This window comes from Electrophorus electricus, chromosome 13, assembly GCF_013358815.1.
Source record: "Electrophorus electricus isolate fEleEle1 chromosome 13, fEleEle1.pri, whole genome shotgun sequence".
Lineage (NCBI taxonomy): Eukaryota > Metazoa > Chordata > Actinopteri > Gymnotiformes > Gymnotidae > Electrophorus > Electrophorus electricus.
In genome coordinates, this window is record NC_049547.1 from 2,838,239 (window position 1) to 2,910,327 (window position 72,089).

The window sequence follows — 72,089 nt, forward strand, 5'->3', positions numbered from 1 at the left end:
ACGACGCATTAATCTCCCCGTGCCCGCATGCAGTCTGCCTGAGTGCGCGCGAAACGGGGGAAGCAGCCTGCGGAATGCTTCAAAGGGCGTTTTTTCTTAGAAAGCACAGACGGAATGTCGCAAAACACGCAAAAAAAGAGAGAAAAGTCGCAACTGAACATTTATCATTTTCCGTGAGCAACAAGTTGTAAGAATCAGAATTTATTTTTCTCCCAAAATCAAAGCACAAAAGGCCAATTCTCTTAACTCAATATCAAAGGAAGACACAACAAAGCAAGTGTGTACTTCAAGACTTAAATCTTACAAGTTCCTAATCCTTCTGAAGACCATGCGGGACCTTTCGTCTCCATGGAAACGCCGGAGCATTCAACCAAGTGATTGCCTCCAATGAATTTCAGATAAGACGAAATGGAAGTGAATTGATGTGATTTTAATGCAGAAGAGAGTGGCAGAGGGGAGGTCCACTCGGTTCATATTTGAATAAAGCAAACAGAGGAGACAAAGGCCTGACAGCCGTAAATGACATTGTCAGTACAAAAATTATCAGCCAGTTTACAATCTGTTTGCTCATGTAGAACAAACAGAATGTGTGTGGCATCCCCAGGCTTTGTGAAGGGCAGGCCCGCCAGCAGCCAGCACGAGAGGAAGGCAGATATCCACTCCCCCAACCACCTCTGCTACAATTAGATAGCAATTTGACGGGCTGACAGAGAAAACGCACAGACATTTGCCAAAGGAAAAAGCCACGGTGGTTCTCGTTTGTGTTGCATTCTTTCACCCTGATTGAAAAACATAAGGCACGCCAGTGTGCACGATGAAGAAAAATGAGTGAAATACTCTCAAGTTGGGGTGCTGTGCAGAGGGAAAGTGCCAGATCTAATGGGAGGCACATTCCACACGACAGAACCTCAGTCACCTAGCAAAGGCTCACACCACGCTCCCCCTCTCCGTCCAGGCAGGGGAGAGGCAACAGGGCGATGCTCCCTAAACACAGAGCCTCTGAGGACAGTGGTCAACCACACACACACCCCCCCACCCCCCTTTTGTGGCTTTTTGTCACTTGTTTTGTTTTGAGCTTGTTAACTTCTCAATGGCTGCGCCAGCCCAAGCAGCTGGCCGGATCACAGCGAGCTGCAAGACATCGACGTTCAGTCTGAGGAGAAGGACAGGGCGGGCCGAGGTGCGATTTCCACTGCACGAATTCCGCAGCACAAGCACTGGTCGTCTGGCCCGGGCCACAGCTTCAACTTCCAAAGCACTACATCCGGCAACATAACTGGAATAATTTTCTCACAACAGTGCTATTCCTCCCAGTCAGGAAATGTGGGACAAGTGCCTGAAGGAAGGGCAAGCTAATGTCATTTAAAAACTTAACAGCTTTAACTATGGTAAATCTAAGAAGAGTAATATTTTGTTAAACAAAATCTTACAATAAATGTGTGCCTACGAATGTCTAGAATGTGGCTTAGAAAAATCATGCAACGTGATGTCCTCAGAAGGCATTTGCAAATCATGAAACGACACATCTACTGCCAATCAATGCCAAGAAACCTCTAAGGATAACTGTGTTTGACGCATGTGTTAAAACAGTGTGTGAACGGGTGTGCGTGTATGTGCGTGCTTGTGTGTGTGTGTGTGTGTGTGTGTGTGTGTGTGTGCATTCATTGATATTCATGCCTGATTCTCAGTGTTCCTTGGTGAGAGTGGTGAATCCTTCCACAGGCAGCAGAGCTGCCGTTCAGTCTTATTAAAAAGTTGTTTGATTAGCGGGGCCCAGAATGGCACCCACGGAAAGGGCTGCAAGTGGCAGATAAAAGGCAAACGATAAACAGGCGAAAAGGCGGCCGATCACCAGTCAGCCACTAGAGCATCAAAACACAACCATTTTCAGCAAACTTGATCCAATTATTGTGGGGCAGTGGGTGATAGCAGGACTGCTTCCCTCCATTCATTCAAATCTAAATTGCTCTTTCTTCTTTCCTGATATGGCAATCGGTCATAAAGGGGCGGCCATCATTAAAGTTGTTTGGATTGGAGCTGTATAGTGTTTGGTTAAGAGGGCAAATGCAAATTTGATGAAAGAATAAGGCTAAATTTACATATCAGCCTCAGTTCACACGGGGAGAGTAAACATTCTGTTTATCTCGAGTGTCATTTTATGATTTCAGTAGAATATAAAACCGACCTTGGCCCCAGGCACAGCAAAAGGCATCATTGAAATATACTGTTGTCCAAATACAATTTGCTGAGGAAGAGCATGTCAACAAATCCTCAATAACTCAGCAAATAGATGGTTGCGTCCAATTTGTTAGTATGAAAATGAACCAATGAACCGCAACTCCGTTAATTTTACTGTTATGAATTTCAGCATTCAAATTGAGACCATGTAATGATGGTTTCTGTTGTAATTTTTGGATTGCAAGTATTTAGGTAAGCCTACAACTTGGTGACACAGACCTGGATATAATGTATAAAGCAAGTGCTGCTTATATTTTGCATGCATGTCTTTAAACATGAGTTAATATAGAAGGACCTGGGAACTACAGAGCCTGATCTGACCGGAAAAATTAAAAGGAGAAAATGAAGCAATATGTATAAAGCACACTTTCAGGAGCTCCCTTTACAGCAGATGTTAAAAGCTGCAACAGTTCTGACACTTCCTAACACTCTTCCTTGTAAAATGCTCAGATTAATTTATTCTGTTACTATTGTATTTCTATGGTACTTCAGTTTAGACAATGGGTGTAGATGCATTTCCATTATGAATTGTAGTCCCAGGCTTAAGAAGCAATGTGAACTGTATGTATTCTGTGTATGCCTTTTAATCTGCTTCATCAGTGATTTTGAAATTTATTTTCATTCCTTTTTTTTTTTTGTATTTGAAATGTCAACATTAAAGTCAACATTTATTACATCAAACAGACTAGGCTCTTTTTCAAGAAATCAAAATAGCAGCACACCTGCGGTGTATTATAAACATTTATATTAATGACTGTTTAAAGAACACACAGTACAGCATTGTTCGTAAAAATAAATAGATAAATAAATAAACAAATAAATTGTTTCTCATGATGTGTAGTAGACTATCCTGCATTTGTTTTATGCATCTGCAGCTACGTTACTGAGAAGGCTCTTACTGGTTGCCTGTTGCTTTCATTTTACATGCAAAAACACTACTATTATAAGAGCAAGTTAACATAAATTTTTAATGTCCCAGCAGCACAGTCATGTAAAACTGAAGCAAAATACTGCCATCTATGGCCATGTTCAAAGTAATGCTGGGCTTTTCTGATTTGATGCTGGGACGAGCAGAAACCCACCCAGGAGAAACCAAACAGTAGCCAGATGACCTTCAGTCTCATTAAATATTGCACAGGTGTGCACAAAAGGAACATACCGTTATCTATTCAAATTTCCATATTTCCAATAAAATGCACATGCATTGTACCCTACCTTAGAAATAACCTTATTAAGAAGGATAATTTCTTTCATAATACTTGATTTCTTTCATAATACTAAATAATAATTTGTATTATACTTGGACTAAAAAAAATGGACTAAGGAAATTGCAGATTGCCAAGGTGGGGGCACCAACCAAACACCAAATTCACATGACAATATGGGCATGTCTCATGTTGAGTGGGCAGGGTTGCAACGTGAAACATGCATCGTAAGGCTCTTGAAATAACATGCCTATTACAAATGCACCACAGTGAACTCATTGTCATTGTACCATAATCAATCATTTGTGTAAACGCCACTCTTGTATTCACTGACGGTGAGTCATCTTGTTTTAACATTGTTTCCTACAGTAGTAGGCGTAAATTGGGTAGTGATGGATATAACATTCAAACATGTTTTTGTACCAGTTTTTGTTCCTTTCTTTTTTAAGTGCTAGACGATTAAAACAAAATGTATTTTTTAAAATTACTATTGCTAAAATAAATTATGGCTGAATAATCAAACAAAACATCCTAATAACAGCTTGTGCTGTCTATAGGCCTTTGGAAGCCCTTCTATAGTGATGGATTAGAAGTTAGAAACTCAACTTTCTATCCAAATGACCATCTGGTTGCCTTATCCTTTAAATAATACAATTCAGAATGCAATTAAGCAAGGGGCTTCTGCTACAGCTTTCTAAACCACCTGCTGGAAAATCATAAATTCAGATCTTACATTTGCCCAGAATGACTTCATCACACTATGTTCATGCTATTTTAAGTAATTATGAATCTGGTCAGTCTCATTACTTCACACTTATCTTATTGACCTATGAAAACTATTAATGTGTAAATTATAAAATACAACAAACTAGAAGAAAAATCTAAATTTATCATACAATATAGAGATAGTGAAGACTGAGACAGAGCAACATGCAAATATGTTTACATTTTCCATATTAGCTTTTAACTGACAGGTCAAGACTAGGTCAGCCCTCTACTACCTGCAATGGTTTGCAGCATTATATAATGGTCAGAATAATAAAGAATAAATAAAGAATGCCTTCAGTGCACTTCAGACTTCAGGCACAAGGACAGGGCTCCTCCAAGCCTATGAGCTATCAAAATCTTGCATCCCCGCGGAGTCTCAGGCTTTACTTGCCATGTGCTGTGATCTGTCCCGTCTGTCATTCTGTCTGTTCCACTCCCTCACTCTGCCTGATGCGCAGTGTCACAAAGTCGCCATTAATCTGCAGCTCCAGGGCGGCGGCTGGCATGCTCCCTTGCCTGCTGCTCTCAGGATGGAGACATTAAGGAGAAGTGACAGACCTCCTCAAAGCACTATGGATTTTAGGAGAGATTTCCTTTATGAGTCTTTTGAATCATTGCCATTTACCGGTTGAGATGACAGCTCTCAAAAAGTTTGTGATGAGCACGGATTCCCACGTTCTGCTTTGTATGTACTGCTGCATTAGCAGTACTGATTCCCATCATTTATAACCGTTTATTCTGTGATGGAAACCATCACCTCCTGAATGAGGAGACAGTGAGATGGAGAAAGTCACTCCATGAACAAGAGGACAGTGTGAGGTCAGGGACAGGGAGCTGGCTCATTGGTCTGGTGGCCCACCTGTATGACTGTTTGAAAAAACAGCCAAGTTTATGTTAACTGATTTCTGTAGGCCATAATCAAGCCTGTAGCATCAGAGTTTAGACCTAATTAAATGTCTGAATCTAGAATCTCTCCTAAAACATGCACATAAGCTTTGACAAAAGGTCTGTCACTCTAGCCAATCGACACACCCTAAAGTTCCTAAGTTCAAAGAAAACTCTCACAACACACCTGTTCAGTGGTGCATATAAATCACAATACACTGACAAAACCAAGAGATCTTGGTTGTCAACATCCCGTGAAAAGCTTACTTCTCCAGTTATGTCCAGTTTTCAGTTATTGGGTGTTCTCATCCATCTCTTTGAAAATGGAAACTGTGATAAACCATTGAACAAACAGATTTAGTTGCCATGTATACCACAAGTCCTAAAATATGAAGAGGGAAGGCTAAAATCTAAACACTGACTCAAATCCTGCAGAGGGTATTGTTTTATGTTATGTACCAATTCTGGCCACCAATAAAATGAGCTCAAAACCCATCAGCCCTCAATGACTTGGAACGTTCTGCCATAGACACTAATCTGGTGATGTGTTTCTAAAGTCAATATACTTTGTATACAATTTACCCTACAATGTTTACAAACAAAATGCATTAAGACCTTATTTAATTCATTGAAACATCCTCTAAGATATAAGCAAATAATGAATGTTTTGGGATTCTTTACTCTGCAAACATGCCTTGTAATAGCTTAAGTCTGACAATATGCCAAAGTTATCAAAGCAAACTAGCTTGGCGACTGACAGGTTTACATGATGTGATTTTTCCCCCCTTAACCTGCACTTTACAGATTTGTCCATTGTGGACCTGTCAGTGGCCTGTCATGGTGCTGTTAGGAGAGAACTCTTCTTTTCCCTCTTAAAGTAACATCATTTTGACCTGAGAAAGTCAGCCACCCCAATATAGGGTCACTGCAAAAAATGTGACCCATGAGGCACAGACTGGGAGTTCACTTGAAGATCCATTAATCAGCCATCACAAGCACTGCTACACACTGCAAGGTTCAACTATATAATAATGGATATGTGTACTAGTAAAAGATGCAGGAAGTAACTCCCCTTCCTGCAGGACACAAAGATGAAGTAACTCTCAAAGTGACTAAATAACTATGTAGTGATGAAATCTTACAAAGCGTTTGGGCAAGTGAGAATTTCTCAAGAACAAGAAAGGATGAACAATTCTCTGAAGAATTGCCTGTGTGTAACATCAACACCATGGAACAATAGAGGCTGGATCACAGAAAGGGTCCTACAAATCATGTTTTTACTTATTGCACTAGTCGTCGATGGCACTACTTAGCTGCCCGCATTGTCTCCATATTGCTCGGTCTGTCTCTGTCTGTCTGTCTGTCTCTGTCTCTCTCTCTCCTCAAGAACTAAAATTCAGAGTTGAAACTGAGGGCAATGTTATTGACACAGCACATATCTTATGGTCTGTGGCTTACACTCAAGTATGTAGGTGTCTTACACTGAAGGCATGCAGTCTTTTATCACACCTACTTGATTCTGTCATAACTCTGCCAATAGTGTGGGAAGGTAAAGATTTAAGCACAAACATACACCTTTGTAACCCACAATATAACATGAACTGCAAGAACTGTAATAGCTTAGTCAATATGCAAAATGATAGCAGAGGTGTGGCTATTTCTTAATAGCACCGTAGGTAAGTCAGACATAGCAGGCTTCAGCAGGTGTTGACTGTTTCACTAGAAGCCACAGAGTCCCCTGAACCATAGCCATGTCTGGCTAAACAAAAGCAACACTTTTAAAAGCCTCGCACATACAATTCATTAATTTAATTGGGCGTACATCCATCGTTGGTACTCCGTATAATATCTATACAAGAAATTAAATAAAGTACATGAAGTTTACACAAAAGTGCTTTACATACAGGGGTGTAAGAACTAAGGAAACAAATTAAGAAAACCATGAAAGAAAATTAAACGTTTACAATAAACCACCAAATACCCAGAGTGCATAACTTTTTCAACTATTTTCAAAAGCCAAAATTATATAAATACATTTTAAACTTAAAGGACAGTAAGGAAGGAGCATGTATGATCTCAATAGAGAGACTGTTCCAAATCTTTGGGACTGCCACTGAGAGCATGATCAACTTTTAGCTTTTTCTTTGACCAGGAGCCCTCAGAAGAAGCTGATTAGAATATCATAAGGCTCCCAATGGTGTATAAAACTGAAATAAGTGAGATATATAGTGCTAGAGACCAGCCCAAAAATGGATCTCTGAGGCACCCCACAGGTGACTGGAGACGTAGGGGAAAATAGGTCTCCAATACTGACAAAGAAGGTTCTATCTGTGATGTAAGAGTGCTATGAACCAGCCCTGAAACCTCATGGAATTTAAGCTTTGATAGGCTAAAAGATGATAAGAAACCACTTCTTCAGAACTTAGACATGAAAGACAGTTTGGAAATAGACTGGAATATGCAGAGGGCCTTGGGATCTGGGTTGGACCACTACAAGTTTACAACATTTAGGAACAATGCCAGTCATTAATGATGATGTCAAGAGAATAAGGCATAGACTTCAAACAGGTGAGTAACAGGTGAGAAAGAGAAGTACTCAAAGTAGTTCAAAGTCCCGGTGCAAGACTGACACTGGAAAGGGTCAGGTCCAAAAGATTTAACACTTGATCTAATATTTTCTATTTTTTGCATAAAGCACTTCTGAAAGTCTTCTCAAGGTCCTGATGAAGTCTCCAGGCTAGAAGTACCAGGAGAGTTAAGCACAGCATTAGTCAAACTAAAAAGAACATTTGGTCTGTGATAATCATTACTGATGACAGAAGAAAAACTGATTTCATGCTAATGTGGGTGCCTCCTGAAATCTATTTAGACATGTTTTCAGAATTTGCCTTCCTTCATCTGCTGTTTCTTGCCTGAGAGCCTGAATAGAGGTGACTGAACCTAAAATTCCAGTGCAGATATTGTTAAAAGATGTTACAAAGTCCTCTGTACATGACTGAATGTTAGCATCCCCCATCTTCTACATGAGCATTCAGGAAAAGAGCTACTGCGTTGGAACCGATAAGTGAAAAACGGCCTACTCATTGTGAACAATGGCTCCTATTGCACCTGTGGTCAGAATAAAAATAATACTACACCAGGAATGGCCAATGTGTTAGTTTGTTGTTAATTATTTTTTGCAGTTTTGTTTTATCCTATAAACTACTGACAACATTTCTTCCAAATTCCAGATAAAAGTCTTTCACATTGCTGTTGGGTAATTTTACGCCACTCCTGGCACAGAAATTCCAGGAGCTCAGCTTTGTTTGATGGCTTGTGACCATCCATCTTCCTCTTGATCACATTCCAGAGTTTTTCAATGGGGTTCAGGTCTGGAGATTAGGCTGGCCAGGATAGGTCTTGATCTGGTAGTCCCTCATCCACACGTTGATTGACCTGGCTGTGTGACATGGAGCATTGTCCTGTTGAAAAAAATAATCATTAGAGTTGGGGAACATTGTCAGAGCAGAAGGAAGCAAGTTTTCTTCCAGCACAGTTTTGTAAGTGGCTTGATTCATGTGTCTTTGTGAAGGACAAATCTGCCCAATTCCAACCTTGTTGAAACACCCCCAAATCATCACCGGTCCTGCACCAAATTTCACAGTGGGTGCGAGACACTCTGGCTTGTAGGCCTCTCCAGGTCGCCGTCTAACCATTACATGACCAGCTGTTGGACAAAGCTGAAAATTGCACTCATCAAAGTCATTTTTGACATCTGCCAGTCTGTAGGTGTTGTTATACCATGTGTTTGCTGCTTGACCGTGTCCTTATGAACCAGTTTTTGAAATTTTCAAAATGGAAGCAACTTGATGCTCACTGTATCCCTCTGCCAGTAAAGCTACAACTGAACCCTTCTTTTCCTCATTAACAACCTTTCAACTCTTTTTGCATGGTCTGTAGATGTATTTTGACTACACTTACTTTTTGGGTAATCCTAGCACTGGTTCTATAACACGAGAATAGGGATGACAGCAGCAGTGGTTTTTATACTCCTTAGAATAGGATTTTGTTAAAGTTAACACCTATTCAACATCTCATTAATTACAATGAGGTGTGTCTGTGAAGGAAGGAATTCAACAAACACTTGAACAGAATGGCTGCTGTACATGTGGAGATACTGATTTAAGAAGAAATTGGAGTGGTCTCATTTTTTTCCTGAGCTGTGTATATGTATGTATGCATATATATATATATGTATGTATGTATGTATGTATATATATGTGTGTGTGTGTGTGTAATATATATATATATAAAAATTAAAGAATAGCTGAAATATTATGGAAGCCTCAAATATTATGCAGCCTCACACACAGGTACCCGCTGTATGGGACGGAATGAGTTTCTTCATCATCATTATTATTATTATTTTTTTTTTAACAATACAATTTAAGTGACCTTAAAAAGAAATAAAAAAGCCCCCAACTCATTAAAACTTTGATAAATGCAGGTTTAATAACAGTGTCAGTTTGTCCCAGCCTTACTCTTGCACATCCCCAAAACCACGGTAATAGCTTCACCTGGATGAGGGCATTGTTAAAGGATATGTAATTGATTAAGTGAACTAACTGAAGAGCAGATGGATGAAGCAGAACTGCTACATTCCTTGGAAGCCAATCAGTCAGTGGAGTGTCCTCAAATAAGGTCCTCTTATTCAATTAGCTGCTCTGGTGAGTGCAGAAGTCACACATGGCTAGAAACTTTACTAACACTGGGAATGGCCAGGAATGACATGAGAAACACACAAGGCATACACATCTCCTCACAAAACACATAATCCCTCTTACTTGACAGTTACTAAATGGTTTAGGTTACACTTGTAGCCAAGAAATCCTAATTAGCAAAACCAGAACTCACAGATTAGCTGTGGATAATTAGAAATCTCAGTTAAATTAGCAATATTGTGTGTGCAATATTGAAATTTGAAGGACTTTAAAAGTCGGTAGACATCTTTGTTAAATGGAAAAATTGTGAGGTCACTGTGTACAAGATAACAAAAAGTAAACAATGTTACGGTATTTAAAGTGTAGGAGCAACAAAAACCCAGTGAGAATTAACTAAATAAGTTAGAAATGTTTTTAAAGACATAACTCCATTACTTTAAATGGCAAACTCTGAATGGATGTTTACATCAACAAGAAATTCCTAAAGTTTTTTTTCCTTCACTTGTTGCCAAAAACGTATTTAAACGTATAGAAAAACAGTGAGTGTATCCAAACAATAACATCACATATGCTGTGTTAAACAAATATTGACTGTCCTAGATTTTAGATTGGGCATGTGAGATGAAATGGTACTAAATAAGGTGGACTAATTTAGCCCTTTTGCTTAGGACTAATCTCACTCTACTACTGGATGTGAGCTTGTTGCCAGGCTTTGAATGTTGTGTGTATATCAGAACACATGGCTCATTAAGTGAAGTTTGCCATTCACCACAAGTGTAACACATATTACAGCTCATTAACTTCCATTCAGTTTACTAGTCCTTATATTTTTTACCATATTAGGCTTACCCTTTATAATGCTCAGCAAAGCCAAACAAGTCAAGCTAATTAATAAATAATCAAAACTGTATGTAGGTGAATCACATCATCCCCTTGTTTGGTATTGATTAAACCAATCGCCCCGGGAACATCATTAGGGAAATATGTTAATTCAGATCAAGTGAATACAGAAATTTTGGTGATTTATTATAAATTGCATTCTAAATGTTGGTGTCTCTGATGGTTGATATGAATAATATTCTATCAGCTGATAGGTTGTTTGCTATATTTTTGCTAAAGCAGTTGTTCAGTTCGATTTCTGTTGTGCTGCTGAAGTTGTGTGTAGATTGACTAGGGATATTATGGTTTGAAATTTTTCAAGGTATGATAAAAATATATCAATTTCACCATATCATGGCAATAATTACACACATGGTGGGACAATTAATGGGAAATCCAGAGAGAGGAGGATATGAACATCAGCCTACATTTTTGGGATGTTGCTAGACACAAATGATATCAGAACCAACGGTGTAGGGATCCACAACAATGAACAAGTTGATGGTAATGGACAGGAATTTGATTTAACTGATGTGATTTGACTGATATTTTGAAAAGGGTAGACACTGAGGTACCCAGCTCATCGTACACTGTGACTAACAATGAAACTGTGACAATGTAACAACCATACATGTGACACAGTTAAATATCACAGTAAATCTAGTGCCCTTATGTCATAATCAGGTCATTCACTTCCTGTCATTTAATTAGAGCAGTTAGTTTGATTAGTACAAAGTTGAAGAAAAATCTGTGTGAACACAAACAATAAATCATCAACAAAAAACCCCTTCCAAATCGTTTCATTTCAATGCGTGGTTCAATATCTCTGACAGAGATCAATACAGACAATAAATTGCAAAAATGCAATACCAGTTAAAAATTTGGATACACCTACTCTATTTATTTTTACTATGTTAGACATTTTAGAAAATGTTAGGTGTCAAAAAATAAGACATTTGTGGTTTTGCTATGTTAAACAAATACTGATTGCCCTAAATTTTTAATTTTAAATCCTAAATTCTTCAAAGTAGCTACCCATTACTTTGATGCCAGCTTTTCACACTTTTGGTGTTCTCTACACGAGGCCGCTGCCTATGATGCTTATCCATCCTCACATATGCTGAGCATTCATAGGGTGGACCAAAGTTCTGAATTAAAACTATTTGCTGAGGGGGCATTTAAATTTTATTGTTTTAATTTATCATCAAGCCAAATAAAAAAATACTTGAGTTAGATTTCTTCAAAATGTTTGTACATGTGCTTCTTTAAAATACATATATTACACTCTATTATGTCATAGCTGAAGCTTGCATTGGGTGAAGTTATAAATTTCAACATGAATCCTAAGAAACTGGAAACAACAAGTAGGGTTTGGTTCATTCAGCAGTAGAGGTCAGTTGAGCGTCGATTTCAGTAGAAGTCAGTTGGACGTCCATATTATTGCCAGCAGCACCATACTTAAAAATACCATTGGGTCCTTATAAATTAAATTTCCTTAAAACTGAGTTTCACCCCTTGTAATATTTAGACAATTACAGAAAAAGACAATTTGTATGCACAGATATTCAATCTACAAATCACACGCTCCTAAACAGTCATTTGGAACACATATTTCAGAACCCATTATTTGGGGGCACAATTCCAGTGAGCATTTAAGGTAGGGGTATCGTACTTCCCAAAGACCTGAAAATGCTATTAAAATATATAAATTAACACTATTTGAAATGCTATATTAAACGTTATTGAACATGTTCCAGTCTAATGCTGACCATGTCTGTTAAACAACTTCTACCACGTTAGACTATAGCAGTCTTTCCAACATGTACAATGCAGATCAGACCTAGTAACCTCACACGGCTTTTTGCAACATTAGCCACGTCCTCATAAGAAAACCACTACCAACGACCTCTTCCTGTGGTACCATCTGCAAAGGCTTAAATTTGTATTATTTGTGGCAGACAATATGGAAATGGATACTGATTTTATGAATACTATTTTCCTATTCAGTCACAATGGTAACAATTAAGGAGGATCACTTCTAAAAGAAGTTATTGAAATGAATACATTTACATCTGAGACCAAGCATTCACTTGGTCATTTTCGACAGCATTTTGACGTTAACGTATCATAGAGACGTTGCAGCTTATTTGACTGCTAATTTGTTTGTCCAGTGTTAAGAGTTGAACGTAAACGGCCATTTAGGATGGTTTATTAGCAACTTAGCAAAGTCAATTTGAGCAAAATTCCCACGATGCAGTTGACAGGTACTTCAGCCAACATAGTATACATTAACATTCACAACAGCATACAAGGGCAGAATACATGCTACTTATATTATCACATCTATACCTTAAGACTATGATATATGAAATTTAAAATGTCAAGAAAACCATTTTAACTCAGCATCATATGGCACCAGAAACTATGGTCAGTGGATTGTCATTGGTACCAAAATAATGTCAGATTCATGTTGTACCTATAAGTTTGGAATCCTATACATATACTTGGTATTTAGTGTCTTATTACAAAACCACATTCTTACATGCACAATTCTCACCTGTAGTGTTGAGATAGGCAAAAATAATTGTTAGATATGGTGAGTTAATACTCCATTGTTAACAGGGTATAAGGGATTTGAGGGTAATTTATCTATTACAATTTCAATTCCAATTTCAATTCCATTGCTCAAAGCTTTGTTTTCCTAAAATCACTTCACAAGACTCCATTTAACAGTACCACAAACCACTGTATCTGCTAAGTGCAGATATAAACCCTGGTCTAATTGACAGTGCAATCTGGTTTGCAAATGGGAAAACATCTAAGCACAACTGTGCTTATTTTATGTAACACTCACATTCTTAGGAAAAGTAAAATAAACCTGCACTGGAAAAAGAATAACAAAGTAGTCGTTATTGCATGTATGTGTTATGCAGTAGGCCAACATTCCATTCGATTGCTTCACTTGGAGAAGCAGGTGACAAAATATAGGATGACAGGGTTTTTGAGATGTACCCAGAACCCAAATTCCACACATCAGTAATGAGAATTAAAGGAACAGCCAATTGTGAGTGGGTGAAAGATTAGCTTAGAGAGCACTGTCAAAGTTTCAGAGAAGGCTGAGGGCTCCCTTTTGTAGCTGGCAGGTGGGTGCAACAGCACGAGCTCAGTGGGAGAACAGCTAGAGGAGCTAGTGCCAAAGGTGTTGAAAGGCACCAAAGCTCTGCTGTAAAGCCTGGCACCTCCCTCTCTGTAAACACAAAGCTATTGCTTAATGCTCCAAGTGTCAAGCGCTGAAAAGAACCCACCCACTGATTAATGAGCACGTTCTGGGAACTTTCTGGAAAAGGGCAACGCTAAGCTTATTCACAGTTTCAACTCAAAGCCCTGTTAACACATGATAAGTGTGCTATGTGGGGTCTAAACAGAACTAGCAAAGTGATCAACATGCCAAGCTTGGCAAGATAAGTGGGATCATCATCTCGTAGACCTCATCTAATTTAAGAGAGCTACTGTGATGCTTAATGGGACCACTCAGTTGGAAACCAAATAAAATGGCATAAATTCTTACTTTTCACCAATATACTGTCTCTTTTACTGACCATAGCTACTGCCTAACCAAGATGAGCAACCAAAACAGAGTGAGCAGTGATCATCACTGTGAGAAAAACAGCAACCCCCCCCCCGCTGAGTTCTGTATTAGCATTATGAAAAAAAAGGAATGAACAAATGTCAGATATCAACCTCACCAAATGAACAGTTCCTATAAATAATGAGATCAATTCTGTATGTTTTCATGTATAAAATCATAAAACATTTTTCTATACATTTTCAACAAATCTGTAGTAGATAATATTGCATTTATATATGTCCATTTTCTCTTTTTTTGTAGAATAAAATGGATATATTCAAATACACTAATACAATACATATATTGTAATTTTTGAGTATTGTGAAATGTTTATAGGTCGTCCTCACAAGATTTCTAAACTGAAAACATATCATGAATGAATTTGCAGCCCTGTTTGTGTTGAAGTCTGGCTACACAAATGGTTTGAGCCATAGGGTCAACAATGGCATTCGGTCATACTCAAATAGCAAACCTTTCCGTTCTGCCTCTAATTTTCATTATTATTTACTTTCTGTCTCTTATTTTGATTAATGATTATTAATATGTGGTCAAGTCCACACTCAATATATTTATGTGAATAAGACAATTCTAAAGAGATTTAAATGCATTCCCTGGACTAATATATAACTTCTTAACAATTGGTTGCTGATATAATTAGAGTTAATATTGAACTATTTCATAATTAGTTGCTGATATTTGTGGAAGGGAGCATGCTGTTGAGCCAATCTAACCTTTAAAAAGTCCCAACACCTTTAAGATGTACTTTAGAAAGCAAACCAAAAGACAAATCAATATTTATTGTGTGGGGAAAATGGTGACTTTTGAATTACCAGGATTTCTGTAAGAATGGTTCTTAAAATGTAATCAGATCATCCTCCAAGTCTTAATAAAGACAGTCTTATTAAAAAAAACACACCCCTATTACAGTGCTGTATCATTATTAAAAAAATGGCTTAGATAGTTAATATCATTGATGGAAAAAGCATTTGAACATTTCTATTTAATGCCTAAAGGAACTTCCTTTATAAATGATCATTTCAACAAAACCCTTTCTGTAGGAGCTAATCATGTACAGGGGTTGAGATATTTTGGTCCATTCTTTTATCTAAAACCGTTTCATTTCATGCATGTATGCATGATGCATGCTGTCTTGCTGGAGTGGCTTGCTTTAGATCAAATTACAACATTTAAATGAGAAAGATAGAACAGGGATCAAGCTGTACTAATAAATTGAATGACTTCTGTTTGAGCCACTATGTTGTTTACTTCCTTGTGTGTTCTGGATCATTGTCACGTTGTACAGTCCAGCCTCTTGTGAGTTTTAGACAGACAGTGACATTCTGCTGTATAATTTCCTGATGTAACATGGAAATGACTGGTCCCTGTTCAGCAGGTTCTGAGGTACCATATTTCTTTGGAGGATGGCTTGGATAAGGTTTTAATACTATAGTAAAATGTCTTTTTTGTTTGTTTGTTTGTTTGTTTTTGTTAATTACTAAAAAGTTAGGATTTCTGTTTGCAGAAGCAAAACACCCATTTATGTGTGGTCACTGTGTTCTCATATGTTGTCTATCTATGGCACTGAATGTTCAAATAATTTGTAAAAACAAACAATAATTTGTTGATACAGCCACTCCTGCAGAAGTCCAATTCATTCCAAAGAGTAAGGGTTCACAATCATTTTGACAACTGCAAGTTATTTTACTTTAATTAATAAATGGCATAACCTGAGCATAACCAATTGTTGCTGGTGCAGAGAGCAAACAGTGGGTCCCTTCAGAGCAAGCAGAGTGCCCACAGATCTGATGAGGTGGAAGACTGAACGACCTGAAGCCACTGGCTTAGATAGGTGTCATAAAAACAATATTTACAGAGAGATCTTCTGCCTCAAATCATAGAACGCACAAATGCACAAGAATGCACACAGAATGGTGGCTGTTGATCTGAGCCATTAAATGCACCATTGTTACGGCAGTCTAAAATAATCAGCAATCTTTGTTAGTATAGACTTCTTTGACAGCCTCCCATCCACAAACATGATGAACACTGTATTGCGGGTTAAGCAAAGATATTTTTTCAAGATGGCATCATTCACCTACATGGCTACTTTGCAACATTTGCAGTGTCAATATTTAAACATAAGTCAGTGAAAAGCTTTGTTCATCTCTGCTCTCACTATTGATTCTCTAAATAAACTACTCACATCAGGCAAATCATAATGTAGGTCACAAGCAAAAGCCCAAACAATTAAAGCTGCCTTGCATCAGTAGGCCACATAGTACAGAAAATATTTCACCTTTACAGTGATTAAAAGTAGTAGTAGCACTCAAGAAAATATGTAATCACAGAGTACAGTTCCACAGCACAAACAGAGAGTACTGAGTTGAATATGAAGAGCAAGACCTACAAACACAATTCAGGACATTGACATTTTTAGTCGAAAGAAAGATGCTTCAGGTTCTATACAAAGCCAGTGCATTATTTCCATTGAGAAAGGAACACAGGATTTGATGCAAAACAATGTATTTTGATTATATTAATTTTCCATATACCTCATGTCTAAATTGTAATTTTGTAAAAGTTGTCTAACATTCATCAGCCCTGTTCACCCAAGTTTGTTCGTGTAAGGTCCATATCTCATCTTTTATGACTGGTGATAAGGCAGGTGGCTTGGCCTGTGGGCTGTACTGGGGATATCGGCTATAATAAAGCCATAACTCACCGTGCCCATCAGAGGGCCGTTGCCCACCAGTCATCACACCTGCTGCTCCGGCCCTTTATATCATGCTTTATGGCTCTTGCTGGTTCACGCCAGTGAAAGGGGGTTAACACTCCCAGATGCTGTGCACTGTAGGCTAGTGTTGACACACTGCTCTATGGCAATTATCTACGAGAGCATGTCAGGCCTCATTCCAGGTTCTAAGTTCTATTTGAGCACTTATGATTAGAAGAGCAGAGAACAGGTCTACAGCTCTAGCCTTGGCGAGCTGCAACACTGCACAGTTCAGTATTTCCCCGATTAGTCAAAACATTAAACATTGTGGATATCTGTGTGTTCAAGAGTATATTGCCATTGCTTTCATCACACACACACACACACACACACACACACACACACACATGCGATAAAACAGCAGGTGTGTTCCAGGTTTTCAGACTACAATTCACAAGATCATAAGCGATCTTAAGATGCAAAAAGATTATGGATATATTTACATTTATGGAATTTAGCAGACACCCTTATCCAGAGCAACTTACAAAAGTGCTTTGTGCATCCTAGCCAGTATAGCAGGTTAAGAGTCCAAGATACAATTAAAGTAGAATGCTGCTGAAATACAGGGATCAATGCTGATTCCTAGAAGTGCAAAACACATAAGCTCTATAACAGACAATAAGCGCAATAAACAATAGCCTACATTAAGTACTAGAGTTTCAATTAGTCGACATAGGTGCAGGATCAGTGGTCATTTAAATATTTCACAAATAGATGGGTCTTCAGTCTGTGTTTATATAAATGTTGCCTACTTAAAATAGTTCTTAAAGCACATCCCACATACTACACGCAGGGTTTGTTGCATTCTACTGCCCCCTTATGGCACATAGCATGATGGCCCTCCTGTAACTTCAGTGCTTATGCAAGCAGAAATCTACAAAGACAAATTGTACGCACAGGTATTATTGTGCCAGCTTATTGTGGTTAACATTTTTGTTGACTTGTCAAAAAATATACAAATTAAAAACATACATCAATAAAAAAGGAGAAGTAAACAAGGCTATTTCAATGTTAACTGACTTTAAGGGGTAAAATTAGGAAGAGGAAAGAGAATACTACCACCACCCTGCAAAGAGATGGGGGGTGGATAACTGCCAATGGCTGCATGAAGCCATCACTGTCTTTGCAGGTATGAATGTACCCTCTATGTACAAATTATTTACACAAACCAACAAATTCAGCTCAGCTTATTTCTTAAACAAACACTAGACAATGTTTACACTTTCTAAGAACCAACATGGCAATACTGCAGTATTCTTTTAAAGAGAATTTTAAGCTTGCTCAAAAAAATGCAAAAATGTGGTATTCTCCAACAGTTGTACTAATATTTCCATTTAAAGCTAGATTTATGATTATTGTGATGATCATTACTTCACAGAAGAAAGTCACATATCGTGAATGACTTGGTTGTGAGATCAAAACTGTGGTTTTAAATGTGTAATGTGTTTATATACACACATCATATAGGGTGGTCAGTTTATTGCCTCTGTGACCAAAGAGAGCCTAGGATGATCTCGTGTCAGTATCAGAAACCTTACTCTAAAATCTTGCAGTGTGACCACTGCTATGATGAAAACCTAAAAATAATCAATAGGGAGTAGCCTGGCATTATACACATTTACTTTTATAGCATTTAGTAGATGCCCTTATTCAGAGCGACTTACAAAAGTGCTTTGTCATTTACTCATAGAATGCATCCTAGCCAGTACAGTAGGGTAAGATACCACTGAAATAGAATACTGTTGACATATAAGGATCAATGCTGATGCCCAGAAGTGCAAAATACACAAACTCTATCTCAGACAACAATCAATGCAATAAACAATAGCCTAGAATAAGTAGTAAAGTTTTAGTTAGTCAACATAGGAACAGGGTCCATGGTCATTTAAATAATTTACAAACAGATGGTTCTTCAGTCTGTGTTTATTTATTGTTGACTACTTCAGTCTGTGTTTGGGTTTGAAGACTGTATGGGACTCTGCTGTCCGGACAGCAACTGAAAGTTCATTCCACCATCTAGGAGCAAGGACAGAGAATAGTCTTGATGCTTGTCTACCATGAGACTTGAAGACTTCAAGCCAAGCCATACTTGAGGTTCCAAGTACTCAAGGTATGGATCAGACTTTGACCATTGACAACATATGTGCCAACTAGATATTAACTGAAGCATGGCAAAATGGAAATGAAGCATGTGAGACTCAAAAGAAGAATATTTTGTGGAATTGTGTCAGCAGAAAGAAGGTCTTTTTGGTAAAAAGTTAAATGGATGACAAAAGCAGAATAGCATAATTATCAAGAGAAATTTTTATCACAGTCTGATTTTCAGCACAAGTGAGATTGCAGTTTGGAATTTGTATACGGACAGGTAGTTGATCAACTGGTATTGTGGAGCACTTAGAACAACTTACATTTACATTTATGGCAGATTCTCCTATCCAGATTAACTTATATATTTATCAGTATGACAGTAGCTAAGAACTGAACCCATGGCCCCATGCATCTGTTCTACAAGGTGAGTGTAATGGTCCAATATTGGGCTGGGCCATCTGTCAAGCCACATTTGGCCACTAGAGGGAGGCACAGAGTGGCTACAAGGTTGAAAGGAACGATTTGCCATGCCTGTTCTCCTGGCTACTTAAGAGCAGCACAAACGCTCACCTCTATTTAATCTTTGATCAGTGTTGTGACAAAACACAAGGCTGGTATTTTGGGTAGATACTGCCTCTTGGCTCACTTCTTTTCTTCGAAGCTTCTGCTAAAAGCATCAAGTTACACCTTCTTTTCTCTCAAGTTCCCTCAAACCATTGCCACAGTTCTCCAAGCGTTTGGGATTCCTCTGAATTTCTCTTCCTTTCATTGCTTAACCTGACTCCTGTTTGGAAAGCTAATTTCTGGTCAGTTTTGAGCTATGTTCACATTACAAACCCCAGTGTTAAATTCTGATTCTTTGCTCAAATGAGATTTACCTATCTTGACAGTTCACATTCATAACTACACACAGATGCAGTTCACTTGCAATGTGAATGCATGCAGACATTGACATATTGGCACACGTCACCTGTATCATCAACAACAAAGTCATATTACTAAGCTGACTCATGGTATTAAAACTGTAAAATGGATGTGCTTGTAGTTCATATATTCACTGCATTATACTCAAGGGGATGTCAGTTTGTCAGCTGTTGCTTATATGATCTTGCAGAGAATGCAGAAAAAAAGCCAGACGGCTATCTTTTGTTTTCCAGTTGCTGTCATAACTGCTTTTTCTCTCCTCCATTGTTGTTTTGATGAAAGTGCTAAGCGCATGCATACAGGAAAAAAGCCACATGCATTCCAATCTAAGCATTTTCATTCATGTCACATGGCCACAAATTGAATGCGAATCTAATCTAGGATGACATACAAAAGTGACTCAAATCTGATTTGAAAATATTGGATTAGTATGCACACAAAAAAGTCACTTCTGTTTGGTAATTTAAATGTAGCCCAAGTTGCTGTGTGCTTGGCAACCCCATGAGTAATGGTTATAACCTTGTCTTGGGTCTTTTGGTTTTCTTTGGAGGAGTTCCCCCAGTAGTTGCCCAGAGCCAACTAGTGCAAGTTCCTGGTTGGGCCTGGTGTTTTACTTCCCTTTACTTTTGTTTTTTCAAGTTCCTTAGTTGCTCTGCCCTCAAGTCCTAATGTCATTCGGTGGCTCTCCCGGTTTGCCCTTTTCTCCCATACTAGGAGATTTGAGGTTTGACTCCAACTCAGAGTGAGCCAGCCCATTACAATGAGCCTCAGGAGCTGGAGCAGTGGAGATCATGGACTTTTTGCATAATCCTCCCTTCCCCCTGCTGGACAAAACTGTAGAGTTCATATTTCTAAGAACATGAACTTTATCCTATGAACATGAACTTTATCCTACGAGCTGCTGGTCCAGTTCTACACCGGAACTACACTGGTGGAACTCTGCCACAAAACATGACTTTCACAAACTACAGCTCATCATTAGGTCTGCAGAGTTTTGTAGATGTGTCTAAAGTCTTGTCAATTAGAACAACTAAGAAGCAGCCAGGAAAAATCACAGCAGAGCCCTCACACTCTGGACATCATATTTCAACTCCTCTCTTCAGCACAGTGCAGTCATATTAGGGTCACAACTACCAGACCACAGAAAACGTTTCCCCCCCATGCCATTACACTCATAGAAAATTAATATACAAGTGTTGTTCTATGGTACTGCCACCTTGCACTACTGTTTTTAATGCTGTATGTTATGATAGTCATGTCCATTCACCCTCTAACAAATTCTCCCCCATTAGACAACACGTGGAGGTGAAGGCTAGCACATGCTTCCACCGTTCCACCGACCATTGTACCCTTTCAAACTGCGACCAATGCGACCTCACTAAATAGCTCAACACTCTTAGAAGAGAACAGCAACTGCCAGGTCTGCCATGGTGGCAAGTAGACACCAATATTGTCTGTGTTGAGGGATGAGACTAGCGTTCCAACCCATACCACCCAAACAGCAAGGACAATTTTGCTCTCGTGGACCCCCAGCCAGGGATGGCTCTGGTATTACCTGAAAGTAGGGCCACTGTTTATACTGCTGCGTGACTCAGGAGCCCACATTCATACTTTAATTTATAAATCTTTCTGTACAACATTTTATCATGTGGATGTCTACAAAACAATGCCTGTGTGTATATATACAAGGAAATTTAAGAATGAATGAATGTTACTACGAATTCTGCTGTGTATTGGGAGCTATTGTGTAACCAAAAACACATTCCTGTCTTTGTGCAAACATACCTGACCAATAATGCCTGATACTGATTCTGACTCAGATGTAATCTTACAACACATTTTTCTTGTATCACAAGAACAAGAATTATGGTGGATTATGCTAAAAAGTTTCATCAAACATAATAAAGCCAGATGCACCTGATATTGAATGCAGTTCTGTTCCCTGAAGAAACGTGAGCTCACTTATACACTGAATCTTCTTTTAGGAGCAGTATGTTACAAAAACAGGAAAAAATATAGCACTGGTAAAATATGCTTCTTGAAAAGACACTGGAGATTTCCTTTATCAGTTTTATAGTTCAGTTTAAAAATAAAATTTTTATGCAACAATTGAAAATAAATATCTGGAAGCTTAAACAGTATTTAGAAAGAATACTATTGGGTAGGGGCTGAAATCTGCCTAGGACAATTTCACCCATGTCCTGCTTTAAAAGTGCACTTGGCACATGGGTGAACAAGAGTTCAGGTTCTTCTAATGTTAAGAGGTTTCTATCATATTCAAATAAGAGGCACCTTCAGTCTTCTCAAGCAGCCCCCAAATCAGCACAAACACCCACTATTATTAAGACGGAACAGGATGAATATGCAAGCTACAACAAGCTACTGTAATTTTGAATAAAAAGGCACATGTCATGGAGCTGCACTCTGGAGCTGCATGCTCCATGACTGGTGAGAGCACTCATCATACACTGGCGAGGGTTTGGTGTGCTGCAGCAGTGGTCACAAGCAGAACTGCAAATTAAAGGGAAAATTTGGTAGGAGGTGCAGTATCAGGGCAGAAAAAATATTGCCCCTGTCTATCGTATGGGGTCAGTGTCCTGGGATAAGACTGGTTTAATGGCCTAGGTATCTCAATGGTGGGGGTACAGAAAATTTAATTGCAATCCTTAGTCGTCCATGACTGAAAATGCATTCGTTGTCCAGCAGTTAGGAACTTGCTAAACTCAGGGTATTTTTGAAGCGGTGGGAAACTCAATATGGTAGCTTAAGGATATGTTGCAAATATTGCTGCAAATTCATCCTGTTTATCCCATTCCTACTATGGCTGGACTATTCTCAAGGTTAGTTTGACTATTCTCAAACTAGGTTACCAACAGTTTGTGTTGGATGATAACACTTCAGAGCTGCTTACCATAAACACTCATTATGGGCTTTTTCTTTTTGCTGCCTGTAGTTTGGGGTGTCTACGGCCGCATCAGTGTGCCAGCTTTTCACGGACACCCTTCTCAGTGGTATCCTGGGAGTTTTGCTTTATCTAGATGACATACTTATGCTCTGACGGTTTAGCCAGCAACAACGCATGACTTTGTGCTGTGTTGAAACACGTTTGGAAGTGGGATTGTGGTTGCAGTAGAAGTAGTACATCTATCCTGCCAACCAGGTTGAATTCTTGGATGTTCATGTATCTAAGGATGGTGTGCAGCCATCCAGTGAAAAGGTGGAGGTTCTTCAAGAATGCACCCTTGCCCCAGAACAAAACAGAGCTTTTTTCTGGGGCTGCTCAATTTTTACAACTGTTTCTTGCCCAACAAGTCTACCATGCTGGATCCCCTGCAACATCGACTTGACTAGTCTGTCTCATGGCAGCGGACAGACAAACATGAAAAGCAAACATTGCTGCAAAACAGCTGCTATAGACTGATGACATGACAGCACACTATGATGTGATGAAACCCATGGCACTGGTGTGTGTTGCCTCACCTTATGAACTGAGGGTACTGCTTTTCCAAAAAAAAGCTTCCATCTGCTTTGCATCCAGAATGCGGTCCTTAACAAAGAGATATTATGAACAAATCAACAGAGGCACTTGCAATCATTTCTGTAGTCAAGAAATTTCATAAATACCTTTCTGGCTGCACCCTTTTGATTTTCACTGTCCACAAACTCCTCTTAGGCTTAGTGCATCACTCCAGTGCTAGTGCTGCTAGTCCTTTCCCCATGTATTCTGCGTGTGATCCTTAGGAACTACGATTGAGCTGAAGCATCAGCCAGGTAAACAGGTGGCAAATGGTAAGGCTTTTAGTTGCTTACTTATTCCTGCTACTGAGACTGAGATGCCACCACCCCTAGAAGTGCTCTAAATTGTCCTGTGTGTATATGTGTGTGTGCACGCATGTCCAGTGATGGTTGGTGCCCTGTCCTGGTCTTCACCTCCTCCCCTTCCTCTTCACTCAGTGCAGTCCCCCAGGGGACTGTGGTTTCTGATTGAGAGTACGCTGTGTGTGAGAGTGTAACAAGAAAAAAGTAATATTTGTAAAGCGTCACTGAGTTTGAGAAAGGGGCTATATAAATACAACAACAACTACTACTACTACTATTAATAATAATGTAAACAGTACACAATTCCAATAAATTAGGCAACAAAGATGTTTTACCCTGAGGGATCATTTACAATTAAGTGCTATTAATAATGGAAAAGTTGGCTACTTACATTGCTGATGCTAGAACTCACAAAAGACTAGCTAGCATACAAATATTGCCGGACATCAGGCCATACTTATTTGAATACACATTTTCGAGATGTTCCACCAGGGTGCTAGCGCTGGAATTGTAGATTCTACAGTTTTGACGTCTACACGGAGTGCAGATCACTCTCTGTCATTGTTACCACACGTTTGTTGAATTATCTGCTCGGTTCAGCTTGGCCTACGTTTCATTTTCAGTCAACGAAAGTCACTGTGTGCGACTCTTGTTCGTCATACAATACATTAATTGCAGTAGTCGAGGCAATGCGAGATGCAGCTGCAGGCATCTGTTTAGAAACCTGCAGAAAAAAACACGAGATTATAACAATGTATCTCACCGTTAAAGGCTAATCACCACCTAATGGACCTCCCTGAAGATTTTAAATCATCTTAGCCACTGCAAAAATATATATGCGAATTAAAATGAAAATAACATGTTAATTTCTTTAAAAATGACGAAGAAATCCGATCGGCTCCGGATATTCCATAAAGTTGCCGAGTGACGTCACTGATGGCCAACAGTGAACAACGCCGCGATCAAACACCATTATTATTGATTGGACTGCGAATTTTCCAGGGCTGGTTCTTCAGATTCCGGAGATATTTTGAATTTGATGTAGAGTATGAATCTGCAGTGACTGTATATCATAACGGTGAAATTCACTCATTTATATTTGATCCAGACATGGAAGAAACTGCACCAAAGAACAATGAACAACCTGACCCCAGTAGTCAGAATTGGGAATTTCGACTGGTAATAACCTTTTATGTTATCCATTATACTGAAAACTGATCCTAAAAGTAAAACGTATTACTAAACGTGTTCTTGTCTCTTAATTATTTATAGCAGGGACGTTTGATTAGCTAGCTAGCTAGCGTTCCTGGTTATATTTCTCATTTTACTGGGCAGTGGTAGCTCGGTGGATAATGAAGGTTCAAGCCACACCATGCTGCTACTGTTGGGCCCCTGAGCAAGGCCCTTGCTCAAACTATTCAGTCATAATTGTAATTTGCTTTGGATAAAAGGGTCAGCTAATGCCACAAATGTAAATGTACTACCTTGTCATGTATCTAGCTTGTCATGTCATGTTGACTAGTTAGCAGTGCTCCTTTTTGCAAATAACCAATGTCTTAGCTAAGATAGCCAACGCCTTCGCTTTTGGTAGGTTAATTATACGTGTCTGTCTTTAAAATGTATGCATTATCATTAGGTTACCTTCTCTTGCGTGGCTGACTTCAATGAATTTGTAGTACTAACTTCATACATAGAAAAAAAAACTGGAATAAACTGACGGTGTTAACCATTCAAGTGTTTGGTAAGATACTGGATCATTATAGGAAACTTGTCTAGCTAGGTTAGCTAACTAAATAACGAACATTAGAAACTTCACACTGAGTTATTAATGACAATAGCAGGCTAGCTAAGCCCAAATGTTCAGTTTTCGTTGAAAAAGTAACATGTCGAATTCATTCATAAGAATCTATAAATCTACGTAATGTAACTAACGCAACGTGGAGTAGTTTTAGCCTAGTATGGCTTGAGCCATCACGCGTTGCAATTCTGTCAGTTAGCTGCTAACCTAGTTAGCTAGCAATGCTAGCTAATGTCAACTGAAAAGGGCGAAGTAATTGCATCCTGTTTACATCCAGTCACACAGTGACTCTTGAACACTACTCTTTAGTTTCTTTACATGCCCATATTGTTGGAAAAGCTGCAGTTTTAAGATTAAGTCGTGTAAACCCGGCTTTCCACGTCCCATAGTTCTGATAAAGCAGTACAGATAACGGAACAAGCGAATGGTCCTGTATAATGTGTCTTTTTAAACTTTTGTCAATTTTGTTTTGGATATGTTAGGATCTTTGGGTCAATTGTACACGAGGGTCCCAATGTACATTGAATTATTGCAGCCAAAGACAACAAATCGTTTTGTCACTTTGCATCACCTACAGTTAAACTTTTCGAGTTGTCCACCATCTAGCGTTACATCACATGGATGACGTTTATGACAGAAGCTAAACAGCAAATTTTCAAGCCGTATTCCTTGAGTTTGTAAAAAGAAAACTTTTCTAACTATAAATAATCACAAGTTACAAACTCAGCTTTTGCTGTATTTATGTTTGACATTTTCATATTAGCTGGTGCTAAGCATTTAAGCACCGATAGTGCCAACGCAAATCGGGCAAAAAAATAAATAAAAATCCTAACATCCACCTTAGCGAGACAGCCAATGCTTGTTCTGTGCAGAGCCATGTTAAATCCAACAAACCTTTTGTTTGGCAACTGCTGTAATTTATGCAGACGGTGAGCAGACGCATTTCCGCTTAAACAACTGTATGCGATTACAGAAGCTTCTGTTATACTTATATTAAATGTGGTCAAGACTATTGTATTAAAGCCTACAAAATGTACGCGCTAGCTCTCACTCTTCGGCTTACTCTGTTGGGCTAACACACCCCCAGCCCAACAGACCATCCAGGAAGGTGAAATGCCAGGGTGACCTCTGGTCGCACAGAGCAGGTGGGTCAAAAGGCATGGAAGCGCCATCCGGGTGAGTGAAAACCACTGGGAGAACTCAAAACACTAGAGTTTTTCAGGGAGATACCTTGGGTCTTCTCTAGGCCAACAGGGTCAGCCTATGTTGACCTCATCAGAGGAGAGACTACCTGGAAGTCCCAATCTCTAGGAGGTGATCTGATCTAGGACCACATACAAAAGTAACTCAAAGCTCATTTGAAAAGATAGGATTTGTGTGTCCACACATCTCTGAAAATTCAGATCTGTGTCACATAAAGGCAAAAAAAATATGATTTGAATCACTTCAACTTCCTTTATTAGCATCAGTGTACATTTGGGAGAACAAAGTGACAAAAAATGATTTTAAACATTTCTGTTTAAAAATTTCTTTTATGAATTATCTTAACATTTCTTTTTCATGGATGAATTTCAGTGCAGAGTATTGTTTCTATTCAACAATTGAATAAATATCACTTCAATACAGTGACCTGCACAAATATCGACACCCTTGGGGAAACATGAGCAAAATGGACTGTATATTGAAAATTCTAATTTGGACCAAATGCATGACTTAATTCCTGTTTAAAATGGAGGGCAGGCAGTATTCTTTTTGCTTGTGTTTGGATCATGGAAACCCCAGTTCAGCTTTCCTGTAAAGAATGGTCTCTCTTTTAAAGAAGCTATCACAAATTAAAAATGAAAAAAAAAAACAAAAAAACAAAAAAAAACAATTCCAAGCAGAAAACTGAAGCTACCCCAAGAACTATCAATTACTTCACTGGTAGACTGAACTGATAGGATACACACTGGTACCAACAAAAATTGGATTAGGCTGCTCACACAGGATCCCACAGGATCTTAGCTTGGTCATTGTCCACCACCTTTGGGGGTGTATACCACTTTGAAATTCCAGCTTCTACTAGGCACAAATGTTTCTGTATACTATGCCTGCCACTTGGTTATGGCATTCCATGTATGCTTAACCTGCTAGCATCTTGCATCCCACTGTTATATGTTGGATTGTCTCAGGGGCTTCTTTGCACAGCCTGCATCTGGGGTCCTGCTTGGTGTGGTAGATCCCAGCCTCTATTGATCTTGTATTCAGAGTTTGTCCTGTGCTGCCATGATTAGTGCCTCTGTGTTGACTTTCAATCCATCCTTTTCCAACCATTGGTAGGATTTTTCTATATCAGCCACTTGCGCTGTTTGCTGGTGGAGCATACCATACAGAGGTTTATCCTTCCATGATGTTTCCTGCTCCTGGATCTTTGGTTGTTTCATCCTGGATTGTGACTCTGATGCTCACTAGTCCTCTGCCCCGCTACTACTGTTTAGTATCCAGTGTCAGTGGCTTCTATCACCTCCTTTGCCCAGCTGATTATGCCAGCGAGGTATCTGGTGACTGGTGGAACGTAGGTGTTGATAGGTGTTGATCGTGTTCTTTCCATTTAGCTGACTTCGTAAGACTTGCCTGACTGCTTTCCTTGTGGCCTTGTGTGAGTTTTATTTTCTTTGTCTTTTGGTAAAGTACAAGTTATAGTTATATGCAGTCATTATATTACAAATAACTGTACATTTTAATTTTAATACTGTTATTTAAAGTTATTTACATTATTTGCCCCTTAATTAAATGCTGGTCTTATTTATTTATTTATTTATTTATTTATAATAAAAAAAACCTCTTCACTACTATTTCAAGATGACACTTTTGAAAATAGACTACAGGCGCTTGGTGTGCATGCATCTCAATCTGAATAGCTGGCTGGAATCTAGTTTGGAGCAATGCTGATCTTTGTATGACCAGCGCAGGGGACCGAGGCTGCATTTCGTCTGGTGACATCAGGCAGTATTTAATATGCAGCAGGCAATTAAAGTGCTTTGTCATTTCTCTCCTTTATGCACAATGAAGCTTAACTCCTCTAATGGTTTCGGATCACAGTTAATCCTTAAAGCAAATGACTTCTAATCCTAGAGCCCTGTGTGCGGTTACCTGTGGGAAATATTACCCAGCTCCTCCATGTACTTCCAGACTTCTCACACATTAGTCCAATATATATTAATCCCTCCATTTATCTTTGCCAATGAAGGACAAGAAATCATTTAAACAAAAGTAAATAATAGACAGAGCTAGGGGAGAGTGAGGGGAGCATTATTAAAGGCAGCAGAAGGCAGGTGTCTGCCACCTTTATGCCATTGGCCCTTATTCCAGGAGACTTCCTAATAAGCCCCACTGCATTCCACATAACACCTACTGCATCCTCCTCATTAACTTTTCATACCCGATGAGATTGCCTCGACAAGTAAACATGTTTCAAAAGATTCATGGAGAAAAATATTAATAATCATAACAAATCTATTCTGCCTCTAATTTTTGCTATCCATGCAGATAAATTTGATTGACTGCATCGCAAATATTTAGGAAAATACAATAAAATATTATTCTCTAAACTTTTTTTTTTCCTGGGAAAGTGGTATTTCTAAATGGGATTTTTCATTTTAGTGACTTTATGATAAATGAAATGTGTTTAGTGTAATTCATCATTACATACAACACAAGATGTGCCATTCTTAGACATATAAGGCTTGGACACTTAAAAACAGTACATACCAATACAAATATAACTGACATGGACACAGATCTATGTGAAAGTCTCACAGATGTGGGTGAATGGTGTGGGAACGCCCTGTTTCCTTAGTCCTCAGCATTTATTTTCAATCCAAGATTTATAAGATGTCGTCTTCTCTAGGGCTTGCTCGCCTTGATTATTTACCCAGTGAAAATATGGCGGTGAAAAATTCATGTCCGCGTGTGCTGCACTGTGTTGGCCTGACCCTGTGGTCCCTGGCAGGATGGCAAAACGAGGTTAGCGGCGCTGGGAGATGAGGTCAGCACCGAGAAGAAACCTGGAGGATGTTGGCGACACTGCCTCTCCACCTCCTTCTCCCAGCTTATCGCAGCAGCTCGGGCATGGCAGTCATGACTTCGGGCGCATTGGCCTCCTGCACGGCCTTGCCCTACTGCACGTGCGTTATGTATCATACCATAAATACAAAATCGTCTGCATAAGGTTTATTTCGTTAGCGAGCAGCTACGATCCTTTTAGACCACCAGCAGGTGGCATTGTAATGCAGTATATCTAAACTTGGCTAGTTGGCCTCATGTCAGAATAGTTGGCATGTCATGAGATGCACAGTACCAGTCAAATGTTTGGACACACCTGACTGAACATAGTCTTAAAAGACATTATAATCTAACCATCTAATCTAATATGAATCAATTTCTTAATATGTTAAAAGTAATAGAACTTGTAAATTAATTTTCAATGCCTCGTCAGCAAATAATTTCATTCAGAACTTTGGTCCCTGACCCTACAAATGCTCAGCATGTGTGAGAATGTCTTCAAGACTGACGGAGAGACAGCACAGGTGGCTGCCCCATGAAGCTGGAGAATATAGAGTACGCTATGCTGTTGTCAAATTAAAGGGCGGCTACGTTCAAGAATCTAAAATGTAAGACAGTTAATATTTGCACTTTTGTAAGTTTCTCTGCATAAGAGTGTCTGCTAAATTCCATAAAAGTATATACAATTAAAGGTAAATTTGTTTAGCACAGCTTAATTATATATGTGTTGTTTAGTGATATTGGCACCTTCACTGCTTTTCTAAAATGTAAAAAGGAGCACAAATAAACAAAGTAGGTGTGTCAAAACATTTGACTTGGAACGGTATACAAATCCTTTTCACTGTGTCTACACTTGCAGCTTCTTTTCAAGTGCTGAAAAAGGTAACATTATTACTTAGCAGAGATCTCCATGAGCTCTATAATGACCACAGCAGTTATCAGTGGGAGAAAGCATGTTATTGGTACAGGAAGTAAGTCGAAGTATTTGATCAGCTGTGTTTGAGCTATGTTACTTCCTGAAGCACAGTAACTGTTGAGGTATTTTGGAAACAGTGTGACCACGCAGCGGCTGGAAAAGGATCTCTGTGTTCTTGGCTTCAGCTTCAATACTGTCCTGCGAACAGACTGGGAGCTCACCAAATCCCATACAACATTCCTGGTGTGTTTCGTATGAAGGAAGAATTTCCATATTGTCCAGCTTTCTCGTAGCCATTTGTCAAAATAGCCATACATCAGTAAATTCCTGATTTTACTGGGCAAAAATGGCTTTGAAAAGGATGCTTCATGAACCTTTTATTGACTGTTAGACAACTTAACCGCTTCATTCTTCAGGCTACATGTTACCCCTCTAATGTTTATAGGTATGGTGTTAGCTATATTTCTTGTTATAATCATTCTCTATGTGATATATCTGCCAAATGGTAACATTGCAGATGTTTGAACACGCAGACAAAATATGTGGTAAACATACAGACCTGGTTTCAATCAGAATATTTTCTGTGCAAGTGGAAAACATAAAAAGAGGGAGGACCGAGCAATTCTTCCCTTCAGGCAGGAGCGCTGATAGGTTAGATGGGGACTATCAGCTGGGATTGCCACTTCCGGTCCCCTTTGACCCGCACCTCACATGGCTGATTCATACAGAAATCAAGGTGAAGAAGAACAAACACAGAGGAAATGGAAGTGACTGCGTTGGGCTGGGGGTGGGTACCGTCGAAGGAGGAGGGAAAGGACCGATTGCATGCAAGCCAATAACAGGCGTTTGGAAAACTCATTATAAGGAGTTCGGCCAGGGTCCCAGTTAAACATGGGTGGTCAACAACAAAAGTCTCCTGACAAATGGTTTTACACGATGTGATTATTATTTGCTGTGCAGCGGTGAAAGGAGGGGACCTAACAGCAGCATAGCTGCCACTGTCCCATTGAAAGAGAGAATTATGGGCAAGGTGACAGAATGGTGTTTGATGGCAGCCAGAGAAGCCGTGCAGACAGGGCCATGTTTGTATGAGAGCCGAGTTTCTGTGTTTGTGCAGAGGCTGAACGCTCAGGACATATTTGGACAGGAATAATAAAATCATGAAGGACACAAGGGTACATGGCACAGATTTTTAGTCTATTTTACCTTCCTGTGGTTTGATCGCTGAGGCAGGAGCTGTCAATCTGCAGAAATGGTTTATCTTAAGTTTATCTTAATTCTGACAGCCTGTCATGAGACAGTAATATATTTATTTACATATTTACAAAATGCCTCAATGAAGACATTTGTATGGCCATGTCATTTATATACCAAGGACACTGGTATAATGTTGTTAAAAATCTAAATTTTATGCACTGTATTTGTATTATTAAATAAAACGCATCACTTGCAGGATGTAAAACACTGTACACGACATCCAAGTTTACCATAGAAACCTCATTGCATTTTCCAATTAGACCACTAGAGGTCAGGAACACCTTCCAAACCTGTGCAGGGCATGTTTGATTTTAGAATACAGCTGCTTCATCTGACACAGCTGGATTATATATTGCTTTACAACCAAGAACTAACTAATTGATAATTACTTGGTATTAAAGAGCAGAGCTCGCAAATCTCAGTACAAATTGAAACATTGTTATCAAATATATATGCAAGTTCAGCCACCCCTCACCTCACAATAGCACAACCTCTAACATTTCCCTTTACAATTTTGAATTCATTTATTAAAGTTGAAATCGCCTCTGTTTGTGTATTTTTGCTGTACTGAATCAGACCTGTTCTAACTAAGCATGTGCTGTCTCTGTGTGGCCTGTTCTGGTGGTGCTTAGCCTTGGGTCTCAGGTGAGCCTGCAAACCTCAGAGGAGCACTGCAGGTCTTACACTCTCTCTCCTCCAAAAATAACAGCAGTAAGTCTCATTCATTTCTGTAAGGGAAGACCAGAGATCCTAACAGATGGATTCCTCTGACTCACAGCTGTGTCCTGCCTACTAAGACAAGAAGAGACAGTGGGGATATTGTCTTTCAAAGTCATTTTTCTAGTGATAGCTTTGACATGCTGGAGAATTAGTGATTTTGTATTCATGGTAGACCAAGAGCTTCTTCTCTATGTTCTCTCTCCTAAATGCTTTCACGTGTACAGTACTATAAAGGGTTATTAACTTGCATTAATACATTGCAAATGCTATCAGGATAAAGGCTTTAAGCGTATAATTTGAAGACATAACAATTTGTGTAAGAAATCCTAATCAAAACAATATAAGAGATGTCATGAATGGTTTTTAAATTAATTTGTTTTTGTTAATTCCAAGTTAGTCTCACGTACAGTGGTTAATATGTTTCTGTAAAATTAGTGATTTACTACTTTTTTTAGGAAAAAAATCCCTGAGAAACAACACTGAAATTCCATTATCTCCCTCTTTCTCTCACCGTGTCACACACACACACACACACACATGGACAGACAGACACACAAATATACATCCTTTCTTATTTTTGGAGCCATTGCAATCGAAGGCGTCCCTCCAGCTTTATACCGCTTGCCGTCCGATCAAACTGGCTTCGTAACTTTAAAAGTTTCTCTAGGGCCCGCAAAGCCCAATGAGCAATTGAGGGGAGCAGTGTGAGGGACAGCCACACACACACTTGCTGAGCTCATCTTGCCAAGCTGCAGTAAATCGTTAGGAGCGCACAGGCCCATGTGGAAGACATGGTCATCTAAGGCCAATAAACCCAGCGTCTTCTCCAAATGGTACCGCCACATTTAGCTGTCAGCAACTGTCAGGGCATAGGCTATTGATAACCCTCGCTCTATGCTTGGTGCCCATGTTTCGCCTGGAGGTGCAGGAAGTTGTCACAATCATTCCACTCAGTGTCCAATGCCCTTCCCACCTTCAGTGCGATCGCTGGATGCAGGGGGATATCTTGTATGAAATAATAATAGGTGCATTAAGACGGGAGCATCAAGCTTACTCGGGGGTGAGAAGTGATCTCCCTGAAAACTCACTGCATGGTAATAATCAGTGGTGCATGATGGGAAATGTAAATGGACTGTTTCTAATAGTATGACACAATGGCTCTCTCGTCAAGGGCATCCCTCCATCAGTGTCATTGGCTTGTTCTCCTCAGCTCTGGGAAATATTTCTTTTTGCATGATGCCTTCAATGCTTCAAAGAGGAAAACACCCAGAAAGACTCCTGAGTGCAAAAAAAAAAGTGTTGGGTTGAAATCACCCGAGATGAAGTCACAGGTTTACATTTCCTTCATAAAATTTCACATGAAATGCCGTGGTGATGCCTGACTCCATGCCGGCAGATCCATCACCACTGTCAGGTCATGTAGCCAGGCCAGTTTCTCAGGGAACTTAACAGCATTTCAAATGTTTTGCCATCTACATTTGCCTATTTTTCGAGACCAATTCTAGGGCAATCTTCTAAAATCCCTCACCAAGCACACCAAGCACCAGTTTTCAGAAACTAACCTAGTGAACCTATTGAACCTAACAAAATAATAGTTCTAAACAGCAAAAAAGGAAGTTCTAGTCCTAAGCTAAAGTAAGACTATCCTTGTTATCTTAGGATTGAGTATAGAATTGCCAATGACAGTATAAATTAGTCCGAACTCATTTATATTACCATTAATCTCAGAACATTGTCAGAACAGCCTTCTTCAAAGTCCACAAGAACAATAATCAGGAACAAAATCAGTTATTTTTATTGATATTCCTCATTTTCTAAAAATAATGGTTAATTATTTTTAGAGCAAAGTTACTTGTATGCTCTCACCCCCATATTTACTGGTGGAGAAATACGCTTTTTTTAGCCAGATGTAATGTAAATATACTAAAACAGTTCTGATGAACTAGCATCAGAAACACCAAAAAAACAGAAGATTGTTTGGGTGAGTGAGAGGAGTTTACAGCACTCTGGACCAGCGTGGCTCAGTGATATTTGGTGAACTTTCCACCAGCCTCTCACCTCTGGAGTTATGTCAGGCCAGAGGGTAGCAGAGTAGAAGGGAAAGTATGTAAGAGCAACAGTCTGGGTCCGGTGACCTCTCCATTCTCGGTGTCTTTGGCTCCAGGATGCCTGATGGGTAGTGCGGTTTCATTAAGGTGGCCAACTGCAGACTTTCTATGCCAGGCACCACACAGTGCTATTTGTTTGCTGCTCACTGTAGAAGGGTGGTCGATGACACCTATGTAGCTTGTTACTGTGTCAGTTGACGCTTTGGTGCCTGCAGAGATTGACTGCATGGTTGAGAGTAGCGCACAGATGCACAACGTTTAGCCCAAGTGTCAGGGCCAGATTGCTGTACAGTGCATGCAACAACATTTACATCATTCTTTACTCTTGTGGGTGGTCGTGTCTGGCTGAGCATAAATAGCTCCATGCCCAGTTACGGGAGGCTTCAGTGAAGACCTGGCCGGGGCATAGGAGATGGCCAGCTCTTCTTATTCTGTCCTGTGTTGCATATGAGAGATTAATTGGGACTGAGCTTTGCCCTTATGCAGCATACACCTTCCCTGTTTTAAAATGCTTCCCTGTCAGCTATTTCTGTGATGTATAGAAATGACCTTTCAATAAATAGACACATTATCAAGAGAGATGGCAAATAGAAAGCTGTTAAATAACTGAATAGATGTGTGATTATTTACTTCCACTGGGAAGTTTTTTTCTGGGGTCATTAGGTATGGGGTTCCTGTGGGTTCATTGGGTTGATGTTGCAGCAATTTGTGGTATACGTTAATATAGTCAACAACAAGGCACTACATGTAAATGTGACACTGCTGTTTTCGTAACATGCCGAGGGTAGACTGTATTTGGTGATTGGAGCCACATGAGAGAGAGAGAGAGAGAGAGAGAGAGAGAGAGAGAGAGAGAGATTCCAACTGCATATGGATGTCGTTTGTAAGCAGCGATGAGAACGTATGGGTCAGTCTGCCCTTTGCTATCTCTCTATCCATCTGTTTTCACATTACTTGCAAATTATAGTGTCCTCCAGACCCAAATGAACATAAATCAGAGGCTCAAACGTGCAGAAGTTTTCCCTGCTGTCATAAAACAATGATTTAGAGCAGGCCTTGTGAAAATATGCCGCTGTGAATTCGCCCCCGCGCTCCAGCAGTAGAAACACAAAGCACCATCTCTTCGGAGTAATTTATGGCCTCCCTGGGAGATGTGGATGATTAGGGCCCAGGCCACCAACAGACAGAAAAACAGTAGGAGATCCAATAAGACCCACTGGAAAACTTGGGTTAAATTTTTCAAACAATTCAATGAAATCCATTACTGTTTGGAGAGAGGTGAGCAAGAGACGTATGGTATGTTCAGTATACTGGTACATCTTTGGAACATTTGGTCACTGGACATTTGTGAGTTTTGGAGTTTCTAAATTAAATAGTCATAGCCGAAGACATGTGATGTATTGGACACCACAGAGCACCCTTGCAGCCAAATAAAATATACAATAGGAGGTTCCAGGACTTTAAACAAGATATTTGGGTAAATGATGTCACAAGGTCTCTATGAAATTGTTAGATTTTTTTAGTACACTTTTTGGAGACCAGAGATAAAACAGCTCTGTTTTTGGATGGTGCAACTCACACACACACACACACACACACATAAACACACACATATATGCCCACTCCCCTATACACACATGCACAAGCACACACGCAGTGTCTGTGGAAATGCTCTGATCTGTTGACCTTACCTCTGGGGGAGCGACTGCGTTTACAAGCCTGCTCGTTGGGTTGCTGAAGGCAGGCCAAGGTGCAGAGGGGCAGGGTGGTTTCCTGCTCCCGGCTTCATGTATTGTGATTATACTTCTGCTTCAGGGAGGAAATGCAGCCTCAGAAAAAAAAAAAATGCTTGAAATAACAGGCTGCAATTACAGAAACGAAAGTCTCTGTGGGTATCCAGCATGTATCATCATCAACAAAAATATGTGCTCCCTCAGATTCTAAACATCGGTACCCTAATTATAAAAATAGGAGTGTTCAATCAAGTGTTAATGCTGAGATGATGTTATGGTTGACTGGATGGATACACGGAGCAGAGGATCTTGGGTCAAATCACCCAGATTCTCCGAGTCATTATCACAGCAGCAGTGGTTACTCTGTTTACGACAGTTTTCAAGTCCTGTCCTGCTACAGGCCATTCTCTTTCGGACATGTACGCATGCATCTAAAGAATGGTCCTCTGGGAACTCTTATATGCTCACTGTAACAGTAAAACTCAATGGAGGATGACTTGCTTTGAACAAATCGTGATTTCACCATTGCCTCAGCACTCACTTTGGACGTATGTGGTGGCACGCATTACAAAAGGTCTTATCATTATTCCATGAGATCCTCAGCTTCAGTCAAATGCGACTGAATTGATTTTAACAGCCGCTGCTCCGATACTTTTATAGCCTCTGTATGTGCCACAGATGTGGACTCACCAAATTGCAGGTGCCTCTTTATTTATGCATCCATTGCAAAAAATGCACTTCATGATTTGACCTCCACTTTACATATGGCAATGTGACCATATGCGACTTTCCTTTAACTGGTAAATTGCTGGTGAATTTAAATGCAAATAATCGCTGTAGGGTAGAAGTAGGCCTAAGCAGTAGTGCAGAGAATAACTGAAATCAATCATATTTAACATCAGGTCAAGGTGAAGATTCATCTCGACCTGATGACCAGCGTCCAGCAAGCCTCCATGACAGCTTACCTACTGAACTGCGTTGCTCAGCGTCTTGTGCACGAGCACGGGTTCAGGCCCGTCTTCCTTGTGGTCTCACTGTCCCGCCCCGAGCACTTGGAGCTGAGTGGTTTGGTGGGCCTGACAGCAGCTAGAGCCCACCAGGCTGAGGGGTCCGTGGGTTCGCTCCCCTCTCCTGTTCTCCTCTCACCTGTGTGGCTGGGAACAGCTGCTGGGGCTGGAGGCGCGTCCTCTCCTAACGTGTATGTATGCGTGCGCGCATGCAGAAATCACTTCATCCTTCACATTTAACAGTTTTACAGTTTTACATTTGATTGCTTATTCAGGTATAGTGATCAGGATTACATGATCCAGTTGGCAAAGACCTTTGATGTATGCAGGATAGGGTATAAGTATATGGAGGACACACTGTTTCCTTTACCTCTGTATTACACAGCAGCAGAAAGATTAAGCTGCTGTCTCTCTTATGCGTATGTCCACTATATGTGTTGACAAAAATAAAGAACGTAGCCTGGACACTACCAAAAAAGATCAGGAGAATCCAACAGAGGTTTTAATCTATTTTATTCTGTTAGGGATATTTTTTGGCTACATTCTTTATTTTTGTGGACGTTCTACTGTTTGCTACAAACACCTACAGCAAATGTTTTTCAGTTTGTTTTCTTGGATTGAGTGTAACTACACACCTTTTTAAAATATGTGTGAAAACAGTCATAACAACACACAAAATATTTATGCTATGCCATTATATTAAGAACATGTGATTGATTAATAAAAAATATGAAGCATTTTCTTCAGAGTTTATATTTTAAAATTATTCTCTTGACACCAAGGTCACAGGTCCAATTCCCAGGTAGCCCACAGTTTGTCGTACAAATAAATGTGTAAGTCGCTCTGGACAAGAACATCTGCCAAATGAAAAAAATAAATAAAATAAAATAAATAAATAAATAAATAAAATTTTATATATATATATATATATATATATATATATATATATATATATATATATATATATATATTTATATATATATATATATATATATATATATATATATATATTGAATATGAATATATATATATATATATATATATATATATATATATATATATATATATATTTATATATATATATATATATATATATATATATATATATATTGAATATGAATATATATATATATATCATATGAATATCATATGTAGTCAAAATCTGGAAGATGACAGATGAAGAAGTATACAGTATCTTCTGTACAGATGAGTAAAGAGACTGCTTTTGCTGGAAGTAACATGAGATAAAACATAAAATGTGGGAAAACAATTTTTTCTCCAAATTTCAAAACTTTTCCTGAAGGTGCACTATCAAACGATTGGAGTATGTGTCTCAGGTATCTACTACAGCAAAGAATATGAAAGCACTGAAATGCAGCATTAACTTGGTAATTTAGTGTCCCCTGAGGTCATTTGGCCTGGATGTGAAAAAAGCCTCTGCTCAGCATTTCCAAATGACGCTTACACAATCTTTTTTACTTCTGCTATTAAACATGGAAATGATCCTATTTTCTTGATTGGTTTAGCTTGACTTCCATCTGTAAGATTGTGGAGGAAGCTCGAGTGGCCGACTGGCATGCATCATCTTCTGGTGATGTTTCTGCTGACTGTGATGGACTGCTTGTGATTTGTGGACCTCTTTATATCACGCCTCAGAGAAAGCAGCTGAGCAAGAGGATAAGTATTTTCCAGCAGATGGCAGTGTTGCTGCTAGATACAGCTGTGGGTAAAGAGACTTTTCTTTGCATGGGAGTGTGTTTGTGTGTGTTTGGGTAGGTAGGTATATATGCGTGCTTGTCGGTCTCAGTTGCTGTGCCTATGTCTTGGAATGTGTGTATGTGTGTAAGTGCCTATGTGAAGGGAGGAGACACTTCTGTGTTTTAAAAAGATTGGTCTCAAGTATTGGAGAGAATTGGAGAATGTATGAGATTCTTGCATGTTTTACAGAAAATCTCTTTTTGCTTTTATTGCTTAGTTTAGGCATAACTTCCTGAATACTTAAATATCAAATGTTTTAAAGATTATTTACAGAAAACATGCTGAACTCTTGTAAGTTTATGTGCTTTTCTTTGATGTCATTATCTTAATCACTCTCATTATAGCTGACTCTGGGATAGAACTGGAAACAATTAATTGATTTAAATGGTTCATTGGTAGCTAAATAAATAAAACATTTGCCAGTATTGTTTTTCTTTCTTTTTTCTTTTTTTTTCAGAATACAGAAGGCGCCATTCTGTACCCACAGAAAACAATTCAGTAATTTAGTAAATTCATAAAAATGCTATTCCATCACTAGGGAAACAGGGAAAAAAAGGAAAAAGGTTTTTAACATATACATATATTAAATAATGCCATCCCTATGCACGGCATATGTTTCTAAACTCCATTTGAATGGAAACATTTCCATGCTTGGCCCCTGGGAACAAGCGGTAGGGGGCCCACAGAGAGACCGGCGTGTCTGACAGGATAGCGGGCCCACAGAGAGACCGGCGCGTCTGACAGGTTAGCGGGCCCGCCAAGAGACTGGCGCGTCTGTGCTCTGTCTGTCCTTTCAGCAAGTGGAGTCACACTCAGTGAGACTCAGAAAGCTGGATAATTCAGGCCCTATGCCACCCACTCTGTGGGTAACCAGAGGCGAGCACATGCACACACACTCACAGAGACTCTTTAACACGCAAGTGTGCATTTCATATGAACCAAACATATACCCTCACCACACGCAGGCATCTGTAGACAAATGTATATGGATATTACCACGTGCATTCACACACACACACATGCACAGGCGCACACTCCTCCAGATTTTTCAGATATTTGTTCAGACTTAATTGCAGTATAGACAGATTTGAAATTTGATTTAATCATTTGAATAATCTGAGAGATTATGTAATAGATTGTGGAGTGTTGATGAATTAAACTCTAACAGCAATGAGCTCACATGTGATTTTATGATTTATAAGGAAATTGTGTAAAAAATATAAAATTCCTATAACACCATAACACAACAGCATAATATTTTTTACATTTGATAACATTTCATTTATTTTACAAGCATACGCCATCCAATAAAATGGTGAAATATACAAAATCTGTGAATATTTATTTAATGTTTGTATTAACTTTACATACATACATTAGTAATATGTACATATGTACCAGTTATTTCATTTCTTCCTTTCCTTTGATTGAAGCAAACTTACTGTGGCATCATAATGCTTGAACCAATGTTGAAAACCCAGTGACAAGTTTCATATTGTGCCTCTGTTTGTCTGCAAATGCCTTGGAGGTGGAGTAGGCCAGACGCTGGTGTGATGTTACCCGGGTGATAGGAGGCGCCAGGCAGTTTGACACAGTCTCACCTTCTCTGCCTGCTCGTGGAGAGTGGATCCGTTAGAGTGAGGAAATGTCCCCATAGAGGGGCACCCATGCGTTCAAATGGGCGCATTAGCTGTTATGCTCCTGTGCTTGCACCGGCAGCTCCTGGCTTGCTCTGCCAGGGAGATAAGGTGCAGAGAGTAGTGTTTTTTTTCCCCGACAGTGCATAGCTGAAGCCGCTGCTTATTGCTAAAATAGGACTTCTGATTAATATTTTGTTATTAGTTAATAGTAATGTATCAATATTACCTTGACTACCTTGACAGTACACTTTGAGTGGCAGGCTAAGCACTTGCTGGAGTTTCGCATTTTAAGTATTTTGACACGTTGACAGTATTGTGAAAATACTAAGAGCCTGCCAGGGCAAGTTTTACTTTAGAATGACTGTGCACTGTTGTGCATTCTCAGTACACAACAGCACAATGCAGTGATTAATTGCACAAACTGTTGTCAGACTTAGACAAAATTATGCTATATTCTCACTTGTTAAGAACATAAATTAATATTATCCTCACTTTGTGCATAAAGCCAAGGTCAATTATACATATATCTATCTCCCTTCAAATATATTCAAATATATCTGTTCTTCTCGTTTGTTTTGTACCGGTGAGAATACTACATAACCAGTTGAATAGGAATTTCCTGAGCTCAAGCTATATGCTTTACTTGGGGTTATTGCATCTTTTTTAAGGAAAACTGGGATACCAAATGCCACGTACTGTGCCTGGGCGAACTGTTACGTGACGCTATGAGATAATTTGCTACTCTGCACACTGCGGCAGTGGTGGCCATCTCTCATATCGTCCATCACTCACTATTTGTCAGCCATTTGTAAGTCACACTTTGGCTTTGAAAGGGGCAAGGCTTTCACTGGGAGGCATTCCCACGCAGGGCGGAATCTTTTAGAAGAAACCCTATGATTATATCCATATTAATGGCCCTGTGAGGCTACAGAGATGTTTCCTTGGATAGATCTAGCAAATCATGCTTATTACTAAGAGGAGGGTCATCTTAAACTGATTAGGGGCCAAAATATCAGGTTCTTTTTTAAAACTTGCCCCATGCCTTTGGTCTCCTCAGACAGTCCCTGATGCCAGATGCAATAAATTATTACCCTAAATCAAAACAGAATGCTTACGTTTTATCTGAACATTTACCAGTGTCAAGGCAAGGGACTCTCTGCACAGTTAAACTTAACCATGGCCCCAGTGCAAATAATTTATGCTTTTCAGCAGAAGAGTTTATTTATTTATTTATTTATTTATTTATTTATTTATTTAAATTATTTTTCCTGATGCTTGTTCTGGTATGAAATATTTTGGGTAATATTTTTGTAAAGGTAGTTTTGTTTCATAACTAAGTCTCTTTAGCGGGAATATTGCTTAACTTTTTAATCCTGAACTCCCAAACTATGTTCTTATTTGTAGCCTGCTCTGCTTTGGCAGATTCCTGCAGCATAGGTTCCTGAGCAGAAGAAGGTTTGCACTTGCTACCACATCATTCCAGACTGATGGTCACACAAACACACAGAGCACACAGCAATCAACCTGGTGTCTGCACATACAAGTGTCTGACTAGCTGCTCTGTTGTACTCTAGAGAACGCACGGCTTAACATGGCGCATGGCACAACTGTTACCTAAACCCCACCCTCCAGCCAGTGCTAGAGCTCATAGGGTTTCTTTTGTGTGTTTGGCCCACATTCTGACTGGTGATCAATACATTTTGATATATAAGCTTTGCTGATATTTAAGGGATGCACTTTATTATGACAAATTATTTTAATGAGTAAATAAATTCCACTTCTCTCTTAACCCATTACAGTATGAAATAGCATGCTTTAATCTACTTCTTAAAGAAAAAATCTATCCTAGATCACATTACTATATATGACTTTTAAAAGACACCAGGAGAGAATGGCTTTATGGGCTTCTTCTAAGGTACATGCTTTCATTTCTAATTCGTCTACCATTTGCCAATAAAGCAACACTGATGTGCAGCCAAATACGATACAGTGACAACCAGACACTTCCTCTGTTCGTCAGCCGTTATAGAAAGTATTCAAATTTGAGCTTTCTCGCATTATTCAGTTTTCCTTTGTAGTTCGTCAAATAAACTAGAGGAGACGCAGGACACGGAGAGGCACATCTCCTGCTGTGCTCCAGAGGCTTTTTACTGCTCTCTGCTGCCCTCTCTGGCAGCCAAGGTTATGTCTTCTCTTTGTGGTTTTCTAAAAAGGAAAGAATTTGTAGAAATGTCACGTCTCAAAGTTAAGTTAAGGTTAAAATTATTTGTTAGCAAGAGCACCCTATCTTCTGATGGGACATCCAAATTAATATAAATATGAGTGTGTTTAGTACTCTCACAATGTTTTATTAATAATTATATGGCAGTAATATACATCTATCTGGCATATTAAAGAAGCATAGTGCTGGATAGTAACAGTATAATTGCCTTTTTATTGCAGCTGTGTACTTAGAATAAATCACTTAATTAATTAACAATTAACAATTATTAATTGTCTTTTTTTTTTTCTTTTTTTCTGTCAGCAAGTCCTAATATAACTTGAGGACCATACTGAAATTTTCCAAACCAACAATGATGAAATGGAAAAGGTGTTGATGTTTTGACTAACCCTTGTATATGTTTCAGAAACTTCAGTCAGGTGTCATCCAAAGAATGTAATGGAGCTATGAGAGGCAACCCCGCTCTGTGTGCACTATAGCATAGTACTAGGAAACGGCCTTCCTTTCCTTTCCCTTTACCCATAGGTCCCTGGAGAAATTGAAGGTCAAAAGGTGCTAGGGAAGGAATATAGGAACAAGGTTTCCAATAAAACAAGCCAAGTTTGACCGTTGCGCACACTGGGAAAATGAAAACCAGGCCAGCTGCGCAGATCATGTTCAAAATGATTAAAATGAATACCAGATCAAATGCTGGTACAGTCAGGGCAGTTTGGGTCCTCCAAATCGCAACTGAAAGATAGAGAAAGATAGATAAGCTCTCTTCTAAATTTAGACATTGCCACACCTTGTTAGTTTGGAAGGGGAGTGTATGGGTAACTGTTAACAAGAGGGAGTTCCAGAAGGGCTCCTCAGGCTCAAATCCTATTGGCTCTTGAGGCTCAGACCAGTTACAACTTTGACAAAACCTCAAAAAAGGATATGCTTTCAAAAAGTTCCACTAAAGGCCCATTGTTATTTTATTTATTGCAATAAATAAAAAGCCTTCATTTCTGAGAGTGGGTATCCATTGTCCTAGTCAAGAAAATGTGATTTGTAAAAGGAGAGGTGAACTGTATAAGTGGTCATGCATTTACCATGAAATATGCTCTCATTAAGGATGAAAGATTAGGTTACGTTTTTGCCACAAAAGCTTAATGTGGAGTCCAAACTACAAACATCCGTTCAACCTTATCCCCCTATAGGTCTAATGCAATTTTGAGTTTTAAAGCACAGTAAATTCATGGATGACCTCAAAGAAGAGATCCTTTGTTTTGGGTTATGCCGAGGACCATGTACAGGACGTTCCCAGTGCAATCAGAATTACTTTTATAGAGAAAGTGTAAAAAATAAAAGAATGCTTGTACATACGTGTCTGTTAAATGTGCATTAGGTGATTCTCCCCTTTGTTTAATAATAATTAATAAATATGTAGAACACAGTAAAAAATATTTTTGCAATGAGATTAGCACATGTGTATTATGTGCCTGAGAAAACCTGCTAGAAAAACTGTCCTCCAGACTGGAGGATTGTCTGTGTTTACACTGACCTCCTGTCAGTCACTTTATGAGACGCTCCCCAACGCCCCATTACTCCATCCCCATCTATGCCTGTTTGTCTAAGAAAGCATGGTGGGATTGGGTAAGCACCCTGTATTGCCAGGTACTTGTACTGTGCACAAAAAGCCACATGTGCTGCCATGACAAGAAACAAGAGTTATCATTGGAAGGAATCGAGAGAATTGTTACATGCAAAGGGGATCATGTTGAATCCAGAATTAGCGACATTCTTCCTAGACAGTTATGGAAATGCCACCTGTATAATGCAGTGAACTGTCTGAGTGACAGACTTTACATAAGAAATCGAGTAGATGAATCTTTATCACTTAGAGACCAATCTAAAATTATGTTTTGGTTGAACCACCTTCAGAGAAATATATGTAATGCTGGGCAACTGCATCAAACTCGCTTGCAGTCAACAATGCTAACTAACTAACACAGGTAGAGACCCAAACTCATGGGAACTCATTACAAAGAAATACTTGATAGCCAAAATTCATAACAATTCTCACATCAGTAAATCATTATGAGCCAAATTCGAAGTGTTTCCAGAATGATATAAAGAACATTTGTGTTCATGGGAGTGAATGGAAGGTGGATCCAAAGAGCAATAAAATAAAATAAAAACAGTGTATTTGTATTCACCTGCTTAACCACTAGAGGTAGTGTTTCTTTGCATTTTGACTAATGCACCTTTATCTATGGTGCATTTCACAATTGTAAATACATAAATATTTTCATGACCCGACTTGTATGAGGTTATGCTTGGTTAAGGTTATGGCTAGTGTAAGGTTTCGTGTTTGTATCTTTTCTTAGGGCCTCATTCACATGGAGTCCAAACGACATCTCTCTCACTTGTAATTCATGCGGATCTTTGGTGAAGTCCGACTTTGCATCTCCATTAAATCTAACCCTATTTATGGTGCTTTGTCTGACATCACAACTGCAGAGAAGAAATAAATCCGTTTTAGACACTTTAGAGTTTGAAATTAAATCAAATAGACTTTTTTGGCATTATGTGCAGTAGTAATAATGTAATTACATTGTAACAACTGACATGACATTAATGAACAATTTTCAATGCAATTTAATGAAGAATTACAAACATTCTCCATGCTGTGGTTCAGTTAAGGGGTGATTGAGAATGAACTAAAGCTTACTTTCTGTTTTGATGTTGATACTGTCATGTGACCTGCCATATGACTAGAGAGTCAACAGCATAAAAACAAACATTACAAAAGCAAACATGTTACGCTGTTCTCTTTAGTGTTTATATTGTTTGTCTTGCACACTGGTTCATGAAATCCACTGTTTTTTACTCATATTAGTCTACATTTTGAAACAACTGTCATGACATAATAAGAAATAGATAGTTATCAACTCTGACACCTCTGTCTAAATATCACTATTAATTTTAAGTAAAGGTATAATTAAAGGTGTTTTTATTTTTTGTCTTTTGTGACCATTTTGAACTTTATCACCTTGCCTACATTTTATGGCGCTCTGCTTGCTTTACACATTTATGTACTGATTTTGTGAATCGTCCTTAGCATCGTTTTGGTTAATGATCATTAGTTTTTTTACTTCTAGGAAAAAAATAAGTCTAGTTCTGTGTTCCCATTTATTCGTTGTGCCTGCTTGAGTTGCGGGAAGGCTGAAGACATGTGTCTTCATCCAGATGATAGCATTGCTGTATTGTCATGAGGGTGACTGATGGTTCTAAGCAGTATTGCTTTCTTCATGGTTCACTGCCAGACTGCCCTGATATATCTCATCAGCAGGGCACAGGCCTGGTCCTGTTCTTCTATTTCCAAATATGCCTTACTTACATGTTGGAGCTCCTGTTCCAGAGACAGGCTTCAATAGGAAGAACTGCAGTTTCTCGACCTCTATGGGCACACTGTATACATTCTACAAATTCTTTCTCAGAACAGCACCATTGCAGGAGAGGACAAATCCTTGTTTGATTTAAAAACTGTCATAATTAGTTATCTGTATGGAGTTTAGGTGGTTTTCCTGAATAAATTAGGTAAATACTTAAATAGTTAAAATTTAATAGAAGGTTTTTGTATCAGCAACAAAATAATAGCACCAAACTGAGGTGAATGACTGGGTGTTGAACTGTGTGGAGTACAGGATGTAGAATTGCCCTATAGCAAGGCGCTAAAAGAACAATCTGATTACGCTCCAGTGACATCATCAGCCAAACAGGTTTTCACGCCTATCAGGCACTAGAGCAGGATAGGGTATTTGAACTGAACACATGAAAGGTTCCAAACAGCACGTTCTAATTTCAAGTAACTTAACCTAGTCTTGGTGCTCTCACTTGCCTATTGGGTTCATAAATACCTGTTGTGGGTTCTGTGGCATCTGTTTGTCATTATGCAGGCCATGGGAGCCTTGCAGGCAATTGCATGTACTTCCTTCACACTTCTGTCATAGTTCATAATCTGTCATGGATTATGCGCTAAATATCCTTTGAAGAGTTAAATCACTCTCATTGGGAAAACTGGAGTTAATTTAACCAATTAGACACTGTTGATATTTTATACTTGTTCCAGGCAACCTCACCGAGTGTCACTTTAAAGGTACCAGGAAATGTGTGAACATCTGTAACATATGCAACAACGCATCTGTTAATTTCCCTCTTTTGCTTTATTTGTCTCTTTAATTTGCACTTCCATTGAATTCCTATTTTATCTAAAGTTCAAAAGTATTGTATAATTTGTATATATCTATTGATATCTATTGTTCTATTTCATATTTATTTATTGATTCATTAACCTACAGTTATCTGTACTGTAGTGGTCTAGAAATGAACACTATACATATTTAAAAACTTTTGATGACTTCAGTAAAAACAAACATAGGCTTTAAATAACTCAATTACACAATTAAGTGGACACCATTATTAAACCACTGTGAACCACATGTTGGCACTAAAGCAAACCATGTGATCAAGTGGCCAGTTTGTGTAAACACAGGGAGAATTCCTCTGAGGCTCTCTCTACAGTAGCAAGGGCAAATCCCAAAGACTCTGTGATTAAAGCTACTCAACCTTTGGAAAAATAAACTTCATTCACCACTCTGTCTATTAGACAGATCCTTCTTCTACATCCCTCTTAATCTACTAATTTTGTGGGAGCCTACCCTTCGCGAGACACTCATTCCAAGTTTAAGAAAGGCATAGCCAGCTTTCCTGACTGATATTTCATTCACCAAGGTCATAGGATTTATTACATTTTTAATTAAAACATAAACCGCTACAAACAGGCTGCATCCTCAGTATTAATAAGGCTGCTGTATCATTTCCTCCAGCTTCTCACCCATCCAATTCCTTATTAGGGCTGGGATGATGGGGAGCAGGGGTGTCAGCCCAGTTAAGGGTGGGGGTAGGTGTCGCTTGCCCCACCGGATTTTTGATATCTGTATTTTTTTCTATTTTTTAAAATGATATATAGCTACTGCCATTTTATAAGCCAAACATAGTCTTCTAATTATGTTAAAGATCATAACTTAGTCACACACACCCTTTCCTTATTGCATTGATTTCTTGTAAAGAAGAAATCGGTTTGCAACAGGAGGTACAGATGTGCGCATAGCACACTGAATCAGTACTAAGTAGTTGTGTTGTTGGTCTGGTTAGTAGCACATCATTTCTTTTTTCAAATGCATGAAAATGAAATACAGTTATTTATATATATTTAATTGCATTTGAAAAATACAGGCATAGTTTCCTTTTTAGGATAGTTGACTAGGGCTAGTACTTGTTAGTTACTAGCCATCTCTCAGTCGGGTTGTTAGTCCTGACTTGTGATAAAGCAGCATCTTACTGAAATGAGTACTAAGCCATGTTTATGATTGAAATGACTAAAACAGAATATACAGTGCATCCGGAAAGTATTCACAGCGCTTAACTTTTTCCACATTTTGTTATGTTACAGCCTTATTCCAAAACGGATTAAATTCATTTTTTCCCGTCAAAATTCTACACACAATATCCCATAATGACAAAGTAGAAACAGGTTTGTTTGAAATTGCTGCAAATTTATTAAAAATAAAAAAAAACAAACAAAAAAAGTCACATGTGCATAAGTATTCACAGCCTTTGCTCAATACTTTGAAGCACCTTTGGCAGCAATTACAGCCTCAAATCTTTTTGAATATGATGCTACAAGCTTGACACACTCCCATTCTTTTTTGCAGAACCTCTCAAGCTCCATCAGGTTGGATGGGGAGCGTCGGGGCTGTTATGACCTCGTCTAGGCTGTGAGGCCGTAACAAGGAAAAAAGTGCAAACTACTAATGTAATAGAAATTGTGAAACAAAAAATGAACAGCAACAAAAACAGAAGCAGAAATGGAAGGGGTTTTTTTGTATTGTACAGAGGTTATCATTTACAAATAATCTTACTGGTGCAATTCCTTCAGGAGTGACCCATGCCAAAATAATAACCAAAACCCACACTAATTAAATAAACCACCACATTAACTAATCCTAACAACACAAGAAATACAACAAACATTCCGAACTACCTGACACAGACAGAGACAAAACCCACACCCAACAAAAATGGCAGTCACTCCCTACCACCAGGGTTCAACACCAACAAACCAAACAAAATATTTACACTCTTTACACAATCTATATATACACACACACACACAGTAACACCCTTCCCCATAAATGCAGACTTCCAGAGGAAGTTCCAGCACACAAACAACAACAGATACACACAGCTACCGAAGCAGGAGGGGCGAAGTCCAAAAATGGAGAAAAACAAGGTCATAAACAAAACATCATACAAATTGTCAATCACAGCCAAACAAAACTCCAAACTAACATCTCCATCTTCCTCTTTCTCTCTTGTGGGAGGGGCTTTTAAAGGGGTGACACACTTGGCTGGAAATCCCGGCAAGGAGTCTGAAACAGGGTTGAAATCTTGGTAGTGGAGCTGGAAAGAAAAAACACACGCACGCGCACACGCACGCGCACGCACACGCACACGCACACGCACACGCACACGCACACGCACACGCACACGCACACACGCACACGCACACACACACACACACAGTAACACCCTTCCCCATAAATGCAGACTTCCAGAGGAAGTTCCAGCACACAAACAACAACACAAGCCCAAACCATCAACATCTGGGAAGAGCATCTGCCACTACATTTTCTGAACCCTTTTAATGTTTGATGTCAGTATTAAACCCTTGGATGATCAGAGACCAACACATTAAGCATTGATTGGAATTAGCCATATTTTGCAAGAACACGAGCGGCTTTTGATCAGTGTATACAGTGATGGGGTCCGGACTACCACCAAGATACACCTCAAAATATTGTAACACTAGGAGGAGTGCAGGGGCTTCCTATTCAATAGTGCTGTAGGCCAGCTGGTGTTTCATGAACTTTCTAGAAAAATAAAAATAGGGTGATCTAGGCCTTGTGAGTCCTCTTGTAGGAGGACAGCACCGGCTCAACCACCACTGGCATCTACCTCGAGTGTAAAAGAACGAGTAAAATCAGGGGTTGCTAGAACAGGAGCGCTGCACAACAAAGCTTTCACTGAGTCAAATGCATCTTGACAGGGTTGTGACCATTCAAAAGGCGTTGTGTCATGAAGCAAATTTGTGAGGGGTAAAACATCTGAAAAGTTCCTACAAAAGCAACGATAACACCCTGCCATGCCCAAAAAGCATCGGAGTTGTCTATTCATCTCTGGGGAAGGAAAAGACTTGATTGCTTGTACTTTGCCATCAAGGGGCACAACCACCAGTTTCCCCAAGTAGGCAACCTCACTCTTACCAAAATCACATTTTTCAAGATTAAGAACAAGGGAGGCATCCAGTAGCTTCTTAAAAACAAGATCAAGCAACTGTACATGTTGTTCCCAAGTGTTGGTATACACAACCACATCATCCAAATAGACTTCACAGTTAGGCACGTCACCTAAAACCATAGTCATCAAACGCTGAAAGGTAGAAAGGGAATTTTTAAGACCGAAAGGAATTAACGTATATTGTAGGAAACAGTCAGGGGTAGCAAATGCCGAAATGTCAGATGCACGAGAGGTTAATGGAACTTGCCAATATCCCTTAAATCAAGTAAAATCAAGCTTACTTACAAATCTAGCTGAACCAATCTTATCCACACAATCTTCCATTCTAGGCATTGGGAAGGAATCAGAAACAGTAACTGCATTTATTTTTCTGTAATCAGTGCAGAAGCGGTTATGTGCCATCTGGTTTTGGCACCAGAATGCATGGGGAACACCAGGGACTAACACTAGGGATTGCAAGATTTTCTAACAAATACTTGGTTTCTTGATTTAGCAATTTAAGTTTCTAGGGATTGGTACAATACAGGTGTTGTCTAATGGGTGAATGACAACCAACATCAATGTCATGCTGAAGGTCAGTATTACGAGTGGGAACGTCTGAAAATAAAGTGGGGTATTTCTGAATGAGACTGGTGAAGTCGACTTGGGCTGCTAAGGGCAAGTCAGATAACTTTTCAGGGAGATGTGTTAATGCTTCTGAGTTAGGCAGACGAGCACAAGGCAGACAGTTCCGACCTAAATGCAAATCATCCTGTTCTGGGGTATATTCAGTAGGGGTTACAATAACTGAAACAGGACTACAAGAAGGGGATCCTGAACCAGTATGCTTAGTGCAGTCACAGTAGGGCTTCAACATGTTAATATGACACACGTGACATTCGTGATCGTTTTGGTGTAGCTATCTTGTAGTTGGTGGGAGACAATTTAGACAGGATCACATAGGGATCAGAAAAATGTACATTGAGGGAAGAACCAGTATTTTCTCACCAACCTCAAATTGTCTCTCGACTGCCTTTTTGTCATATTTAATCTTCATGGTGGTCTGAGAAGAACACGGGTTCTTCTTGACTATTTCTTGCACTGCCTGTAGCCTGTCACGAAGCCTAGAAAGTGACAGACAGAGACAGCAGGGGCAGACAAAGCGGCTGACAGCCACTTCTCATGTAAGATCTTAAGAGGTCCATGAACAGTGTGTCCGAAGAGCAATATGTTTGGGCTGAAACCAAGAGACTTATTCAGAGTCACGGATGGCAAATAAAAGTGGGACTCCCTCATCCCAATCTTTATCAGATTCCAAGCAATACATCCTCAGCATATTCTTAAAGGTTTGATGGAACCGTTCCAAAGCACTCTGAGATTCTGGGTGATAGGCGCTGGATACTTGATGCTGTATGTTGAGCTCATGGGTAACCTGGATGAATAGATTAGACATAAAATTTGTACCTTGGGTCAGACTGGATACATTTGGGTATGCCAAATGTGGTACAGAACTTAATCAGTGCTTTGATCACAGCTTTTGACTTTAGGGAATGAAGGGGAATAGCTTCAGGATCTCATAACAGCACACATCAAGGTAAAAAGATAATGATTCCCTGAGCATTGTCTTTGGCAAGGGTCTGACACAATCAACTAAAACTCTTTCATACAGTTCACCAACAGCAGGGATGGGACAGAGTGGAGTGGATGGAACAACCTGATTAGGTTTCCCAACTAATTGACAGATATGGCAGGTACCATAGTACTTTACTACATCTGATCTAACTGATGGCCAGAAGAAATATTTTAAGACATGCTGAGTGGTCTTTCTGACTCCTATATGACCAGAGAGGGGATAGTCATGAGCTAGAGACAGTACGTGGGAGCGACAAAGGAACAACTATTTGAGTCAGGGAATCACATTCTTGGTTAGTAGTGAACGGAGCCTATGTTCTCATTAAAACATGGTCCTGAATGAAATACTTGCTTTGATATCCTGAGGGTTTATTTTTCCTATCCATCAGTTTAAAATAGCGTCTCATCAGACCTCTGAGCAGCAAAAAGATCTGACCTAGACATCAGGTTATGCGAAATGTACGGAGCAGGTACAATAGGGTTAGGATCACGAACAGTTTCAGAAACATCCGAATCATTAGAAGGATTACTCATGAAAGTGTCTGATAGGGAAACATTCAGGCTCAGAATCAACAGGATTTTCCACCACTTTGGGTACAGGGAACACCATACCACTAGCTATGTCATTCCCAAGTATAAAGGAAACTCCACTTATTAGTAATTCAGAATGAACAGCCACTTTAACACCACCAGTGTAACTGACTGAACATAAAAACATTGTGCACCGGTAGCCTAAGTATGCCTAACTCAAGGCCTTGAACTAGGACGTCACGGCCACAATAGGTCTTTTCTGAGGTAATACTAAATGCAACACACTGTTCAAACACACTGTTCAAAACCAGGGATACGGCTGCTCCAGTATCTCTGAAACCTCTAATTTGTTGTTTCCTTTCGTCAGATTCTGAGAGAGAAATATAACAATCAAAAATGAAAGGTCTAAAAACTGGCTCTATATCTGCCAGTGGTAACAGAGGTAATGTACTCAGTGTTTAGTTTTTTCCGAGCATCCGCAGCACGCACATTCTTGCACTTAAGAGCAGGACAGTTAGCTATTATATGTCTATGCTCATGACGTGTTTCCACTGGGGACACAGCTATAGTTGAGGGAGGCGTGTTCTTGAGTTTCTGCAATGGGGCTGTAGCACAACTGCTGTGTGGGTTAATACAAATTCATCAACTAAAGTAGCTACGACCATCAAAGTAAAAGCTTTCTGTTCATTCAAGTACACAACCACATTCTCAGGAAGACATTGCTTGAATTCCTCTACAACCATTAGCTCTTTCAGTTCATCAAACATGTTAACACCACTGGCACAACACCATCTTTCAAACAACAGTTTTTCTCTCTCGCAAATTCAGTGAAGGTCTGGTTGCGGTTTTTTACTAGCTGCGTAAAGTTTTGTCTGTATGCCTCTGCAACCAACTCCTAGGCTCGGAGAACAGTGGCTTTAACAACTTCATAGTCTAAACTCTGTGCAAGAGTTAGCGAGGAACACACTTCTTGTGTTTGCCCACTAGTTTGCACTGTAGCATTAACGAACATAGGTCTTTAGGCCATCTCAGAGATATCACAGTGTGCTCAAATATCGGAAAATAGGCGTCCACCTCATTTTCCCCGAAAACAGGCACAAGGCCAATTTGACGACTGGCATCAAAATTGTCAGCAGCGGGTGTAGAGTTGGTTGGGAGCATGGCCATTCCAGGAGAATGTGGTTTAGGGACCGGAACAAATTCCTCTGACAGGCTGGCATAGGTGAGGCAAGCTTCCAAGGAAGAGGCACCAGCCTCTCAGGACCCATACTGATCCTCATTAATCTCCAACTCCAACTCCTTCAACTTCACTGCTAGTATAGGATCTACGCCAGGGAACAGAGACATACCGGGACCTATATGTAGACCAGCCTCAGAGTTGCCGGCTGCCTCTGTCACCGGCGAACACTGCGCTGAGCCCATTGCAACACCCATCGGCCTAACTTGTGGCACTTATCAAACTATTCAAGTGATTGACAGATCGCAAACTCCGTCAACTCAAAACTTGCCATTATGTCAAACTCAAACGCAGGAATTCCAACAACAAAACACAGCGCAAACAACCACCCCACCAACGAGAAAAAAAAAAAAAAAAAAAAAAAAAAAAAAAGCACAACCACACAAGCAAAAACAAAGCAACACACTGACCAACGGAACAGGCACAGGCCAGAAAAACTGCAGTCGTGCCCCCAATTACGACCCGATCTAGGCTGTGAGGCCGTAACAAGGAAAAAGAAGTGCAAACAGCAAACATAATAGAAGTTGTGAAAAAAAATAACAGCAACAAAAACAAGCAGAAATGGAAGGGGTTTTTTGTATTGTACAGAGGTTATCATTTACAAATAATCTTACTGGTGCAATTCCTTCAGGAGTGACCCAGGCCAAAATAATAACCAAAACCCGCACTAATTAAATAAAACACCACATTAACTAATCCTAACACAAGAAATACAACAAACATTCCGAACTACCTGACAGAGACAAAACCCACACCCAACAAAAATGGCAGTCACTCCCTACCACCAGGGTTCAACACCAACAAACCAAACAAAATATTTACACTCTTTACACAATCTATATATATGTATAGATACACACAGCTACCGAAGCAGGAGGGGCGAGGCCAAAGACGAAGTCCAAAAATGGAGAAAAACAAGGTCATAAACAAAACATCATACAAATTTTCAATCACAGCCAAACAAAACTCCAAACTAACACGCAGTCTCCTTTATCTCTTGTGGGAGGGCACAGTTTGCTGGAAAACCCGGCAAGGAATGCGGCGGAGTCTCAAAGAGGGTGGAAGTCCTGGCAGTGGACCTGGAAAACACACACACTCCCCCACACACCCACACCTTTCCATAACAGGGTACAGCCATTTTCAGATCTCTCCAGAGATGTTCAATAGGGTTCAAGTCTGGGTTCTGGCTGGGCCACTCAAGAACATTCACAGAGTTGTCCTGAAGCCATTCCTTTGTTATCTTAGCTGTGTGCTTAGGGTCGTTGTCCTGTTGGGAGATGAACCTTTGCCCCAGTCTGAGGTCCAGAGTGCTCTGGAGCAGGTTTTCTTCAAGGACGTCTCTGTACATTGCTGCATTCATCTTTCTCTCGACCCTGACTAGTCTCCCAGTTCCTGCTGCCGAAAAACAACCCCACAGCATGATGCTGCCACCACGCTTCACTGTAGGGATGGTATTGGCTCACTGATGAGCGGTGCCTGGTTTCCTCCAGACATGATGTTTAGCAATCAGGCCAAAGAGTTCAATCTTTGTTTCATCAGACCAGAGAATTTTGTTTCTCATGGTCTGAGAGTCCTTCAGGTGCCTTTTGGCAAACTCCAAGCAGCCTGTCTTGTGCCTTTTACTGAGGAGTGGCTTCCGTCTGGCCACACTATCATACAGGCCTGATTGGTGGAGTGCTGCAAACACACTGGTGGTTCCAAATTTCTTCCATTTAAGGATTGATGGGGGCCACTGTGCTCATTGGGACCTTCAATGCTGCAGAGGTTTTTCTGTACCCTTCTACCAACCTGTGCCTTGATTCAATCCTGTCTCAGAGGTCTTCAGACACTTTCTTGGACTTCATGGCTTGATATGTGCTCTGACATGTACTGTCCACTATGGGACCTTTTATAGACAGGTGTGTGCCTTTCCAAATCATGTCTAGTCAACTGGATTTACCACAGGTGGATTACAATCAAGTTGTTGAAACAACTGAAGGATGATCAGTGGAAACAGGTTGCACCTGAGCTCAATTTTGAGTGTCATGGCAAAGGCTGTGAATATTTATGTACATGTGATTTTTTTTTTTTTTGGTTTTAAATTGTAATAAATTTGCAACAATTCCAAACAAACTTTTTTTCCCCCCACTTTTTCATTATGGGGTATTGTGTGTAGACCTTTGTGTCAAAATGAATTTAATCCATTTTGGAATAAGGCTGTAACATAACAAAATGTGGAAAAAGTGAAGTGCTGTGAATACTTTCCGGATGCACTGTATAAAAGAAAGCGACTATTATCTTAAGTTTCTTAGGCAACATAGGCTCAAATAGGTATGTAGGCTTTGAATAAACCCCTTTAAAAAGCGTAGTGATAGATCGTGATGGCCAACCACGTCTATGGATGCGAATGATGCAGAGATGAATGCAGCAACACTCACGGAGGAAGATGCTCGTTACAAACCGAAACTGACTCGGACGCAATTTACATATTAGACCGAGTAAAACGCCTAAGAATATAAAGCAAAAAGCTTAGATAAGCAAAAAGCTTATTTCTTTGCTGTTTAGTAATTTACTTTGATGCGTCAGATGCATGATTTGTTGTACACGACCAAAATATGTTTCCACTTTCAAAGATGTAAATATGCTGTCAAAGATGTAAAAAACTATAGAGTTGGGCGCTACCATACACGCTAGTTGCATTTAGTATTACCTAACGTTACCCAAGTTATCCAACTAGCGAGCCATTTACAAAGCTTACCAAAAATAGTAATCGGCACATCAACAGACCATTCTAGTTTACCTTTATGTAGTTTAATATTGCCTTAATCCTGACCTGGAAGAGTGAAGAATGTTAAACTGTGATTCTACAGGTTATAGCAGCTTCTCAGTAGCTGCCTCAGATGAAGATCATCACTACTGCTTAGCTAGGTTAGCTATTCAGCGGCAGCACTTAGCAACCCTCTAACCTCGCTAAATGTCGCTGTTTTTGCTAAAACAATGTCCAACGTTACCAAAATTAAAGCTAGAAAACGTTATTTTTGCTTATTTATGGTCAGTAGTGCCATATCGTCCATGCGTTAGGTGTAGTGAGCCATCATGTGATAATCTAAACGATATTGTCTAAACAGCCCCACAGCACTGGAGGCAATAGAGACGCGCTGCTACACCCGAAACGGTAGTTGTCAGTAAAAAACCCCCCCAAAAATACATGTTTTACTGACTTTTTAAAAATAATCCCCCAAAGTCTCTGCATCTTTATTTTGTCTCCCCCCGTGGACAGACCCCCACTTTAATTAATACCACATCACCCACCCCCCACCCACACAATTTTTGCTTGCATGATGCCCCTGATGGTGAGAAATGCCGTAGTGTGTGTGCAACATTGTTTATTTGCTTCTCTGATTTCTCCCAACTGGGGAAATATCTGTGGCTGGAGAACTGAGGGCCGTCAGGGAGAATTCAGCTCATCATGCGTCTGTGCACCACCTGAAGTGCAGTGCTCCTGTTGAGAAAGCTATAACACAGTCCTGATTAAACAGAGCATGCTTAGAATCTAAGGCTTGCTGTGTTGGTTTGCACTGAAGACTATGACCTGATCCATCTCAGTATTTAAGGTTTGCTTTGTTTTTTGTATTCTTGTGTTTTATGATTGGTCTTTGAAAACACAGGCACTGGGACCACCGCAGAACTTGATGTATATGTAGATGTATATTTTGTGTCCCAGACGAATGGCATAGTAATCACATTCCCTGGTTACTTAAAGTAAGATTGCTTAAAAGGCTGAGATGGTGTGTTCCATTTAGAGTATATGGGTGGGAACACAAGGTTGTATTCAATCTGCCAAGAGTACTGGTGGTATGTGTATTTGACCCCCCTGCCCAGTGTCTCGGCGGTCTGGCGCCTACCACGTCGGTCCAAATGCCATTTCTGCCTGAGATGTATTCCTGAGATTTTGTGCACCAAGAACATCAAACATTAGCCTTGATTGTCTCTAATTGTAGGATTATTTAATGCTGCAGTCTCTTTTGTTGAGGAGGGGGAGATATTATCATTCAACCACACTTATTTAATTGTGGCAATTGAGGCTGTTCTGAGACTAGCTCTGGGCTTTCATCTGTAATGGTGATTATGAGATAGGAGGGACTGGCCTACACAAGCAGAAGATTTGACGAATGGAAGAATGGCGATTGGTGCCTTATTCGTAAAAACTGGTCTACTATATATTAGCAGCACCTAAGCATAAAAAGGCAATATACCAAAGAAGGCAAGTCGCCCCAATTGATAGCATCTATTAGTATGTGACTTCTGTACTGATGTGCTTGACTGGCTCCTGCAAAAAGAGGTTCTCGCGGGACAGAGTAAACCGGAGATGCCTTTCCATGATGACAATACGCTTTGTCAGACTGGCACAGCCATTATTTAGGCAATTAAACATGAAGCTGCTTTCTGACAGTGCTGCCTGACTGGATCGTCTTAATTAGCGTCCATGCAGAGCTTATCCTCAAAGCCTTTCTGTTGGTTGATAAAGAAGCCTTATCACAGTAATTACGTGCTTAAATGTCTGGCTATGTAAGGGGAAAAAAACTGTTTAGATTTGGGAAACGTTTGACATAGCTCAAGTACTCTTTCATGTGTGTGTAAACACTTCATTTTAGGGAGCCCTAATTCTAAACAGCACTGTTGAGTAAGATAACTTTTAATTCTCGTAAGGTAACTCCTGTAGTTAGTTGGATCAATGTGCAAAAACAACTCTAAACCACATATATCTAGGTCAATTTTTGCAAAGTTGGGAATTTCCCTGGGTAAAATAAACATGGCTTACTGTTCCCTTTGCCTGTGTGATAAAACATTTGTTATATGCAACGAATAAAATTTGATGCTCTTTTATTCATCCTTAAGTAGTGACATCAGTTATCAGAGGCCATACCAGAAATCATTTACTTCATCTAGTCACTGAAGCTTGTTGAATAGTACATTTTTAGTTGTTCTGAGTATTGTATTTCTCATAAAGTCTCCATTTTGCACTATTGCTGACAATTACTTAGGAGATATACAAGAGCAAACAGAGCATTGCCTGGCTTGTCCCCTGTGGGACTGTGTTCTCGGCAGGGTAGTTCCAAGTCTTGACAAAGTCCACGTCGGCAGAGCTCACGCATATTCAATATATGTAAATAAATCCGCCACCGCAAGTCGACCACATCCAGATGGCAATCTAATCAAAAGTGACAAAGCGTCCCACGGTGAGCCATGAGACTATCTCTCCTCAGCCCATGCCAGCTGGGAGCTGTTATGACACGGCTTATCGCCGTCATCAGCAGGTAATTTATATCATCCCTTAGCCTCTCCAGGCTGCTATCTCCCTGCAGAACTCAGCTTACAAATGGGAGGAGGATGCTGGTAGCTGGTTCTCACACCCCGGCGCAGAAGGGGAAGTGCAAAGAGGGGCAAGCCCACACTGCGGGTAGCTGACTGCCAACTCAGCATGGGCTCTGTCTCCATGAGCCGAGGGTTACGCCTCTTCTCTCAGCGCACACTTGTGAGGTTGGACCTGCAACATGTATACAAGCATACATATGAGGAGATGCTGGCCAGTAGGACAGCAGGAGGGCTTGGTTTGTATTATGGTAATATTACACAAGGCAAAGTGGTGTGCTGCGCAATAGCTCATAGTCAGCTTTGGAGGGAGAGCAAATCTAGTGACAATGGTCGGATGGTTTCATGAATATTTGTTTCCTTTTTACAGTCTTTACACCAGACAGGATGTATTGGCACCTGCATTATTTTCAGAGCACTGATCTGATTTAGAGTTCAACCACCTCGTCATCAAAGCGATTAGCGCTTAGATCTTACAGAAAATCTTTAGAATCACAGATAAAAATGCAAACTGTTCCAAGGGCACTGCAGCAGCTGCCAAATGGTTATCACCCTTGAATAATCTAGAAGCAACAAAATGAAGAAATCATTTTTTAAACAAGCATAAGAGCACAGAATTCTGTCATTGAACCATCATAGTCATGCAAACTGCTCTTAGGAGGGATCAAAGGCCAGACATGGGCAGCTTCCTATCAAACGGCATGAACAAAGTCAGACTTTTTTATTTGTTTGTTCGTTTCATTTTTTTTTTTTTTTTGTAGAAATGACAATTATCAGATCACCCATACGCAGCAAGTCACAACTCCCTTGTATTTAAGATCAGTGGTGTCTAGTGGAATCGAAAGTGTTTCTATAGCTCATTGCTATCAAAACTACATCTAAAAAAAAAGAGACTCCACCCCTGTCTCTCATTTCCTTGGAGGCCATAACACTAATAGACAGGTAGTGAAAATTGCAGTGTGGCACCAGTAGTACTTCTCAGCAATAGGCCTTTATGTTTGAGAAAAGAGTACTTTTAACAAGCATGTCTTGAGAGAATTTGCATTGTGAAATTCGTTTCTTCAGGCACTTAAATCAGCTGTATGCAGGATTAATTCCCTGCATCTACAACTAAAGAGTTATGGTGAATTGTTTTCTTACACACTGGTCACAGTGCATACACCTGCCATATATGGGCCTTGCTGCTTTTTTACTTGTTTGGGATTGCCATTAGATTTAGGACATTTCAGGGGGAATATGTTAGTTAGACAACTTTATCTAGTCAGGATATATGAAAAGGTAAAATAGAACATTTTTGAAAAATTACATTTGCTTAATAATATACACAAAAATTAGTTGGTTGGGGAAAACACGCTGCCTTTAAGCATGTGCACACAGATTATCAACCTCTTAAACTTTCATGAAATGCAGCGATGAAGTGTTACTCAACTGAACTACAAAATGTTACTATTTATTAAATTCAGGTGGGACATTTAAATATGGTAGATTTCTTTTTAGCTTGACAACTGCGTCAAACAATCTTAACTCTCAATGGTAAGGTAAGAAATTACAGAAAGTACAGTGTTCAAAAGCATGGCCACTTGACATCTCAAATATAATAACCACATCATAGAGATGTTCACTTGATGAAAAGAAAGCTAACAAGTAATACTGAGAAAATAAAATGCATCCAAGAAAACTAGTGACTAATGTAAGGCCTAAGCCTTTTGTCAGCCAGCTGACATTAAGTATGGTCACAGCATCCAAAAAGTACTGTACTGCGATCATGGGCCAAACAATCCTACATGTGTTTGTCATAAATAAAATTGAAAAAATATCAAGAAGGGATTTTTGCAAAAGTCAGAAAGGAGACCTGCATTTTTGAAAAGAAAAGAAAACCAAAATAGACACATGAGGTTTTGTTCATGGCTTTTTCTCGTGGGCTTGAAATGAGGAGAGATTCCAAAAAACCACCCACACGTTACCCCTTTGCAAGCAGCCAAACGGCAACCAGCACCTATTTATGGATTAGGCTACTGCCATCTGAAAATTCTACTAAAGCAAAGAGAGAAAAGAGCTGGACAAACACCCATCATGACACATTAGTTGACTAGTACATAAAAAGGGGCGGGGCATTACTTAATATGAATGATATCTTAGAATGCTGTGACTCACTAATGGCAGTGAAATGCAAGAATGTTTCTTGCAATTGCTTATTTTCCACTGAATCTGAGTGATAGGGAGTGTCCCTCATTTAAAGTTTTCCTCACCTGCTCCCGTTTTGTACATTTCAAACATTTTTATTTCTGTCTTTAGTGCCTGTCGAATTTTTCATTTTCTTGGGGCCTGGAGTATGATTTATCAAAACTGAAAAATTGCTTTAAAATGAAATGAAGTTTTATGGCTTAACCTGACTGTGCAACTGCAGATTTATAAAGATTAACAGCATTTATTTAGATCAACACACAACTCCTACAAAGTTTCAGTCAGTTCCATTCAGTCGCACCATTTTGTATAGTTGTTCTTTACACATATTTCAGTAGTGAGTCTGAACTAGGACTGGGAATGTAAACTGCTTTCTGTTACACATCTTTGCGGCAGACTGTATTATTGCTGGGTGTTGCCACATCTTGGAGGTGTTGATCTGGGACAGTAGCGCGTGTTTATGTCCTGTGATGGGTTGCAAATGTTTCTGCTTGTCCTCACAGACTGCTCCGTGGGAGTTCATTTCATGGGTTTGTAGGTCATGTCACAAGCTGTGGTTGGCCCACGTGTATGGCTGCTCCTGTGTGGAGGAGCCAGGAGCCATTGCAGCGGTACCTTCCATCCCCCACACCGCTCCACCCTGCGACCCTCTGCATTGTGCTCTGCTCAGCCCTGTGGCCCTCTGCACTGTGGCCCTCTGCAGTGTGCATTGCTCGGCCTTCTGCATTGTGGCCCTCTGCACTGCGCACCGCTCGGACCTCCAGCCCTGTTGTAACGTGGAGCAATCACGAGGCAGACGCATATGCTGAGAAGAGTGAGATTTATGAAGGGCAAATCCATAATCAGAGTTGTAGTCACGGTCCAGGGTCATTGAGCCAATGTGGAGAGTCCAAGAATACATAATGACAGGGAAATACACATGAAGACAACAAACGAGGGCTGGTTAAACAATAACAACAAAAACACAGGCAGCAATAACAAACAGAGACTAGGAATAGCAATAACAGTCCGGGAAAACACAAGGCATGCATTACAACAAACAGTGAACAAGACAGGGTTTAAATACATGTACTAATAAGAGTTAACAAGACCCAGGTGCTACAAATGATGGGTGGAGATAATGAAACACGGAAGTAAAACAGACAAGTAAACCATGGAGATAGGATACTGGGGAGGGCCAATCCTGACACCTGTGCACTGTGGCCCTCTGCACTGTGTGCCGCTTGGCCCTTCACTGCACAAACATTCCATCACTATTGGCCCATACAAAACCCATTTAAGTTCAAGTTTGTTTATTGTCATGTATAGATGCAGTGTACTAGATACAATAAAATTCTTGCTTAAAGGTTTCTTTTAAGAGATTAGACAACAGAGTAGTGCAGCACTGAATACATTTTAACATATATTAGACATTTAACAGATTAGGCAATTAACAATTAATAATGTAGTGCAACATTACAATAATAGTAAATATTAAGCTCAATAAAATAAATACCTATGCAGGCAGAATGTGGGGATTGCAGTGCAAAGTGTCCAGCAACAGTTTTACAGAATTAGTAAACCAATTAAAGTGACACTGCTAAGTGCCAAGCAGTACAATAGATAATTAGCAGATGACAGTGCAGTATTAATATCACACATCACTGAGCAGTTGAGCAGTGTGTAGTCGGTGTGGTGTGTATTAAGCAGGCTTAAAGCTTTGAAGCAGGGTAGAGGCTGTCCCTGAATTTCGTAGTGCATGTGTGGATAGTCCTGAGCCCACAGGACAGTGGGAAGTGACAGTGCAGGGTGGCTAACATCTCACGATGTGTTCGATGCTTCTGAGGCAGCATGTGCTTTAAATATCCTGAGTTGCTGGGAGCTGTGTGCTGATGAGCCTTTGAGTCGTTTTAACTACTCTTTGTATCGCAGGTAATCTCTATTCGTCATGCTCGCAGCCAAAACACAGCAAAGCACTGCCTTCCAGATGCAGTTTTTTGCTTAAAGCCCCATTAGGATATTTTAAATGGGTATCTGAATTAGGTTAGAAATTTTGGACTCTTTTGATGTACTATTTCCTAGCGTTATGGCGATCTCCCCAAGCTGCAGTAAGTCAGAGCACTGCTGGCCAGGAAGGAGATTTATAATCTTTGGAGTTGACCACTTTTCAACCCTGCAGACCTGCAACAATCACACTAGCACTGGCAATGAATAAAACACTTACACATGCACCAAGGTAACAATACTACATGCATTACATTCTCACATTTGAACAGAGAAGAAGGAACACTGCAAAATGCTGAAAATAAAAAGGTCAATTCAGACATGGAGTAGTATCGTACATAAAACAATAATTCCACCATTAAAAGAATGAGCACACAGTAAAAGCAAAACAGTTTTGTCATGTACTAGAACTTGACACACAGGTGAAAGATGGGCAAAAGTAACAGACAAGCACAAAACCTTTGGATGTGTTTATGTCCCTTTATTCCAAAATGTTCCTCTTGGTGAATGCCAAGGGTAGGGTATAGAGCACATTAATGTCCAATCTGTCATGCTTACCTACTATTTAGTAATGCAGTACACACGTACAGTTTACACAACACCAACGGAGCACGCATGCACTTGCATACACGGATACGCACACATCACAGAAACATCCCAGTGCAGAGATGAGCGACTGATGAGGAAAAAGGTCTCTGAGCTTTGTAGCCTGTATCACTGTATCACTGTATCAGTGTTAGGGCAGGCTTGCTGGACTGCTTCCAACACCTCCATAGTTCACAGCTTCTGATTTGAGTGACCTGTGGAAATACCTTAATGACCACTGCCAGACTGCGTTTCAACACTGCGTGACTGGGTGGTCTGCTGGCTCGGAGCAGCACTTATTACCACGTGCCATGTGTAACATGCACAGTGCATTGCTATTACAACTGAGCAACAAACACCCTGCCGTCTTCCCTCCCAGTGAGCAGGCATGATGAGGTCATGTGCATATTTACACTGTCTTCAATGGGCCCAAATTACTCTCTTGTTACACTTTTTCCCATAGCCTTTCTGGGGCTTGTTACCTGCATACCAGTCCCTTGTTAACTGGCATAACTGCCGTCACTGGTGTATATGTAAATAAATTCTTGCTGTTGTGAATTGAGCACTAAGGACAGGCATGTAACTGAAACATTGGGACTGCTCTCTTTGGCTTTCTTATTCACCTGACCTGAGGACTTTATCACTGTCTAGGGAGATATAAAATAGTTTCGTGCTGGACACGTGTAAAGGATTTGCGAAGGGTGTATGGAAAGCAGCACTTTTCTAGACACCAGAGAATGATTAAATAAGAAAAAAACCAACTAAAAATAAGACTAAAAAGTATGTAAAGTTTATACAGTTTCTGGTTATTATAAAATGCCTTATGTCATTAAGTATCAGTCTAATAAGAGTAGCATATAATTTAAAAAGTAGTGCTAAATTCCTGAGTCTCCTTGTCTGGAACTTGCTTGGAGAGCAAGGAACACTCATTTATTCTGCAAAGCATATAAAACCATATAAGAAATAATGAAAAATGACGATGATGATTGTTATTGTTATTATTGTTATTATTACAAACTGCTTATGTTTTACGTACTCTATCTTGCTTATCACCTTGTCTTTCTTCTTTTCTTTTTTCTTTCCCCTTTTGTTTTTTTAGTCCCATTTTTCCTTCTCCTGAGCTGAAGTGGCGAGGTCCCCTGATCCCTTTAACTGGCACAGGGCAAACGAAGGTGCCCACGGTTTTATAGGAACCTTGGCGCCAAGCCTGAGAGCTCACCTTCCCTCTCTCACTAGCACCACTCCACCGCCTTGGATCCCACTGCCCCGCTTACTGGTCCCATCTGTCATTAATCAGCCTTCATGTTTAATACCCATTTGATAGTTTAGTCTCTCTTTCTCTCTCTCTCTCTCTGCCTCCCTCCTTCCCCTGCTGCTTCTGCCGGGTTTAAAGTGGCCAGTATGTAGTGTGCAGTATTTAAAGAGTTCTCACTCTCTATAAGGAGCTCAGTCTTTTTTTCAACTTGCAACACTGCAGGGATATTAATGCATAACTGGGAATGTGGGTCATATGTGAATTAGACACAAGACCTGGAATGACATGTGGATTGTGGGGGGGGGGGGGGGGGTGTGGATGCGGGTGTGGTACATGTATATGTGTAAGTATTTGTGGTTGTGCTCATGTGGAGGTTAGTTTGAAGCATCCCGAATTACTAGAAATTTCCAAAGTACAAGGAAAGTTTCCACAAATGGTTTATACATTTAAAGAGCAAAGAAAATGTTGGACTTTGCTATTGCCTTTCAACCAGAGCCATTTTGATTTATTTGTACAATACAAATGGAATAATTATTTCCCTAATTATTCTAAATGCTAAGCTGCTATTTCATGTGGAGTCACTCATGTTTGATGCCGGCAGCGATAAGGCACTTTTGAAGTTGTTCTGTATATGTTATAAATTGTGCTTTCTGAGTTCAGTCAAGAACCACAATGACTCCTGTTTCACAACTGGGAATTAAGAAGGGGCACTTCAGATTCTCGGGTTTGTGCCAAGTCTCCCTAAACAGCTTTTCCTGAGACTAAAATTAGTCCTATAATGAGAGTGTGTTACTTCCTTTGCTTTAAACAAGTCCTCTGGCCCTCCGGCAAAACACAGGCTTCTCTGAAAAATTAACAAAAATATTAACTCAAGTTGGTCTTTAGGTTTCAGAAGCTTCTTTTTCAGTTTTAAAAATATCTGTTAGGTTTTCCTTTTGATACAAACCAAAGGAAAGGGGGGAATAAAAACATTAATTCATCATATTCTAGTTTTAGACAGTAATTGATAACAAATAAAGTTTCTCACACACAAAAACAAACTACAAAGTCTTTTCTCAGACTTTCCAAGCACTTCTCCAAGGTCTCTAGGTCTATGTTTGGAGCAGCATGCACAGAGAGAAAGGGCAGATGTGCCTGTGTCCGCCTGTCCTCTGAACCAATGTCTGGCGTTTAATTACGCTTGCATTAATCTGTTTAATCTGTTCTCCTAATGACTGCTGTATTAAATTTAACTGTAGGTGGGGAATTTTAAAGAGCCTGAGCCATCTTTTGGTGGAATCATGAAGTTCTTCGTGGGGCTGCTTATTCAGGCAGGCTTTATTGTGTACAGTAGAGGGTCCAGTTACCCCATGGTTTGATTTTCTCTTCTCATTAGACACGTTCTCACTGGTGAGTAAAGGGTCAGGCAATGCAGTAGAGCCCAGGCTGGAGGTCTGCTGGTGAGAGATGGAAGGGCCCAAATTAAAACCAAATGAAAAGCACTGTGGTAGATGTAGTCTTTACTGGATGTAGTCTTTCATCGTTAATGGCCACTTCCTCCTCAAAGGAGCCCTTAAACAGTCTCAGTTACAATGCTCTGAAACACACATACTCACACATTTCCCTCTCACCCAGTGAATGTCTTCAGTGAGAGCTATTTGAGAAGGAGATTAATAGGTGAAAATGGATTGCTTATGATGACGTCAAATAATATTTGGTCAAACACGTCTTTTTAAATGTATGTGTAATTAGAGCCTGAGCATAATTATTTTGAATGACAGGGGTTGTCTGTGTCTGAAGTGATGGATAATAATCCACAACTCCGTGTGTCCGTGTGATCGCTGTGATCACGGGGAAATGTGCCCTCTAGCCCCTGTCTACTGTCCCTCCCTCTCTCACACACACTGCAGCATGTGCTCATGGGACCGGCGTCCTCACACACACGGCTGGCAGTAGGCCCCCCTTGGCACGGATTGTGCCCCGCTCCAAAAACAAACAAGACTCCGGCCCGGGAGGGACACGCACGTGGCCGTCGCTCCCGACAGCTGCTTCCTGCCGCCCTAACTACACCCAGCTGCTCCGTTCCAGGAGGGGGCAGCGGTGTGGCAGGGCCATCGTCAGGGGTCAGGGGGAAGAAAAATAACACCGATTTAATGATGACCAATGGCAGGACCACCAAGGCTCACAGTCAGCAAGGGAATGGAGGGTTGAACTGGGAAATCTGTGCAGGGACGTGGGACTGAGTGGAGGAGCGGACTTCCTGTCCTTCCGCACTGTGCCTCGATGCCCAGGGACTTTTCTTTTCTAACTGTGAATGGGTGAGAAATCGAGAGGTCTGAATTCACCTAATGAGATATAAAAAGGCCTAACTATACCAGGTAAATGGGGTCAGTTCAATTCATTACCCCCATAAAAGAAGAAAATAAAACCATCTAAAGAAAATCAACACTGAAAAAAGTTGATATTTACCATAATGAGAGAATAGGCAGCAATTTACCAATATGAGCTCAAAATAATTTGTTATTCATACTTCTGGGAAATGTGTTGGCCATTTGGCTGAGGTTTGTCTGTAAATATTGGTTTAGATTGTTGCTTTCCTTGAAAATAAACACTGTCCATACTGGGTAGATTAGCATACCTATCTAACCTGGATATTGTTTAATAGCATGTGAACAAGTCTTTACCTTGCTTCACTGGCTGATCTAAGAGGACCACCATTAGAACTTCCAGAACTGCCTGATTGGCCATAAATTCCATTTGTTTCCATTTGTTTGTGTCTTTTACAAATGTGCCATTCGTGATGGCTATCAGAATTATTCTTATTCATCAGAGGGACCAAGAAGCTTTGAGAGGCTCTGAGAAGCTTGACCACACCACTCCTCTTCTCTTGCATGCCTTCTGCAACTCCTGCAAATGTTGAGCTCGATTTCTCTTGCTCTGAGCACTAAAACATTAATATTTGATGCTTGCTCTTGGACATGTGCTTCTCTTAGTTACAAATGATCAAGGCTAATGCCTGAGTCAATAAAGGAATTTAAGGTGTCACTCCACCTGCGCAGAGAATTCCTTACCTTTGTCCCTTACGTCCCAGCCGCGGTGCAAACGGAAAACGAGAGTGAAAAATCACCCGATAAAGTGAAGTATGTGGACAGCCTGCTTTGGATGTTTGCAGAGAGATTAGCACGTCGAGTTGATAGGTCATTCCACAGCGGCCAACCTTGTAACGGGAGGCAGGTTGTAACAGCTCACCGATCGTTCCCGCAGGAACCCGCAGTCTGTTGCTCTACCCAATTAGACTTTAATATATTGCTGTTTTGGAGAAGACCTCTGCATCTGCCTCAGGAAGACACGGGGAAGGGGCTAGCATGCCGCCAAGTTGTAAACCTGGCAGTTTGATCAGGTGCCGAGCGACCGGGGCCCCTTGCCGGCCTGCCGTCTGCAGCCAAGCCCCCGTGGGGCCTCCATGGGTCAGCGCCGTTTACCGTGCCCATCTGGTCTGGGTTAGAGGGCCATTGCAAGCACAAGTACATATGGAAGTGCCTTTCCACAGCAGAGGGAGCCGTCCTCCAAGGCTAGCGGTTTGTGGATGGAACAACCCGCGCTCACACCCTGCGTGCATAGCACCTCTCTCCACGCATGTGCCAGAAGGGCAGGCGCTCACGGCAGTGGGGCTGCTGCCCGGACTGGCGTTTCACGGTGCTGTAGGAGTGCTTTGCACTGCAGGCACTGTTTTTCCTTCCTAAACATTCTTATTGGGTTAGTTTACTATGGCAGAATGTCTGCTGAGGTCATTTATGGGCAACCGTGGAGGTATGATAAACGCATTTATAAAAGCAAGACTTCAGCAGTCGGATGACGTCACCTTTGTCTTTTTTCTCTGCTCTCCCTGTATCACTCTCTCTCTCTCCCTCTCTTTCTCTCTGCCTCCCTCCCTCTCACTCTTACATGTTCCATGTATCCTGGTCTTTCCCCCCTTCCCCCTGGTCTTGCTTTGGCCCCAGTGGTGACTCCACAGGTAATGAAATAATCTGCTTGCATGTATATTTGTGTGAGGATACGATGGGGAAGGGAGCTGTGTAGCGGCTGCTCGGGGAGCCAGAGGTTAAGGGTCATTTCACACACACCGAGGCACCTCTCCAGCAGGGTTTTGATAACACAGCCAAGGAAACAGGTTGAAAGCACATGTTATGGAGATGAAGACGAACAAGCTAGGAACAATCGCACTGACAACTAGTGACATTCTAACAAAATTGAAACTGTTTAAAATATTTAGTGATTTAATAGCCTTATTGCATATTAGAAAAAAAAATACACATGTAAGGATTTTAAGAAAATAAATGTAGTAAGTTAGAATTATTAATGCTCCATGAAGACATCAAGTATTATTAATCCTTCAGAACGGGATACACTTTAGCAGCGGCAGATTTCTGTGTGTTGTTGCCTCTCTCTGTGGTGGAAGGCTTATGCAGGCTTGCGGGCTTCTGTAAGGTCCCTGTTGTCCCGCTGATGTTGAACTTGTGACCTCATCTCCATGGAGACACGTGGAGACGAAGATGGACGGCAGCGGAGAGAGTTGGCCGTCAGGCAGGAAACCTGTGTGGTCTCCAGAAATGTGCGGCCCAGTCCAACACACACATTCACGCCTCGCCTGAGACTCTGATTCATATGCCGGGGGGGGGGGGGGGGGGGGCGGGGGGGCATCTGCAGAAGCAGGCAGAGCAGCTGCATGTGGGCCCGACCACTGGAAGAGAGAGAGACCGGAGAAGGAGAATCCCTGGACAAGGACTTTCGTTCTCACTGAAGTCCCATGTGAAAAGCTGTTCGATGTAGAGGTAGGGGAGGAGGTGCCTAGTTCCTATGTATATTGAAAAGCAGGGCCTGGTTTATAAAAGTGTGTATGTTTTAAAGTTTTCAAGATGAGTAATGGCAGCATAGGTCATGGTGCATGTAGGGTTGGACACCTCTCAAACAAAACAAAAAGACGTTTCTCACATTTGCTCTCCCCCCAGCAAATTAAAACACAGGAGCAAAATGTGTTCTTGTAGTTGCAATAAATGCAACTGCATGGGGTTTTGTTCAGTCAGTCAGTCGTGCAAACACCGCCATTACTATATGTCATGTAATGTAGGCTAAAATATGAAATATGGTCTGCCTTTGCAAAGCGGTAGAACTTTCGTTGGAGCTCCATTCTTACAGTTGGAACACCACAGGACTGCAGGACACCAGCTACGAAGAGGAAATGTTACTCAGCACTCAAAGGCAGAAATTACCATCCAGCTTGCAGCAGATACTCTGGCCTTATGAGAAACAGCACCAAGGCTAAAGCCGTGGATTTTGTGCCCTTGGTTTGTGTTACAATGCGAAAAAAGGCAGCTGAGATGCATTAAAGTAAATGGCCTTGGAGAGAGAGACCAACCACAAGAGCAAAACATTCACAACAGATCTCCTGCCACTCAGTGTAGAGTAAGGGAAATGCATCTCAAATTCCTTCACTCAGTTCCTTATGTGTATGGCCTTCGCCATATGACTCTCTAATTACTGTAACACAGTTCATTTTATTTAATGGCCTTGCAGTCACTTCAAAGTCACCCCGTGCAATTTTTGAAGACATTTTGCCTAGGTTTGCAGTGTATTCACACTGATCCAGAAATCCAGTTTGAGTGCTTAAGAAGCTCAAAGCAGTCTCGTCCTTGTTTAGAACCCATTGTTTATAAACAATGGTGAAGTAAACAAAGCAAACGGCTTTAAAGTGTGTTTCTTCTGAGTGCTAACACTCATGTCTAGGAATTTAAAGTGGACCCCTTCCTTTCAACGTTAAAGAAAATCAGATCACAACATTTTCATTTTGATATTCTAAAGCCATAGTGTCTACTTACAAAATTCCATGCAAGATTAAATATTAAGTATTAAATATTACGTCTTCAATATTAACCTTAAAACATTAACAATTTTTTAGATGTGATCTTTTTCCTAAATCTAATGCTGAATACATGTTTGTATATTGTACTTTGATCCATGCGTATGTTCCTGTTAAAACCCCTATCTGTTTTGCGTTTTCCATTAAGCAGGCACATCATAAACTACAGATCAAGACAACCTTACTACAGCATGAGGCTTAGCCTGTCCAAACTCTGAACTGGCCTCTAACCTCTTACAAGGCAGCTGCTGGAAGCAAGCACTCTCCTGGCTGCAGGGGTCAGCACTGGGGTAACAGCTGCCATATTGTGCCTCCTTCTCCTTCAAGGCACTGATGTAAAGATCAACAAATAACCATAACCCAAGAGGCAAGTGAGAGCAAGAAAATGAATTATCCATATATATCATTCATATGGAAACCCCCCCCCCCCACTAAAACATGCAGTCATGTGCCACATAGCAGTTTCATCAAGTTAAATAAAACCCAGATGAGTGCAGTCATTGGCCAGATAGCCAGTCTATGGCTGGGTAGCACTTTGCAGGTACCTTGATCAGCAGAAAAGGTTTAAACTGGATTTGCCATGTTGACAGCAGGGAAGGACTGCGAACCACCCATATGGAGAGCTCGTAGATAGAGATAGCTCCAGTCACTGCACACCATCAATGTGCCCTCATTTAACAAATTCACTTTTTATCCAAGTAGAAATCAACAGCTTGTGGTTGAGCCTCGAAGAAGGAGGAGGACTACCATGTCAAAGGCAAACCGTAAGAAAGAGTGATGATATGGGGTGTGCTGGCATAACTATGGTAAATATTGCAGGCATTTTGAAAAGTACAAGGCTCTATATGCATTCATTTATTATGGGCTTGGCGCATATAGGTGATTTCATTTATGTGTAATTTCATTTAATCAAATTCTGTCCGTTTTCTTGATTAATAACTCTCAGTTGCCCTGAACTTT